This window comes from Corythoichthys intestinalis, chromosome 17 (assembly GCF_030265065.1).
Source record: "Corythoichthys intestinalis isolate RoL2023-P3 chromosome 17, ASM3026506v1, whole genome shotgun sequence".
NCBI classification, from domain to species: domain Eukaryota; kingdom Metazoa; phylum Chordata; class Actinopteri; order Syngnathiformes; family Syngnathidae; genus Corythoichthys; species Corythoichthys intestinalis.
The window spans coordinates 43321550-43393638 of record NC_080411.1 but is presented as its reverse complement, the minus strand read 5'-3'; the positions used below and the strand labels follow the sequence as shown (position 1 = coordinate 43393638).

Below are 72089 nucleotides of genomic sequence, written 5' to 3'. Positions count from 1 at the left end.
TTCAGACAGCCCTAGTTCTTTTAACCAGGTTTACAAAAAGATTGCCTTACGATTTAAGTGAATGAGTGTCGTGTTGTGCGACCTGGTAGAATTATGCCAACTTACATAAACACTGTCGGGCATATCCAAAGGTGTCACAGCAACATCAGGCTGGGTTGCCAGAGTGATGTTTCCAGTGCCTTCTTTAGTAATTCCCACAGACTCCATGAGGTTCTGTGTGGGGGGAAAAAAACAAAATATACCTACATAAATCTTGCTTTACTATATGTTAATTATTGGGGGAAAAACAACTTAATTTCTATTCCTTTGCGATCACTGTGTCCCTCCCCCCAAAAAAAATCTCTACCCGACACCTCCCACTTTGTCAGGCTGGGGTGCCCAAGTGGTGTTTCCAATGCCTTCTCTAGTAATTTCCACAGACTCCATTATATTCTCCTGGGGGGGCATAAGATACCCTAATAAATTTTGATACACTGCATGTTAAATATTGGGGGAAAAGTTACTTAACTCCTGTTCTCTTGCTATCACTATGCCCCTCCAAATAAAGTTACATTTTACCAGGAACCTGTTCAACCAAACCAGTGTCTAAGGTGTTGCAGAGTTTTTTTCAATGCAGACTCTGCTCTAAGCAAACCACCTCTAGTATAGTTCTTTTTTAACCCGGATAAGCGCAAGGAATAATGGATGTCAATTTATTTACAAAAAAACAAAAAAAAATATACTGGCTAAATCTAATCGTGATAACTTACTAAAAGATTGTTGCTTATATCCAATGGTGGCACAGGTGGTTCGTCAGGCTGGGGTGCTGGAGTGGTGTCTTCAATGCCTTCCTCAGTAATTCCCACAGACTCCATTATATTCTCCTGGGGGGGAACGTAAGATACCCACATAAAATTTAATACACTGTTAAATATTGGAGGAAAAGTTACTTAACTTCTATTTCTTTGCTATCACTATGCCCCTCAAAATAAAGTTATATTCTACTCGGAACCTGTTAATCCAAAACTAGCGTCTGTCTGATTTAAGTTGTTGCATATTTTATTATCAATCCAGACTCTGTTCTAAGCAAACCACTTCTGGTATGGTTCTCTTTTAACCCAGATACTGTATGTGCAAGGACTGATGGATGTTAAAAATTTTTTAAAAAAGTCACCGGCCAACAATAATCATGCCAACTTACTAAAACACTGTCGGTCATATACAAAGGTAGCAGGACTACATCGGCAAGCTGGGTGGGGCACCATCTTGGTGTTTCCAATGTCTCCATCAATAATTCTTACAGACTCAACTGTTTTCTCCTGTTGGGAAAAACAGTTATAAGGGAGGGCTATAACTTTAAAGCTTTAAAAATTATTGTCTTTAAAAAACACGAAAATATATATGGCGGAAAAGACAGACAAGACTGAAAAAGCAGTTTCTGCTCTTGCACTCCTCTTGAAAAGAAATTGCTGTACTTTAAGCCAAAACAACTCTTGTGTTTGATAGAACAATGTGTCTATATGCTGTCATAGCAGACTCATGGTACATTAAGCCCCCGAACTATTTTAAATTTGTCCGTTTTACCCTGGAAACCCCCGTTTACAGACGTCATGCAAACACTTTTGTTTCAACCTAGCCATACAACGAAGGTAATTAATTATATTTATTATTCAAAAGGTCTGTGATTTTTAGCTTCAACTCAATAAATTGATATCTAATATTTCATTCGCGACCCTTGTTGTATAAACATGCTTAACCCATAAAATCCCCCAAAAATCCAGCTGTGGCCATTCACAGCTGTGTCTTGACACTCAGTGATACATGCTACATGGAGTTTTGGATCGAAACAAGGTTAGTTCGCGATAACATCTCGTTTAAGTCATGGCGTCTGTAATTCTGCTCTCGCGTACTCTCACCTCCAGATAGGGTTTTGCTGTTTAAATTTTTTTTTTTTTTTTTTTTTTTAATGCCCTCCTGTTCAAAAATTTTCTTCCCCCAGAAAATTGAGATTTTAAGCTTTCCAATGATGTATCACACTTGCATTTCGGAAGATTTTGAAATTTGGCCAAATTGGGGGTCTCAGGGCGGAAGTTCAAGTCACCTGAGTGTTTTCCGCCATATACTAGTACATAATAGACCTATGCTACACTACAGCTACAATGTAATCAGTGATCAGTGTAAAAGTGGATAAATTGTTCAATATCAGGCGTCTGATGTCAAATTTTAATCTCTAAAATTAACAATGAGCTCCAATTCGTTGATCTCATAAATTAAAAGTGAAAAAAATTTGGTTTTTCAGATATACTTTCTGATTATGTTCCTATCTCTGACAGCTAGTTCGTGTCAGAATTTGTGAGCGAGAAGGGATTGTGTGGAAGATTGAGGAAAGATGTCCCTAATGCATAGAAGCAAGCTTTGGCTATGTTTTATTTTTACCCTTTTTAAGTAGCAAATTGTATCAGAATGTTACAACTCACACAGCTAGAAATTACTGTGGTCCAACCATACCTGTGTTTGGTCCTTCAAAACATCCACCTGCCTTTTGTGACCCTCAATGCAGCTAGCATTTCGTGAGTTCCGTCTGCCACATAAAAATAAATATATTACTATTAACTCAATTTTTATTTTACAGAGTCATTGATTTTTTTTCGTTTAAAATTAAATTCCACGTGGAGTATATGCATATGGATGATACATATCATTTGCATTATTCTCACCATGATACACCACTACTGATGGTTAAACCTGTCCCATTTCTATGCACAGCATTTCACTGCAAACCAACTTTGTGTGTGTGACAAATTAAATTCCTGACTGTATTTTATTATTATTTTTAATTTAATTTAATTTTTTTAAGTCAGGCATGCTTTAAGCATAGACCCCCTTGATCTTTAATTATACATACTAAGATGTTGATGAAATAAAACAAATGAAATGATAGAACATTCTAATGTGTAATCATTCACTTGTGATTTTCATTCCACTAAACTAAAATGTTTCTTCATTGCAGCGAGTAAAGGTAAAGCCTAATTTATGAACAAAAAAAAATACCAAAAACATACAGTTGGGAGAACGAGTATTTGATATTTATTTGCATTTTATCCGTTCATTTAATATGTCAAATTCACCTGTATATTTGAATTGCAGAAGTACAAGTAACTTTCTACGATATTGTAGTTTTTGGAGTATTACCTGCAATATTGTATACTTACTGAGTTTTCAATCTTTTTTTAACTTTTTTTGTTCGTCTTCCTCTCATTGTGAGTGGGGGAGGGGAAGTCAAATGGTGTTTTGGATGGTCTGGATGGGGACAATAAATATCAAGAAAAGTGTGTTTCATTTCACTCAATGTCTAAACATATATCTTCACAGCTGCTTGAGTGTATAAATATACGTGTAAAGCCTTAAGGCATGCAAAAAAAGTAGTAACACCAAAAAACAATGCACTGAAAGTAAGTAGGGTCTGCAGGACTGCAACTTTGTTAAATTCACAGTAGCAACCTAACTTGGTGACAACTGACTATGTGGTGCATAAAGCATATTACAAGAGAAATGTCAGTCTATATAAGTAATTCTGTTTCATGTCCAACCTAACTACAACTACAGTATACAGCTCTAAAATTGATATACTTACCGAGTTTTCAATCTTTTTTCTTTTTGTTTGCTGCTCTCTGTTATCTTACTACCTCACATTAATTGGCAACACTCGTGAGTGGGGGTGGGGAAGTCCAGTTGTTTGCATGGTCAGGGCGGGGTCCAAAAATCTCAGGAAAGGTGTGTCAAATAGGCCTCAGTGTCTCCACTCAATGGGGGGAGGGGAACTCCAATTATCGGCATGGTCAGGGCGGGGTCCAAAAATCTCAGGAAAGGTGTGTCAAATAGGCCTCAGTTTCTCCACTCAATGGGGGGAGGGATCTCCAATTATCGGCATGGTCAGGGCAGGGTCCAAAAATCTCCGGAAATGTGTGTCAAATAGGCTTCAGTGTTAAATTTCAACACACTCATTTGGGACTTGATTAAGCTATCAATACAAGAACTTTGAAACCAAAAGTAATTCTGGATCTTATAAATACCCCCCCACCACTACCACTTCTTGAAAATGAAAAAAAAAGGACCAGAAAAGTGACATTTTCTGCACATTCTGCCTGGTATGCATAAGCTATAAACTTACTGTTTGTCAATGTACTATTGAATAAATACTTTCAACCAATTTGGGTATTAATAAACACCACTGTTTCACCTCAAACTTACTCTGTATGTTCAAGATCATTAAAAAAATTTTTAATTAATAATCCTTAAAAAAAAAAAAACACAAAAACAGCGTTTTTGGGGGGGCTGTTCCGCCCTTTGTATGCATTTACTATTCTTACAGTCTGTTAATACTAAAAGAGTAAACGAATTTGGAATACTTGATAAGATTTTTATTTCAAATAAGATAAGACTTTATTAATCCCTCATAGGGGAAATTCAGGCATTGTAGCACCTCAGACAGTGTACAGTAAAATGTATAACATTTAGACAAACTATAAGAACAATATAAAAAAAGAAAAAAAATAATATACAAAATAAATAAATAAATATACAAATTACCTATAACTAAAGCACAAATTGAATCTAACATGACTGCAGATCGGCACTATGACAGAAATAAAACACATAAAAAAGTTCCTGTCATTGTTCTTATGCTTAAGGTACACTTAATTGTGAGCACAGACCTCTGCTGTTATAAAGTCTGATGGCAGTGGGCACAAAGGAACGCATATAGCGCTCAGTTCTGCAACTAGGTGGTATAAAACGCTGACTAAAAGAGCAGCCCATTTGCCACAGCTCGTCATGGAGTGGGTGGGAGGGGTCATCCTCCTCTCAGCCAGAGTCTCCAGACTTCCCAACTCAAGCCCTACCAAAGAGTGGGCCTTCCTCACCAGTTTACTGATTCTGCCTACCTTACCTGCCTTGACCCCGCTTCCCCAACACACTACAGAGCAAAAACAAAGTGCTGGCCACCACAGACTGGTAAAAACTTTTCAGGATCCTACCACAGACGTTGAATGATCTCAGTCTCCTCAGGAAGAATAGCCTGCTCTGTCCCTTCCTGAAGAGAGTGTCAGTGTTGTGAGACCAATCCTGTTTATTATTAATGTGGACCCCGAGGTACTGGTATAAGTCCACCCTCTGAACCACCTCCCCATGGAAGACAACTGGGGCTGGGACCTCCTGTTCCTCCTATAGTCCACCACCAGTTCCCTGTACTCATCCTCATCGTCATCCGTTGTACATCCAACAATAGAGGAATCATCTGAGAACTTTTGAAGATGGCAGAAACCAGTTGAACCGGAAGTCAGAGATGTAGAGGGTGAAAAGGAATGGCACCAAAACCGTACCCTGAGGCACTCCAGTATTACTTATTACTGTACCAGAGGTACAGTCATCCCAGTCTGACATACTGGTGCCGGCCAGTGATGTAGTCCAAAATCCATGCTGCAATGTAAGGGCACAGCTGCATCGCCAGCAGCTTATTCCTAAGGAGGCAGGGCTGGATGGTGTTGAAAGCACTTGAGAAGGCAGAAAACATCACTCTCACAGTGCTTCCCTGCCTCTCCAGATGGGACAGCGACCTATAGATAAGGGAAAATCAAAGCATCCTCCACACCGATGTGTGGCTTGTATGCAAACTGCAGCAGGTCCAGGGGTGTAGATACTGATGTCCTTAGGTGTCGAAGAACAAAATACCAAATACAAATAGTTAAATCATTTTATTCAGTCACATTGACAAGGAAAGAACTTGAACTTAAGTAGCACATCACATTTTTCCTATGTTATTCGGTCACTCCTGTCCAGATACCAGCCTTTCAAGGCGTCTTGGAATTTTGCATATTCCAGTGTGGTTTGGTCACTTCTCTTGCCCAGGTATGCCATGGGAGCATCTCCAAACTCCTGTGCTGTTTTCATCCTCCTCTTCCCACTGGCCAGTGTCACCTGGATCCTGAAGATAGGAGCTTTGCATTGTTGTTCACACTTTCATCTGCAAGGAATTTCTCCACTTCCCCACTGTCAGTGAAAGGGCCACCTCTAGATTTCAGTGTGTTCAGCATGTCATGTTTCGTCCTCTCCTTTCTTTGAGCCATCTCCTGTTTCTGGTCTGCCCCACTCTCGAATTTCGCCTTCATAAGTTTACTCCAGTTAAGTTCAACCTCTCTTTTTGCCTTGGGTGCTGCCTTGAAACTTTTGAAGGATGGAATCTATCCATTCCTAAGATCATGGCTCCTCTGTAAAATGATAGGCACACTGAACACAGTCAGTAGGTCTTACTTCTTCAGCCTGTAGTCCAACTTGCCACATTGTCTCTCGATACCAATGTTGTGCAGAGGGGTGTAATGAATGTTACTAGCCTGTTCACTGACAGGATAGTCCATTGGGAACAGTCTCTTGTAGAACTCCCTGAGCTGAGTATGGGTAGAAGCTTTTTCCATTGTTCTAGCATAGAAGGGCTCCACCAAGTGCACACCCAGTTTAAGTAAGGGTTCTGGCTCAGGAACTCAAAGTGCCAAAGCGGTATGTTAGGACTGCTGCTGCCCTATATAGACACCCAAACCTGCTGTCTTTGTAGGAACACAGCACACTGGACACCTACCTTTGCTCCTTTGCCTTTTTAGTTGTTCCAAGGTTTGTAGGCATACACAGGAGCCACTAACTTGAGGCACATGTCCAGTGCTTTTTCAGCCACACCTGCATTCTCGTTGTCTACATCCAGATCTACCAAGAAACTCTGTAGCACTTGCTCCATCTTCATATCAGCCTCCACCGCTGTTTATTTGTTTGTCTGATGGTGTGTTGAATATGATCGTCTCCTTGGATATTTCAGTGGTTGGCTTGCAGTCAACCAGGAGCCACAATGCAATATGAAGAATTGTGCGATATCTGACAGGTGAATCAATGTGCTCTCGCAAGATGTGATTTTATTTTTAAGGATAATAGGGGGAAAAAGTGGGGTGGGGGTTTATTTCATAATAGCTACCAACGCCCAATACAAAATATCCCTCAAATGACCCTATGCAACAACCCTGTAGTGGTTGTAATAATTTTCTAATTTTTGAATTTTTTTGGGTGATTTATCCCCTGCCTCTGTATCTCCACTCAATGGGGGAGGGGAAGTCTAGTTATCGGCATGGTCAGGGCGGGCTCCAAAAATCTCAGGAAAGTTGTGTCAAATAGGCCTCGGCGTGTTCACTCAATGGGGGAGGAGAAGTCCAGTTATCGGTACGATCAGAGCGGGGTCCTTCAATCTCAGGAAATGTGTGTCGAATAGGCCTCGGCGTGTTCACTCGATGGGGGATGGGAAGTCCAATTATCGGCATGGTCAGGGCGGGGTCCAAAAATCTCAGAAAAGGTGTGTCAAATAGGCCTCTGTGTCTTCACTTGATGGGGGATGGGAAGTCCAATTATCGGCAAGGTCAGGGCGGGGTCCTTCAATCTCAGGAAATGTGTGTTAACTAGGCCTCGCTGTGTTCACTCGATGGGGGATGGGAAGTTCATTTATCGGCATGGTCAGGGCGGGGTCCAAAAATCTCAGGAAAGGTGTGTCAAATAGGCCTCTGTGTCTTCACTTGATGGGGGATGGGAAGTCCAATTATCGGCAAGGTGGGGGGGGGTCCTTCAACCTCAGGAAATGTGTGTTAACTACGCCTCGCTGTGTTCACTCGATGGGGGATGGGAAGTTCATTTATCGGCATGGTCAGGGCGGGGTCCAAAAATCTCAGGAAAGGTGTGTCAAAAAGGCCTCTGTGTCTTCACTTGATGGGGGATGGGAAGTCCAATTATCGGCAAGGTCAGGGTGGGGTCCTTCAATCTCAGGAAATGTGTGTTGACAAAGCCTTGCTGTGTTCACTCGATGGGGGATGGGAAGTCCAATTATCGGCATGGTCAGGGGCGGACTGGTAATCTGTGGGTTCTGGAGGATCACAGAACGGCCGGTGCCCTGGACGGCCGGCGGCCGCCATTCATTATTATGCATCACTGTTTTTATCCCCCCTATCCTCTGATTATCTACAGTTCGCATCCAATCCGACAGGTGGCAGCAATGCGCCTGGCTTTTCACCGCCAATCTGATAGACTAGGAACGACGAAAGCACAGAGTAGCCTTCATTGGTTCCTTCCTTGTGGAAGCAAAATAGCGACGAGTGTTAATGCACAATATGGATGGTGGTGGCAAAAAAACTGAAAAGAGCAGGGTGGCGCGGAGAAGGTTAGAGAGAAAAAATTAAAGAAACTGGAGAGTGAAGCATTAAAATGTCATAAATCGACAAATATTTTCGCAAGCAGCAGTCTGGCTGCAACGGCCACGTCGGGTAACAACAGCTCAGCTCCCGGCGATGGTGAGAGGGAGCTGCAGCCGCTCTGACGTGCAGACGGTGCTGGGAGAGAGAAAAGAAGAGGGAGGGGGCAACGATAAACTGTTGGAAGTTCCCCAGACAAGCGCAGGGCAAGTAAATTGGGATGAAGAGGGTTACTTGCTCTGTAAACTGGCAATTGTTATCCATCAGGTAGCTACATTTTAAATCAAATAAATGACAATTAAAGGGTTAGTGCCAGCTAGTCGATGTACCCGTTTGCAATCGTGTCAAGTTACAGTATGCTAGTCCTACTATCCCTCTCCTAAGAAAAAATATTTTAACCGTAAAACAATGTATGCACACGCAGCATAGCAATATTAATTCAGAAGAAATATAACAAAATATTAATAAAATGAGTGGTTTTACTTTAAAGTTTAGGTAGTTAAATTGATGTTATATACATTATTAATCATTTATATATCGTTTTGTTTTCTGGTTAATACTTTCCAATGAAGTTTATGTATACAGGATTTGTCTTGAAATGTGTATTGTATTTTCATTGAAATTTATTATTTGTATGGCAAGATTAATTATGGCAGGGGTCTCCAAACCGGTCCTCAAGGGCCGCTGTGGGGCCTGGTTTTTGTTTTAACCAATCGAGTACCGACAGTTTAACCAATGAAGTTTCTGCTAAAACAAGCAGCACCTGACTGCAATCAACTGATTACACTTGTAAGACACCAGATTGGTGCAGAGGTTTTGTCTTGTTTTGTTGGAATGAAATCCTGCGCCCGCCGCAGCCCTATGTGGAATAGTTTGGAGACCACTGAATTATGGCATAAACAATGAAGTCATTTTATAGACAGAGATCTATAGAGATATATTATAATCAATTGGATACGTAAAACTTGCTTTGAAAAATAAATTCTTTCATTTGTTTATTCAGGTTGATCATAGAGCTAGTACAGAAAATGAATCCAACTCCAGTTCAGCCTTGCAGTACTTTGAGCGCCCGTAGTCAGACAGTCACAGTCTAGACACATTTTCTTCATTTTTCTCTCAAAGTGCACGAAATTGGTGCATTTTACAATAAAATGTAAAAAAAAAAAAAAAAAAAATTCTCCCGGGAGGGGCATGTTCCCGGACCCCCCTATGGGGTCTGTGTTTCCCTTCGTATAGCGATTCTTATGGGCTGGGCTGAGTCAAAGTCCAGGGCTGCTTTTTAGTCCCAGTCCGCCCCTGGGCATGGTCAGGGCGGGGTCCTTCAATCTCAGGAAATGTGTGTCAAATAGGCCTCGGTGTCTTCACTCGATGGGGGATGGGAATGGCCACGGTGTCCCAAAATCTCTGGCACTGGCATAACTTTTTTGAATCCAAATATACTGTGTGTGTACATATAATATATATATATATATATATATATATATATATATATATATATATATATATATGTGTGTATATATATTACCAATGAATATTTGACCATATTTGACCGATACTCAACACTGTTGGCTTACACTTTTCACATGCATTTCAACACATTCTAGGTAGGGTCCATCAAACCCCTAAAAATTGGTGACTTCAAAATCATTCCTGGCTAACCCTCCCAATTCAAATAGATTGGAAATCTATCACCGTCTCGAGCAATTAATAAGTTAATGTTAAATGTTGTAAATTATAATGTATAAATGTGGTTGCATTTGCATTACATGCAATGCAACAATGACGGCTGCATTGAATGTTATGCAAATGCAACCACTAGTGAAATTCCAAACTTTCTTATTATTATTTACAATTTTTATCCGATTCCTATAAGCCATACATAAAAAATGTCAGGAAGTCAAGGCACCTAAAGTTAGTTAGTTTTTGCCAAAAATGTATGGTTCTGCCAATATTTACCAAAACCTTTCCCATTCATTTCTAATAACCAAAATTTCCCATTCATTTTCAATGGTACATAAGGGTTTTTTTTGTATTCACTCCTATTTTTATTTTTTTTTGCCATTGCTGTACTTGTCAGTACTCCGATAAATTCCACGGTATTGTTGCTTCAACATAGGGAATTAGCACATCATGTAGACACATAATTGAACTGGCTGAAATCTAAACAAGATGGCTTGCAGATAGCACAAGTCCAAGAGCATACGATTAACCTGAGCTAGAACCACCTCATTGGAGGTGTCTGTTGTGTTAGGGTATGAGCAAAAACGGACCCAAGCTTCGCATTCTAAAAACTTTTACTTCCGTGTGCCACACATGCTCACAACACAGTCACTCATGCACCAAAACTCCACCCTCATACATCCCACAATCCCCAGGTATTCAACTGTCTAAATACTAGTATGTGCCTTGCGGACACAACAATGTCTCTACACAGAAGTCATACCAGCAAGTAATTTCATTCGAAACCATATAGAAGTCGTTCTCCATGGCCTTGCCAGACTCCTCCCGTGCCCGGGGTTTTTCCTCAGTGACCACCAGAGTCGCTGGTACCCATAAGATGTGTCAAGAGTTCCACAGACCAAAAAGGCCCAATAGGGCTCCTTCATCTGGTGCCCACCAACTGGTCCAGGGATTGCCGCCACAATAGGCAATGACTACTTTACGGCCACAGCTGTGGTTGGCCACCTCGACAATTGAGGCGTGGAACACGGTCCACCCGGAGTCAATGTCCCCAGTCTCTCCCTGGACATTGCCGAAGGTCTACTGGAACGTGTGGGTCTGCTGGGCCAGACCGCCATTCTCCCCCACCATTGGAGTCAATTCAACACTAGGTGGTGATCGGTTGACATCTCCGCCCCTCCCTTCACCCGAGTGTCCAAGACATGCGGCCGCAAGTCCAATGACACGACTACAAAGTCAATCATCCAACTACAGCCTAGGCTGTTCGTGGTGCCTAGGGCACATATAGACACCCTTATGCATGAACGTGGTGTTCATTATGGACAATCAGCAAAGAGCGCAGAAGTCCAATAATGGAACACCACCTGTGTTCTAAATGGGGGAGGGGCGTTTCTCCCAATCACTCCCCCTGTCACCCTCTCTCCCTGTGTCATAAGCACAAACAAAAGTCAGACTTGTTTCGCCCATTTTTCACAGCGAATGGGATCTTTTGGAAACTTAAAAAGGCTCACACCACTCTCCCTGGTGTTAGAACACAAGCCTGCATCACATCGGGCTGGCACGACGTGAAAAGGGAGGATGCAGGATTTGTGAGTCGTTTGCTGATATCTGGGTGCCATTTTGATATATAACTTTTTGTAAATGCTGGTGACTGTTGCTCATGACGTATGACTTTACTGCTGATTGTAATGATCATATTGAGAGTCTTAATTCCTGAGATATAGTGAACCAAACCAGGTCAGGATGTGGACTGTGAGGACTGATTCGAAGAAACATGTTTAGAAAGCACTGACAACCTGAAGTTTGCAGAGCTTACAGAGAGAGATGAGACTTGTCATTTTGAGGAAATGTTTGGTGTTCAGTTGTAATGAGATGGTCAATTACAGAGCCAATATATTTTTATTAGGGAAGTTTGTTTATTATTTAATTGTTGACTGAGTGAGAGTGTGGTAAAATGGCCTTGATGGAAATAAATGATCATTTCCAGTGGGCTCACATTAAAATAAAGCCAGGCAAATCCATGAGCATATCAGTCATTAAGGGGAAACTATTTGAACACCAGTTATATTTGGGTGATAAACCCATACCAAAAGTGTCACAAAAGCCAAGAGCCTTGGACGCTGGTACGATGCTACCCACAGGGACACGGAACAAGTGGAACAGCTTAGGCTAGACAGGCTGATGTGGCCTCTTACGATCTATAAGGTCCCAACCTCAAAATTTGAAAAAAAAACTGGGGAGATTGGTCAGCTCTTTTGCCAATAAGTGGCTGGGACTCCCCAGATGCTTTAGTAGCATTTGGCTCTATGGAAGAGGCATTCTGGAGCTTCCAATTTCCAGCCTTGTTGAGGAATTCTAATGTCTCAAAGTAAGGTTAGAATTGACTCTGACGGAAACACGTGACACTTGCATGGCCCAAACGGCTCCTTCCCTGGTGACCAGAAGGAAAAGGGTGCCAACTGCAGCTGTTCGGCAGGCGAAGTCAGACCTTAGGCAGACATACTGTAGTTGGCCTTATGCAACAAGGGAGATGAGGCCTTGGAGAGTGCAGGCTATCTTGGCAGAAGGGTGCATCGGCAAGAACAGGCTATGGGGTACGCTAAGGCTGTCTCACAAGCCAAGCATGGACACTGGATGAAATGGGAGGAAGTTGAGAGGAGAAAGTTCTCAGGGAGAGAACATTTGGGAATGGAAGTATTTCACATCAGGTTTATCTTACGTGTTATGTATGATGTGTTACCGTCCCCCTCAAACCTCAACCAGTGGTACGGAGAAGACCCAACATGCCCTCTCTGTCTATCCCCCGCAAACTTGAAGCACATTATAGTAGGCTGTAAGACAAGCTTGTCACAAGGCCGTTAGCAACCATGTCCTCAAGTGCCTGGCAGCTACTGTGGAGACTCAGCGGAAAAGTAACAATACCCTCACCCATCCATCAGTCCAGCCTACACCTGCAGGACAGTTTATTGCAGGAGTAACAAAGCCAACCAAAAGCCAAAAACCGGACATTGGCCAACTTAGAGGGGCAAGAGACTGGAAGATAGTAGCAGATCTGAACCACAGGCTATGCTTCCCATCGGAGAGCGCTGCAACAAACCTCAGGCCGGACATTGTGCTCTTCTCCTCCTCACTTCAAACTGTTTATATCATAGAGCTCACCCTTCCCTGGGAGACTGTTGTTGCGGAGGCCTTCGAATGCAATAGCCTTAAAGGGCAACTGAAGACCTTTCCGGATTTTGGTGTAATTTTATGAATATAAACTTGGGACAAGTTCGTCAAAACAACCATGACATTATCAACACGTAATTGTAAGGATAATTTGGTTTTTTTTTTAGTTTTTTTGCACTCCGTTAATGGTCCCTTCGCAAACCCGGAAGTGTGACGTAGGCAACAGAAGACTACCCACAGCTAACATAGCAGCAACAACGATGTCAGTGATATTTCCACCAAAGGTAACCATTCAGGATCGCTCCTTCGTGACGCTACCGATGGCAAAGGCTCCCAGGAAAGATGAACTACAATTAATCCCTACATGTTTGAACCTGAGGCGTCAGATGACGGCGATTTACTTGACACAGCAGATGGCGTCATGACGCCAATTGACAGCTCGACACTTCACGAACGGGAGAGTGAGTGGTAAGTCCAGCATCGTGATTTTTTTATTAGAATGCGATTACATGGTTGTATATTTTTCCATGCTCTACACATAGCTAAAACTGGATATTAGGTAATGGGACAGCTCCTACCGATCTAAATATGATAAAGCTAGCCCAAATGTGGCTAAATGAATGCTCTACACATAGCTAAAACTGGATATTAGGTAATGGGACAGCTCCTACCGATCTAAATATGATAAAGCTAGCCCAAATGTGGCTAAATGAATGCTCTACACATAGCTAAAACTGGATTTTAGGTAATGGGACAGCTCCTACCGATCTAAATATGATAAAGCTAGCCCAAATGTGGCTAAATGAATGATGTTATTGATATTTCAAAATAAATGACAAAACCATTTTATTTTCCAGGTGTTGCTGTAAACCGTCAAGTAATTACCCTTCCAAGAGTATGCCTGTGTCGTCAGGAGATCCCAGACGTGAGAGCCAAACTTGCGGAGGCTGAAGCACTGACAGGGGCATGAATTTCATTTAAAAAATAAAACCATAAATTGTTAACAACATTGACACATTTTGTTGACTGTTTAATGTATTCTATTGGTATATAATATATTGTAATTATATTACATTCTGAAAAAATATTCAATAGGCCGCAATAATAAATGATACCAGGTTTATGTTGAATCAGCATTAGCTTTCGTTGTCAGATTGTGACACAACATGTAATACCAAGCACACAACGGCACACATCAAAGAGCATAATTTTAGTAAGCAACACAAAGGATAGCAACGGACTAGCGCAACATTGAAAAATGATAATGGCAGTGGGAAATATGTATTTACTCTTTTCTGTAGCATGAAGTGTTCTCTATACAAAGATAATGCATTATCATTAAAATATGAAGGTGACTTGATTTTTCTTTTAAAAAATGTGTACTGTATATATGACTAGTTTATGATTTCATGTCATCAAAATTTGCTACATTTATTTCTCCTAAATCATCGTCATCTGATGTCGCAGACGGAAGAAATTCAGCATCTGGCAGGCCTCATAGGATCTCTTCAGTCGTCATCGCTGGACACCGCATCACTTCGGTCATCATATGACTCGACCCACTCTCTCTTGATTTTGGGAAACTGGGTGGCAACTGACTTGCAACGCTTTTTTCATCGTGTTGAGGGTTTCCGCCACTTAATTTTTTATGTTTGGCTTCCTGGAGGAAAAAAAAAATCACAGCAGCATGAAAATATTGGATGAATCCTAATTTTAATTTAATAATAATTTCTTGGTGATCAAATAATAATGCCCCAGTCATAGCAGCATCTATTTGATGCTATTGTTCCCTCTTCAAATAGGCAGACCTTGATGTTGAAATATAAAAAACAACCCAACAACAACAACAAAACAAGCCACTGTAAACACAAACGGGGTCATCTCACAAAGTTTCTGTCTTCAAAGGGGAACTCGACAAGGCTGTCCACTCTCACCCCTATTATTTGCTCTATTTATTGAACCATTAGCAATTGCAATAAGACAAAACGCTAATATCAAAGGGATCTGCTCGCACACATCGGAACACAAAATTAACTTATACGCAGACGATATCCTTCTATATCTAGAAAAACCAGAATCCTCCCTACATGAGACTTTTGAACTAATAAAGACATTTTCACAAATATCAGATTATGCTATAAATTGGTCAAAATCAATTATAATGCCCTTATCAACAAACTCATGGAATCCTGCAAATCAAAATCACAATATTCCAATAGGGAATATAAAGTATCTTGGAATCAACATTTCACCAAAACTTACAGAATTAATTAAACTAAACCATACACCCCTCCTAGCAAAAATATGTGAAGATTTGACACACTGGAATAATCTACCCATCTCACTTTTGGGCCGGATAGCAACAGTCAAAATGAAAGTATTACCACAAATAAACTATTTGTTCTCAATGATCCCCTTTAAACCCACTCAAAAATGGTTTCAAGACCTAGACTCAGCCGTCACAAAATTCTACTTTAAAAACAAGAAAAACCGAATTAGCCTTGCCAAATTGCAAAGAAATAAACCAGAGGGGGGTCTAGAGGCCCCTAATTTCCAACACTATTATATAGCAAATCAAATACAATATCTTATTAGGTGGTTATATCTTAACACTGAACAACAGTCATGGCTAGAATTAGAGCAAACAGACTGCAACCAAATACAATTGGCAAACCTCCCCTTTATTAGCTCTAGTATTAAGCACCATAGCTGCTTCAAAAACCCAATGATAGCATGTACCTTGAAAGCCTGGTGGAGAGGTATGGAAATTACGCAATCACAACAAGCCCCGTGTAAATTCTCACCAATCTGGCACAACCCAGACTTTGTAGTTAATAAAATTCCTATTTATTTCAGCACATGGGATGATACGGGAATAAACCAGTTACAGCATTTGTTTAAAGATAATACATTCATGTCATATGAAAAAATAGTACAAGATTTCCAGATCAAAGGGGTCAATTTCCTTCAATACAATAAAATCAGGGCAGCCATCAGAAGCAAATTTCCATCACTAACGGGTACGTTAGACCCACCACCTTTCGTAAATAAAATAATAAATATACATCCTCAACAAAAAAAAATACTTTCAAAAGTATATAAAGCCCTCTCATGTAACAACTCTACTTGCCTACCAATCGAAAAATGGAATAACGAACTTTCGGTAACATTAGATAATAACTATTGGTCCAACATCTGTAAAAATGCATTTATAATGACAAAGAATAAGAACCTTCAGCTTATACAGTTCAAAATACTGCACAGATGGCATATTACTCAATCTAAAATGCACAAAATGGGGTTCTCCCAATCCGATAAATGTATAAGCTGCAACGAAGATATTTCAGATACATACTTTCATGCTCTTTGGCAATGTAAACCAATACAAGATTTCTGGGCACAGCTAACGAAGAAACTCTCTTTCCTATTGAACTGCAGGATTCCATTGTCTCCAACTCTTTGTCTGCTTGGCGATCTGAATACAGTGAATATCTCTATCCATCAAACCCGTCCACTACTAGCAAGTCTAACGATAGCCAAAAAAACAATATTGTTGAATTGGAAAAACAAACAAAACATTAGCATTAACCAATGGCTAAATCTAATCATTGAATATATAACATTAGAGAAAATATCTGCCAAACAGACAAATAAAATGGACAAATACGAACAACAGTGGGAAACGGTCGCAAGAATGATGAACATAGACTAAGGATTCTCTCTCACCTGCGAAGGAATGCCACAAAAATAATAAAATTGTATACATAAATGGATGTATGCGGGGTGTCCAGGGAAGTTGTATGCATCCTTCTGCAGCTGGAAACTGGACATGTTTAAATCCGAACTGTTTTATACACTCCCAACAGCATGTAATAAATAATTTTTCTTCCTTCACAGTTTAGTCGGTCAATGGGCTTATTTTACAAGGATACTCATGGACAATTTGGTTTCCAGCTGCTGGGGATCATATGCAACTTTTTTTGGAACACCCTATATATTACTTATCAGACTTGGAACAATTAAGGAACTATGCGTAAATAATACACTTCACTGGTCCTTGGCATACATCTAATGGTGTTTGATAAACCTCTTCTTCTATCAGCTTTACAGGTGGAGTTTGTTGGCGTCCTGCCCTGGGCCGTCCCGCCGCCGGTCTTGGCCCCCGGGATTTTCGGCCGGGGCTTGTCCGGTTGCGTCTGGCTGTGCGGGGGGTCCCGTCGGGCGCGCGCTGGTGTCGTGGGCGGGTGGGGGGGCCGTGCGGGTGCCGGTCCGGGGCCGCGGCCCTTCCCCGGCCGGCCGGGGTGGGGTTGGGGTGGGGGCCGGGGGGTGTATGCGGCAGCCATGGTTCCCTCCCAGGTCCGCCCGGCCGGAGCCGCGTCTCCCTGTACCGGGTGCCGGGGAGGTGCCCTCTGGTGCCATACCGCGCGCCCCTCTTGGCCCGGGGGTGGGTTGTGGGGGGTGCGCTTCTCTCCCCTTGGTCTGTTTCCGGCCCTGTCCGCCTCCCTGGGCCGCGGCGGCCGCGGCTGCCCCCCGGCCGGCGGGGTCGTTAGCGGGGCCTCTTGGGGCCCGCGGGGCCTAGGGTGAGGCTTGTTGTCCCTTGCCGGTGGGGTGGACGCCCCCTGGTCGCCGGCGCTTGGTGTGGCGCCTGCTCGGGGTGCGGGGTGGGTGCTCGGTGGGTGGGAGGGGGGTGGGCGGTCGCGGAGGCGCCGTGGGTGTTCTGGGGCAGGGATTGATCGGGGCCCTGACGCTTCTTCCGCCCTGGGGCCGGTGGTTCTGGTGGACGGGGCCACGCCCGCGGGAGCCTGCCTCTTAACTCACGCACTTCTCACTTCGGCACTGTAAATATTTTTCACCCTGGCACTTACATGCTCATACATTTCTCCGGGGAGAGTTGGGACGGGGCTTTACAGTCCCAGCCCGACTCCCCCCTGTTTTTAATGCACCACACACCAAGGTTGTGGGATGGTTGGGACCTGCTGGGGGGGGGGGGGGGGCCTCACGGCTGCCTCCTCACCACAGGCCCCGCCATCCCTGCACCTTTTTTAAATGCACCACACACATCATACTCCACAGGAGAGCTCTGGCAAAGGGCGGTGGGACGGGCGGCTGGACAGAAACTCCATGCTGCGGTCCCACTGCCCCAAGCCAAGCTCTCCTATTTTAATGCATACATTGCACTACCCTCCCCTCACACCCCCATCACGGTGCTGGGTGATGGCTGCCAGTCGGGAACCTGGCAGCCACAGTAATAGGGTGGTAGGTGGGTCCCACACTTTTTCTATATGGCGTGGCTCCCGGGGTGTGGCCTCCCCTCTGCCTCGGCTGCCGGCCGCGGGAGTGGGTTGGGGGGTCGGGTCTCCGATCTTGCGTCGCCCCATGGCAGTCCCTGAGCGTTCTCCTGCCTCCGCCTTCCCCTCTCTTCTCTGGCTGGGCGTCCGCCCTGCGCTCCGTCGCGGGTCGCTGGCTGGGCGCCGGTGTATCAGCGGGGTGTCGCCTGCACCGGCGGGGGACCCTGCCTTGCCTGGGGCTTGGTGGGCCGCTGGGGGTCCCGTGGCGTGCCGTGCCGGTTGGGGGGCTGTGGCTCGTGGTCCGGGTGGGCGGGCGGGGGTGGGTGTAGGCGTGGGGTTGGTGATGCGTCCCCTCCTGCCATCCCTGAAGGCCGGTTGATGGGCGCGCGGGTGGCCCGGGGGACCACCCTGGGTCCCGGGGGGGGGTGACGGTGGCTCCTTTGCTGGGCGGTTGGAGGAGGGATGGGCTGCGCATGGATCCCCCCGCCCCCCCTCCCTCCCCGGGCTGGCTGGGTGTGGGCCGTGGCCCTGGGTTGGTGCCCGCGCGGTCTCTCCGCCCGTCTGCGTGGCTGTCGCGCGCCCGGTGGGGCTTGCGTGCTGCTGGATGTGGTAGGGCATGCTCGGGTTGGGGGTTCCGGTGCCGGGATTGGCGATGCGGCGGCGTAGGGTTGGTCGCCAACGGGCTTTCACTCATAAGAGATTCACACGATTACTGGGTTCTAGATCACAGAACTGATTTGTGTACACTCTACCCCTTTCAATCACTTAGTTTATAGTCTTATAGACACCCCCACCCCCATTCTCCTCTTTCACTGGCCAATAGGCCCCCACATGGTGTAAACCGGAAATACATCTCGCTGACGATAGCACCAGCATATTAGTAACTAGTTTAGATGTTCAATGTATTTCTTGTTGTTGTTTGTGTATGTGTTTCTTTTCTTTCTTCTCTTGTATTTCTTTTCTTCTGTCCCCCCATAATCCCTTCCTGTTCGCTGCTTTGTCATAATAAAAAGGTATTTTGAATGATCACAATGGGAGTATGTCAGACTCTCAATGTGAAACATTAAAACTGTTCAGAATCCGGGCACTTAGACTTCCATTCTCTGTGTCAAACAGCTGAACAGGACAGGTTTAAAAAAAAAAAAAAAAAAAAAAAAAAAAAGAAATATAAAAAACAACGAGCCAAGGACCTATTTGGTGCTGGGGACATTTGAATTTACATAACACCTATTGATATAGTAATAAAATCACATGAGTAGACGACATGTCAGCCAACCTATCTACTTATGACAGGCCAACAGCAAAAAAAAAAAAAAAAAAAAAAAGTCGCACTTCAACAAACTGGCAGTAGGAGTCCCCCTCGTTTATAAAAAAAAAAAGCCATTAATGTTCTACTTACGTCTTTGGAAAACCAAGGTTGCATTGTTGTAGGTTTTCAAAGCTGTTGTGGCTGAAATGATGAAAACAATGAGCCGATTGGGGACCTGTATGCATGCTAACAAAAACGGTCCAAACCTTTGCAGGAGAAGTTTTTTTTTGGACCACTCCTAGAGTCTCGAGTCTTCCTGTGAGTAATTCATATCGCTACACATCGAGATGGCATGACGAATCCCGCGAGTAAAACCCAGAAAATGTTTGCAATATATGGCGAGGATAGCGTGGTGCTATATTTCCGTGTTCAGAGTGGTGGCGAGGCTTCCTGGAAGTTACGTCACGAGGTAGGGGTCGGCAGGACGGCGCGTCCCTCGTTGCTATGGTGTTGCTATGGCCATAACTCAAAAACTACGCGGTCAATTATTTATTTTATTTTTTTATGTGACTATTTGAGAGAGCGAATGACGCATTTAATACAATTCAACTGAGTAAAACACTTAATAGCGAAATCTGAAAAGCTCTTCAGTTCCCCTTTAAGTGCGCCGAGCTGGCAGCTGATGCAGAGCAACGTGGATGGAAAGCCAATGTTTGCCTGCCAGATGTTGCCAATGAGCCCTCTGGAGGCGTTGTGGGCCTATCATCAAAACACTGAGTAAGGAGGGTGCCCACTTGATGACCTCAATGACACTTACCAACCCCCCCACCCCCACCCTCCCACCGTCGACATACACCACAGCAACCTTGATCTAGTTATTCTAACCACTCATGCCTCAGGTATTATGTTCACTCAAGGGATTGTTTCATCTAGTCTTAAAACAGAACTGAGGGTCAATTACATAGCCAATATACACTCTCTGGCCACTTTATTAGGTACACCGTGCTAGAAACGGGTTGGACCCCCTTTTGCCTTCAGAACTGCCTCAATTCTTCATGGCATAGATTCAACAAGGTGCTGGAAGCATTCCTCATAGAGTTTGGTCCATATTGACATGATGGCATCACACAGTTGGTGCAGATTTGTCGGCTGCACATCCATGATGCCAATCTCCCGTTCCACCACATCCCAAAGATGCTCTATTGGATTGAGATCTGGTGACTGTGGAGGCCATTTGAGTATAGTGAACTCATTGTCATGTTCAAGAAACCAGTCTGAGATTATTCCAGCTTTATGACATGGCGCATTATCCTGCTGAAAGTAGCCATCGGAAGTTGGGTACATTGTGGTCATAAAGGGATGGACATGGTCAGCAAGAATACTCAGGTAGGCTGTGGCGTTCCAACGATGCTCAATGGCGTACCGCACGCAGGCTATTTTTAGACCGTGACGTCGCATCGTAAAGCGGAAGTAAAGCCGAAGTGGGACATTATAGACCCGCCCCCGCATAGACCCAACGTAAAAAGCGCTACTTTTCTCCGGTAATCTTTCAAAAACGAACATGCCGATCACGCATTGCTTTTTTGGAACTTGTAGAAACGACTCTAGACATTACGACACATGAAGGATGTTTCTTCATACGTTTCCAGAAACCATAAACTCGGGAGGAAAAAATGTGAAGACCGGATCAACTTGCGCGGACTTTAACACCAGCTCCGCGAATCCATTCACGTTTCATATGCAGTAAACATTATGTTGGGTTGGCATGGTCTTTCAGAGGACAAAGAGGTAAGCCATTTTTATATTTTGAACTTATTTTTTTAGCGTAACGTTGTGCCGTACTGCTTCTGTCTGACAATGAATGACCTGAAAAGAATTACAATGGTATCTGACTGCCACTGTTACCGTTTCTGTTATATATATAAAAGAACAACTTTAGTAAGGGGGAAGTGTAAATAAATTATAGGATTAAGATGTGTTATCAATGAAAAAATTAAAAGTGTTCGTTGGCTGTCACTGAGTAGCATTTGCGATCGCTACACAAAGCAAACTAAATTTCCCCCAAGAATGGTCAGAGACGTAGGACAACCAGAGGATATATAAGAAAGACAGGGCTGATGGTAAAGGATAGCTTGTTGAAACAGGAGAATGTCATTGTCAGTCGCGTCGATAAAAAAGCTAAAGCTATGCTTAGGTCGGTTCATTTTTTTCATCTTTTTCAGCCTTTGACACTAAAGCCATCTCCTTAAAAGAACATTTTTATGTTCTTCCACATCTTTGCCAGTCAATTTGGCACCAGGCACATCATTTTCGGAGAGAATTGGTAGGTTTACCGCTGTAAACATCTCCTTCGTACACGATTTCCATTCATTTCCTATTAGGGACAAACGCTGGCTTGTCCTTACTTAGCAACAGTAGCTAATGTCATGAATATTAATGAGCGGAAGTGACGTGTTGCTTGCGGTACGCCATTGGTACTAAGGGGCCCAAAGAGTGCCAAGAAAATATTCCCCACACCATTACACCACCACCACCAGCCTGAACCGTTGATACAAGGCAGGATGGATCCATGCTTTCATGTTGTTGACCCCAAATTCTGACCCTACCATCTGAATGTCGCAGCAGAAATCGAGACTCATCAGACCAGGCAACGTTTTTCCAATCTTTTATTGTCCAATTTCGATGAGCTTGTGCAAATTGTAGCCTCAGTTTCCTGTTCTTAGCTGAAAGTAGTGGCACCCGGCATTGTCTTCTGCTGCTGTAGCCCATCTGCCTCAAAGTTCGACGTACTGTGCGTTCAGAGATGCTCTTCTGCCTACCTTGGTTGTAACGGGTGGTTATTTGAGTCACGGTTGCCTTTCTATGAGCTCGAACCAGTCTGGCGATTCTCCTCTGACCTCTGGCATCAACTAGGCATTTCCGCCCACAGAACTGCCCCTCACTGGATATTTTTTCTTTTTCGGACCATTCTCTGTAAACCCTAGAGATGTTTGTGCTTGAAAATCCCAGTAGATCAGCAGTTTCTGAAATACTAAGACCAGCCCTTCTGGCACCAACAACCATGCCATGTTCAAAGTCACTGAAATCACCTTTCTTCCCCATACTGATGCTCGGTTTGAACTGCAGGAGATTGTCTTAAACCATGTCTACATGCCTAAATGCACTGAGTTGCCGCCATGTGATTGGCTGATTAGAAATTAAGTGTTAACGAGCAGTTGGACAGGTGTACATAATAAAGTGGCTGGTGAGTGTATATTTATTAGAGAACTTTTTCAGTTATTTTATTGTTGACTATAAGTGAGGATGTGGTGAAACGGCCATGATGAAAATAAATGACCATTTATTTGGTCTTGGATCCAGGCAATTGTTCATAAAACCACAATGAAAAGTAATACCCCCTTTAGAATCACCAAAAGATACTATTACACTTTAATAGTGACATTCTAGGATTTCTTATTAAGTTTAACCAACTTTATTTGATAAAAACATAAAACATGAAATTAAGATCACATACACGCTAACATATTTCCAGTTTTTCAAATAAAAATCACTATTACTATGTTATTACTTATGATTATACTTTCGGATACACATACCTGAAAAAATGGTCCCCACGGTGCAAATACACACACTTGCAGTAGTGACTTGGGCCTCTCGGGGCGCTGTGTTACACACGCAGTGTGTGAAAAAGTGTGAACATTGACCTCATGGGGTCCTTATTTTATTTTGCACCAAATTGGTCTACAGGTCATTTTCTATGACGATTTTAAATGCCTGACCGGGGAAAATTGGTCCCCACGGGGTGAGTCATATTTCAGGACCCCACCAGGACATAAAAACGAGAACACACACACACACACATAGCAGCCCCCCCCATCCCCCCCCCACACACACACCTACAGGTTTGGGTAGTTTATCAGGGCATTTTTCTCAAACCGGTCCAGTGGTGGTTTATGGGGACCTACCTTTCCCTTTGTCCTAGAGAGGTCCAACAAAGATAAAACTGGTCAAAAAAATCTGAGAAAAATTCCTGTCTATTTAGAATTCAAATATTGTGAAAGAATCTGTAGATATTTCCACCTGACATTTTCCAGCATTACGAGGACGGGGCAGGAGAGGGCGTTTCCTAGTACAATGGTGACTTAGGGGGGCACAGCTGGTTTTAAGGGTCATATGACACACATTCAGGACAAAACCCTTGTTTGTAAGGACCACATTTATTTAACAAGACATTCTCCACACACACATATTAAATGTTTTTTTCCCCCCTCAAACATTACTTTAAGGCTCCTTTCGCATTAACTGGAGCATTGTAGACCTTTGTCATTCTAGCTGTAAATATGTCAATTTAATCTCGAGAAATTTGACAACACGCTTCCAGAAGTCCCTTCCATAAATTGGATTGGCTTAATGGGCACTTTTTCGTGTACCTTTTGGTGACGCTACTCCCACATTAATTCATTGGGGTTGAGCTCTGGTAACTGTGCTGGCCACGCCATTGAAGATAGAATACTAGCACCTGTTCCCTAGATAGTTCATGCATAGTTTGGAGGTGTACTTTGGGTCATTGATCTACTGTAGGATGAAATGGGCTTCGATCACGCATTGTCTGCATGATAATGCAAAATGGAATGATAGCCTTCCCTTTTCAAAAACCCTTCTACCTTAAAGAGAATCCCAAAGAGTGCTTGAAGCCGTCTGTCAAGAATGGTGGGAGTAATGTAATGGTGAAGTGGGATATTTGTACAGGGTATAGAAGATAGGGTATAAAAGCCCATTTCATGCCACAACAGAAAAAATGACCCAAAGAACACCCCCACATTTGAAAAACTATTTTGGGAAGAAGCAGAATGCTGGTATTCTATCTGTAATAGTGCAATCCATTCAGCTGCTGTTGAAGCTTGGCTGCATGGTACACATGAAGTGCCCATCAAGCTCATCCATTTAATGAGAGCGTCTTCTTGAAGGATGAGTGATATTTTTTTACATGACCTCAACAAATGAACAGCTAGAATGCCAAAGGTCAATCCTGTAATTGTTGCAAGTGAAGCATTCTTTATCGAAAGCAGTTTCAAGGAGAATTTTAAAATACAAATTATTTTTAACCCTGTCAATAGTTTTGAATATTTTCTATATATTTTGTAAGTCATTTGATAAAACAGTTTTCATGGAAAACACGAAATTGTCTCGGTGACTGTAAACTTCTTAAGGGTAGGGACACACAATCCAGACAAAACCCTTGTTTATGAGGACCATACTGATTTGACAGGACATTACCCACATATATACAGTATACATACACACAACCTAAACAAAACCCTTGTTTGTGAGGACCATACTGACTTGAGAGGACATTATCCACACATACACAAAATCCAGAAAAAAGCCTCGTTTGTGAGGACAATACTGGTTTGACAGGACATTACCCACACATATACAGTATACATACACACAACCCAAACAAAACCCTTGTTTGTGAGGACATTATCCACACATACATACACACAATCCAGACAAAACCCTTGTTTGTGAGGACCAGACTGGTTTGACAGGACATTCCCCAGACATGAACTATGCACTCACACAATCGGAATAAAAAATTTGATGATCCTGCTGGTCCTATACTACTGTCGACCCTAGTTTTATATGGCAAATTTATCACTAAAGAGTGAACACACTATTAGTACCACTGGTGCAATCTGAAATACTAAAGAGAAAGTTTATCTGGATGATTCTCTTAACAGCGTGCTTGCAATGTCAGAACAGTAGCTTAAGCGACACTGCTGTCATAATTGATCAACCTGGGCGTCGGGTAATTGAAGGATACTGAAAATCTCAACCATAAATTTTTACCAAATGCCCAATGGTCATTAACTTAACATCTTGCTTCACTGCATGGTGCAGAAAATGTTCTTCAGCAGACAAATCAGCAAATAATTCCAATTGACTACCTCGCACCAGTATTCTGAATAACCTCATTCACCTTGCCCATAGAATGTTTACAGCCCTCCCCTCAAGCAGGCTGCACAGCAGAGCCAAAACAGCTAGACTTCAAACAGCTACTCAAAGTGTTCCAGATTAAAAAGACCTTGAAAAAGATGTGACAATCACTGATTTTGATGACTGTGAAACTGATTACAGTAAGGAATGCTCACAGAAATAATTGTACAACAACGCTACAGTACAACCTTATTAGAAAGTGCTTTATTGTTCAACAAACATGAACAACTTTTGAAAAAACTGATCAAATAACCCCTTAACTCCTGTCTATAAAAATGCCCACTTGGCCTTGAATAAATTCTAATACTTTTATAACTTAAAACAATGTGCAAGAAAAAAATATAAGGACAACAACCTGAACTTGCCTTTCACAAAAAAAAAAAAAAAGTCATTTTTCCGCAAAAAAATCTTCAAATAAAATGTAAACCAAATATTGCACTAATAAAAGTTAACATAAATACTTAATTAGAACCTATTTAACCTAACAACGCTACAGTACAACCTTATTACAAAGTGCTTTATTGTTCAACAAACATTAACAACTTTTGAAAAAACTGATCAAACAACCCCTTAACTCCTGTCTATAAAAATGCCCACTTGGCCATGAATAAATTCTAATACTTTTATCATAACTTAAAACAATGTGCAAGAAAAAAATATAACAACCTGAACTTGCCTTTCACCAAAAAAAAAAGTCATTTCTCTGCAAAAAATCTTCAAATAAAATGTAAACCAAATATTGCACTAATAAAAGTTAACAAATACTTAATTAGAACCTATTTTTTTAACTTAAGGTCACGGTTCCTCACAAAATCCCTAATATTTTGAAGGGTTCTATTCTTCAAAATCGGGTCCTCAGCTAGTTTGTATTGTTCACACTCAATTTTACTTGCCAATTTCCCTTTTTCGATGTGGGTTTTGAAGAATTTCATGACAGCGCTGATTTCGGCGTTGCTCCACGGCCTCTTCACATATTTTCTGCGTTTGATCTCTGTCAGTGAAAATGCCATATGTTAAGATTCAAGAGAATAGTTGCTTAGTGTAAATTTTATCAAAATAACATTTGAGCTACTGAAATATTATTTTATTATGTTCTACTTATGATTATTGTTAAATTAAAATTTAGAGGGAAATTATCATGATTATGGTTGCCCATTTGGGGTCCGAGTCCCATATGACTCAATCAGGTAATTTCTTTCCTTCATAAGCATAATGAAGGTTTCCTTTAAAGTGATGTGCTTTTTTTAGTACCAATAGCATATTAAAAAAATCCGGAGAAATAAATGTCAATTTGTTTGGAAAGCTAGTGACTGTTAGGGGAAAGATATCTATCATATACACTGTAGTGAATACCTAGCGTATTCTATAAACAAATGTACTTGTTAAATTTGGTTATTTAGCTTTTAATTTTTAATTATGGATGAATTACTGGAATAAATGGATTAGATACCTCTGGAACTGCTGACGGCACACTTTTTCTTCTGTCCTGGAGAAGCAACAAATTCTGTTACTATAGACAGTATAAACTTCAATCCATTCAAGGAGACTTTTTTCCCTAAACAAAACTAATCACTGAAACATAGCTGTAACATCACTGCAATTATGATGAAATGACTGTACCTTTGGAACTCTTGACCAAATCCTCAGTCAATATAGTTCTTTTTCCTAAAACAAAAATAGAAAATACTTCTGAAATGACATTAAATATCCTAACTGCAAACTAAAAAAATTCCGCAGCCCCTGAAATCTGGCACACCGTTACTGCAGTATGAATCAATATAAACAGTACATGCAATTTTACCTAATGCCACCTATCAGGCCCCTGGAAGCAAGTTGCATAGCTAATCTCCAGTATGAGACTAACCGCTAATTGATTAAAAGTTTATATTGGCAACAAAGACAGATATTACTGACTGCAATAGCTTTATTTTGTATTACCAGAGGAACTGTTTTGCTCTTCGTCGATCTCCATTCTTTTGTTTTCTGTGCGTGTGTGTGTTTTCGTGGAAGATTAATAAAAAAAAAAATAATAATTTCTAAAAAATTACACAGTACAGTCTAATCGAGCTAGGGCGGGCACAGCAGTCTCTCAGGGCGGGCCCGGCTCCCTAATGCCCGCTCATGCCGCCGGGTCTGTGAAGGAGGGAGAAATGGAAAACAATCTGGATAGGGGCTCTCGAGGACTGGACTTGGGCACCCCTATTCTAGGTGGCTTCACCTCCCCACTCTTTTTTACAAGGCGCCACTAATATTCCCTGGGCCATTTTTTTTTTTTTTTTTTAGGTTTTGTTTAATAACGTATCAATTTGTGCTTTTTTTCTTCATCATTTTGTGTCTTTATAACGGAATCAAATATTTCAATTAATAAACGTGCATACCAACATTTCAAATTTCAACAAATTTTGGTAGAAATTTATTTTTGTTCAGGGTGATGAGCTGTGTTGCTTTTACGCCAAACATATCGTTTTGCATTGTGGCCAAAAAGTTCAATTTTGGTTTCATCTGACCAGAGCACCTTCTTCCACATGTTTGGTGTGTCTCCCAGGTGGCTTGTGTCAAACTTTAAACGAGACTTTTTATGGATATCTTTGAGAAATGGTTTTCTTCTTGCCACTCTTCCATAAAGGCCAGATTTGTGCAGTGTACGACTGATTGTTGTCCTATGGACAGACTCTCTCACCTCAGCTGTAGATCTCTGCAGTTCATCCAGAGTGATCATGGGCCTTTTGGCTGCATCTCTGATCAGTGTTCTCCTTGTTTGAGAAGAAAGTTTGGAAGGACGGCCGGGTCTTGGTAGATTTGCAGTGGTCTGATGCTCCTTCCATTTCAATATGATGGCTTGCACAGTGCTCCTTGAGATGTTTAAAGCTTGGGAAATGTTTTTGTATCCAAATCCGGCGTTAAACTTCTCCACAACAGAATCTCGGACCTGCCTGGTGTGTTCCTTGGCTTTCATAATGCTCTCTGCACTTTAAACAGAACCCTGAGACTATCACAGAGCAGGTGCATTTATACGGAGACTTGATTACACACAGGTGGATTCTATTTATCATCATCGGTCATTTAGGACAACATTGGATCATTCAGAGATCCTCACTGAACTTCTGGAGTGAGTTTGCTGCACTGAAAGTAAAGGGGCCGAATAATATTGCACGCCCCACTTTTCAGTTTTTTATTTGTTAAAAAAGTTTAAATTATCCAATAAATGTTGTTCCACTTCACGATTGTGTCCCACTTGTTGTTGATTCTTGACAAAAAAATTCAATTTCATATCTTTATGTATGAAGCCTGAAATGTGGCGAAAGGTTGCAAGATTCAAGGGGGCCGAATACTTTTGCAAGGCACTGTACCTTTTGGAATTCTCAGAGACTTTTGATGATCCAGCTCTTCTTCTGACTTTCAGTGATCCACTATGGCTATTTATTACCTCCTGATTATACTCATAATTTCCTTTGTTCCGCAACTTATCCAGTACCATTTTTCTCTCTTTTGAGTTCTTGGATAATGACAATGCTCGGGCAATGTCCAAATCTTCTTTCTCATGCTTTTTAAAGTGCCGAGAAATTTTGGATTGGGCTTTTTTGCAAACATAGCAGCAATTCTTTAAAGTGCAAGAAGAGATTTGTTGAGTTGACGAGCTAGGAAGAGGCTCGGCCGGGGTAGGAGGCTGCTCGGCCGGGGTAGGAGGCTGCTCGGCTGTATTTGTTGAAATAATCCAGTTATCACTATTAGTCACTCCATTATCAGAACAGGGTTGGTCATTGATGCAGTCAGATTTGGAGGCCTTCTGTTCCAACAGCAGAACTCTCTTTGTTTTTCCTTCAGAAGAAAGTGGTTTAACTTGTCCAAGATATGGCAAGATTAGCGATTGTGCATCCTCATTATGTTCCGTGTCAGTAGGAAAATCAGAGCTGGATCCATCAGAGCTTCTTGATGGAAGGTAAACATCGTCTGAAGCTGAATCAATGATTTCAGAGTCAGAAACATGATCCCAAGCATCCTATACAGCAAAAAAATAAATAAAAAATGCTGACATAAGTCATACGTCACAATTCAAATATCAAACAGTTTGGAGCACAAGTTCAAATGCCTATGAAGACAAAAATTCTTCTTCAAAAAACAGGATTTATGCCATGATCTTGAACATACTAAAAACACATTTAGGAGAACCATTAAAGTTATGTGAACAATTTTGCTTTAGTTCAACAAATATTTTCAGTAACTATTAATAAAACATCTGTTTAAGTAATGAAAAATACAAACATTTGCATGTTACACCAAGCCATTTTAAACTGGAGACAGGCCCAGTGCAGTCTTCACAATTTTCCAAAGCACTGAGAACTGCACCAAACATTCTATGGTGGCACTAAAAAAGAAAAATAAAAGTATGACAATCAAAAAAGAGGGTTCAACACGACAGGAATACGTCTATGATCTGGAAGGTTCTCAAGCAGATGGAAGCCATCAAAATGGTCAAAGCATCCAAGGGGGCAACCATTCCTCTCTAAACGTCAGATGTCGGATGAGATTAAACGCCTTTTGCTGATATGGATTAAGGATAAAGAGACTAGAGCTGTCCCGACTAGTCGACGTCGTCAATGACATAAATGCGTCGAGCACATTGGGGCACGGGTATCGATAAGCAATTGCTTTTTCCCGTTTTCCTTTGTCTGTCATCGTGATGATGACAATGAAAATAAATTCATTCATTCATTCATTCACATCATTCCGTTGACAGTTAATAAAGGGTTAAAAAAACATATATATATATATATATATATATATATATATATATATATATATATATATATATATATATATATACACAGTGCCTTGCAAAAGTATTCGGCCCCCTTGAATCTTGCAACCTTTCGCCACATTTCAGGCTTCAAACATAAAGATATGAAATTTAATTTTTTTGTCAAGAATCAACAAGTGGGACACAATCGTGAAGTGGAACAACATTTATTGGATAATTTAAACTTTTTTAACAAATAAAAAACTGAAAAGTGGGGCGTGCAATATTATTCGGCCCCCTTGCGTTAATACTTTGTAGCGCCACCTTTTGCTCCAATTACAGCTGCAAGTCGCTTGGGGTATTTTTCTATCAGTTTTGCACATCGAGAGACTGACATTCTTGCCCATTCTTCCTTGCAAAACAGCTCGAGCTCAGTGAGGTTGGATGGAGAGTGTTTGTGAACAGCAGTCTTCAGCTCTTTCCACAGATTCTCGATTGGATTCAGGTCTGGACTTTGACTTGACCATTCTAACACCTGGATACGTTTATTTTTGAACCATTCCATTGTAGATTTGGCTTTATGTTTTGGATCATTGTCCTGTTGGAAGATAAATCTCCGTCCCAGTCTCAGGTCTTGTGCAGATACCAACAGGTTTTCTTCCAGAATGTTCCTGTATTTGGCTGCATCCATCTTCCCGTCAATTTTAACCATCTTCCCTGTCCCTGCTGAAGAAAAGCAGGCCCAAACCATGATGCTGCCACCACCATGTTTGACAGTGGAGATGGTGTGTTCAGGGTGATTAGCTGTGTTGCTTTTACGCCAAACATATCGTTTTGCATTGTGGCCAAAAAGTTCAATTTTGGTTTCATCTGACCAGAGCACCTTCTTCCACATGTTTGGTGTGTCTCCCAGGTGGCTTGTGGCAAACTTTAAACGAGACTTTTTATGGATATCTTTGAGAAATGGCTTTCTTCTTGCCACTCTTCCATAAAGGCCAGATTTGTGCAGTGTACGACTGATTGTTGTCCTATGGACAGACTCTCCCACCACAGCTGTAGATTTCTGCATTTCATCCAGAGTGATCATGGGCCTCTTGGCTGCATCTCTGATCAGTTTTCTCCTTGTTTGAGAAGAAAGTTTGGAAGGACGGCCGGGTCTTGGTAGATTAGCAGAGGTCTGATGCTCCTTCCATTTCAAAATGATGGCTTGCACAGTGCTCCTTGAGATGTTTAAAGCTTGGGAAATCTTTTTGTATCCAAATCCGGCTTTAAACTTCTCCACAACAGTATCTCGGACCTGCCTGGTGTGTTCCTTGGTTTTCATAATGCTCTCTGCACTTTAAACAGAACCCTGAGACTATCACAGAGCAGGTGCATTTATACGGAGACTTGATTACACATCGGTCGATTCTATTTATCATCATCGGTCATTTAGGACAACATTGGATCATTCAGAGATCCTCACTGAACTTCTGGAGTGAGTTTGCTGCACTGAAAGTAAAGGGGCCGAATGATATTGCACGCCCCACTTTTCAGTTTTTTATTTGTTAAAAAAGTTTAAATTATCCAATAAATGTTGTTCCACTTCACGATTGTGTCCCACATGTTGTTGATTCTTGACAAAAAAATTAAATTTCATATCTTTATGTATGAAGCCTGAAATGTGGCGAAAGGTTGCAAGATTCAAGGGGGCCGAATACTTTTGCAAGGCACTGTATATATATATATATATATATATATATATATATATATATATATATATATATATATATATATATATATATATACATATGTGTAGAAAGTTGAGGATGGCGGAGCGCAAGCGGGTAAAGCGACACAAAGCCAAAAATGCCAAAGCATGGACTTATTTCAACGAAACAAAGGAGGGTATACGGTCGTGTGCAGTCTGCAACGCCAAGCTTGTCGGCCACGAATGAACACCTGAAGAGTCGTCAGCCAGTTGCAATTTTAGAAGATGACAGAAGACAACAAGTTGGCAGATCAGAAGTACACATAATCAGTGTTGTTAATAACAGCGTCATTTTTTTCAGTTGTGAGTAATCTAATTAATTACTTTTCTCATCGTTTTTGGGCTTTGAAACGAATTAACCCAATTATAGTATAAGTATTCTTTTGGGAAATCCCGCTCGACATATGACCATTTCATCTTAAAGTCCTGGAACAAATTAAATTCATATCTAGAGGTACAACTGCATTGAAACATTTAAACACAGGAAAGAGAACTTCCTGCAAAAATCAAGTACATCACATGAACACCTGACACACTGGCTTGTTGTCGGCTCTAGTAAGTACAGTGAGGCAAATAAGTATTTAGTCAACCACTAATTGTGCAAGTTCTCCCACTTGAAAATATTAGAGAGGTCTGTAATTGTCAACATGGCTAAACCTCAACCATGAGAGACAGAATGTGGAAAAAAGAAAAAACAGAAAATCACATTGTTTGATTTTTAAAGAATTTATTTGCAAATCATGGTAGAAAATAAGTATTTGGTCTATACCAAAAGTTCGTCTCAATACTTTGTTATGTACCCTTTGTTGGCAATAACGGAGGCCAAACGTTTTCTGTAACTCTTCACAAGCTTTTCACACACTGTTGCTGGTATTTTGGCCCATTCCTCCATGCAGATCTTCTCTAGAGCAGTGATGTTTTGGGGCTGTCGTTGGGCAACACGGACTTTCAACTCCCTCCTGACCCCGTGGCGTCAAAATGATAACAAGAACGGGGAGGAAAAATCCCAGAACCACACGGGGGGACCTAGTGAATGACCGACAGAGACCTGGGACCACAGTAACAAAGGCTACTATCAGTAACACAATGCGCCGCCAGGGACTCAAATCCTGCACTGCCAGACGTGTCCTCCTACTGAAGAAATCACAGGTCCAGGTCCGTCTGCGGTTCGCTAGAGAGCATTTGGATGATCCAGAAGAGGACTGGGAGAATGTGTCATGGTCAGATGAAACCAAAATGGAACTTTTTGGTAGAAGCACAGATTCTCTTGTTTGGAGGAGAAAGAATACTGAATTGCACCATACCCACTGTGGAGCATGGGGGTGGAAACCTCATGCTTTGGGGCTGTTTTTCTGCAATGGGACCAGGACGACTGATCTGTGCAAAGGAAAGAATGAATGGGGCCATGTATTGAGAGATTTTGAGTGAAAATCTCCTTCCATCAGCAAGGGCATTGAAGATGAGACGTGGCTGGGTCTTTCAGCATGACAATGATCCCAAACACACAGCCAGGGCAACAAAGGAGTGGCTTCGTAAGAAGCATTTCAAGGTCCTGGAGTGGCCTAGCCAGTCTCCAGGTCTCAACCCCATAGAAAATCTGCGGGGGGAGTTGAAAGTCTGTGTTGCCCAACAACAGCCCCAAAACATCACTGCTCTAGAGGAGATCTGCATGGAGGAATGGGCCAAAATACCAGCAACAGTGTGTGAAAAGCTTGTGAAGAGTTACAGAAAACGTTTGACCTCCGTTATTGCCAACAAAGGGTACATAACAAAGTATTGAGATGAACTTTTGGTATTGACCAAATACTTATTGTCCACCATGATTTGCAAATAAATTATTTAAAAATCAAACAATGTGAGTTTCTGTTTTTTTTTTCTCCACATTCTGTCTCTCATGTTTGAGGTTTAACCATGTTGACAATTACAGGCCTCTCTAATATTTTCAAGTGGGAGAACTTGCACAATTAGTGGTTGACTAAATACTTATTTGCCCCACTGTATGTCCCTGTCCTCACAGGAATGCTTCCAGGCTGTCCTAATCTATATCAAGTAGTTACATCGTTCAGTAAAGTGTTGACTCTTGAGCATCTTCATATGGCCAAACAAAGCTAAATTATTATTGGATTCAAAAGCATGACATCACAAAAATACAGTCAACTCACTGTATCATCCTTGAATGATCCAACACCAGAACTGACTCCTGTCATCTCGGCCTCAATGCCGGCCACAGATTCCTGTGGATGAGTTAATAAACAAAAATTAGAGATTACTTGAAATGGGAAAAAAATATTTTTTATTCAATAACGAATATAATATAAAAATTATTCATTGTAAGGCTAAAGTAAGTATTATTCCAGAGCTTCTGCAAGTTTTATGGGCTCATGGAGCCAATAAAGGTTTTATTTTCACCAAACCAACATGTGAAATCTAATGAGGGAAAACTAATAGGTGTTTTATAATTAAAGGTCTCCTCATAATGCAGGCGAGTCGGGTAAACAGCAGACACATACGTGTTGGCTTACTGCTTGATCAGCGTATAAGATATAGGTGGGGGGCCGGAGCCTAAAAAACAGGTGTTCTCATAATGGAGTTAAGTCAGGTGACCACCTGACACACACATCTTCGCGTACTGCCTGATCAACGTTAAATATGTAGGTGGGGGAGGGCAGACTAAAAAACGGGTGTCTTCATTATGGAGGTAAGTCTGGTGAACACCTGACACATACAGCATAGCTTGCTGCCTATCAAACAATTCTGGCACAGTAAAAATAAAAACTTGGCAGGATTAAAAAATTAAACAGAAAATATTTAAAAAGGAAAAAAAAATCACAAAAAGGTTGTAGCCATTTTAAAGTATTGATAAAATTATCATAAGATTTAAAAATATATATACACTTTTCAAATGTTGTTCTTAACACCAATCAGTGTGATAATGCAAATTAAAATCACAAAAATACTGTCCACAAAGTGTGTCATCATTGGAACGGCCAAGTGTTTCCAATATACGGTTTTCGGTTTCAGCCAAGAATTTTGCTTTCGGTACATCTATAACAAAAATAGTCCACTTACCGTATCATCATTTGATTCAACAAGACCAGGACTGACTCCTCTCCTCTTAGCCTCACTCCCACCCAATGCTTCCTGTGAATATGTTAATAAAAGAGCCAACTTAGCGATTCCATGAAAGAGAGAAAAAAAATCCAGAGGCACTGTCCCCGGTGTCCACGCGATGTTGCAGAGGTGTGTCTACCAAGACAACCCCTTAACATCGAGAGCCTTCATCCCACTTTGCCACTGAGGAGCTTTTTAACCACCTCAGTGACTTCAACCCCGTAGATGGTAGGACCCACCTCGGAGTCCCAAGGCTCTGCTTCCTCATGGGAAGGTGTGTTGGTAAAGTCGAGGAGTATAAAGTACAACCGAGTATAAAGTATTTCTGCTGCTGTTTGGTACATTAGCACAAACAACAGTTAGGATCCCCCACCGAAGGCAGAGGGAGGCTACCCTCTTGTCTACCAGGTTAGACCGCAATGTACACTAGGCAGCAAGACGTATGTACAACCCCTAGCAAAAAGTATAGAATCAGCCGTTTCGGACGAGCACTCTCAGACATGTTATTATGTAGAACAAACTCAGATAAAGAGCTTGAAAAAAATAATGAGTTAGTTCAAAAGTGCAACTCTTTAGCATTCAGAAACAGGAAAAGAAATGAATAAAAAAACATTGTGGTGGTCAGTAAATGGTACTTTTATAGCGCAAGTGCAGTGAAATAAGTATGGAATCACTCAATTCTGAGGAAAATGTATGGAATAATGAGAAACAAAGAAATAACACATCTCTAGTATTTAGTTGTACCACCTCTGGCTTTTATGACAGCTTGCTGTCTCTGAGGCATGGACTTGATGAGTATTCTTCATCAATTTGGTGCCAACTCTCTTTGATTGCAGTTGCCAGATCATACTTGCAGGTCGGAGCCTTGCTGTGGACCTTTTTTTTTTCAATTTCCACAACAGGTTTTCAATAGGGTTGAGATCTGGGCTATTTGCAGGCCATGACATTGACTGGATGAGTCTTTCTCCAAGGAATGCTTTAACAGTTTTAGCTCTGTAGCACGATGCATTGTCATCTTGGAAAATGATTTCATTGTCCCCAAACATTTTCAATTCAAGGGATAAGAAAGCTGTCTAAAATTACGATGTAAACTTGTGCATTTATTGAAGATTTAACCACAGCCATCTCCCCAGTGCCTTTGCCTGAAATGCAGCCCCATATCATCAAGGACTTAGGGAATTTTGATGGTTTCTTCAGGCAGTCATCTTTGTAAATCTCACTAACGGCACCAAAGAAAAGTATGATTCCATATATTTTTCCTCAGAATGGAGTAATTTCCATATTTATTTCCCTGCACTTGCTCTATAAATGTAACATTTACTGACCACCACAATGTTTTTTATTCATTTTTTTAGTGTTTTAGAAGGCTATAGAGTTGCACTTTTGAACTAATTCATTATTTTTTCAAGCTTTTTATCAGAGTTTGTTCTACATAATAAAATGAGTGCTCGTCCGAGACTGGTGATTCCATACTTTTTGCTAGGGGTTGTAGTTGTAATATATGATGAATATATTAAGCCAGCCAAGTCACTGTGCTAGTACAAGTCATCACTTACCTTTTCTGATGTTGGCTCACTTTTGTGAACCTTCGGATCACTTTGGTCTTCACAAGGTGCCTGAAATGACAGAGGAAATGCACCGACTCAAAATACTCTCACTTGACTTAATTTGGGAATATAACAGGAGGCTTGAGTCAAAAAGATTATATTTTTTGCAGCCTGACAATTGAAATTTGGAACCCACAGTACAATAGAATATTTATACACTCTATATTTTTTTAAAGTCACAAAAAATAGGCGCCAAAAACTTTCGGTCGAAAATAACTAAACTTGCATTTTTGGTTTTCGGTTAAAAGAAACTTTACCACTGAATAGTGTGAAGAACCATAGTCTCTTTTGCAGACTTCAAAGAAATATATAAATTATGAAATGAAGGAAAATAAATTTGTTTTATCGCGGCTGCATGCGCGTTCCGAAGTTTCCTTTCCAATGATGTCCCGCGTCTCATCAAGTACAGTGCATTTGAGCCAATGCGTGAGTAGTTTAGAGATTAATCAAGCGAACAGTATTGAAATAAAGTACGATTTAAATGCAAATATGTGCATTTGCTGTGGTTTAGAACAATAGGTTTGTCGTACGACCACTTCCTCTTTTTGTCACATTTTAATTCGCCGTTTAATTCGCCCGGGATCGGTTTCGCTCTGCTTGGTCGCCACTAGAAATCATCCGACTCATGATCAATTCCACTTCTTGTACATAAACACACCAACTCTCATTTTAAGGAGAGATTGTAATAACCTTGTAAAGAACTTTACTAGTTTCGTCGAGATTGGAATAGTTTTTTGTTGTTGTTGTTGTGAACTACAGCTCTTCATATACATATAATGAGATCTCATTTAGCTTTGCAACTGGAGGGATGAGACCCATCTTTAGAGTGTCCCATACTTCCAGGAATACGCATTCATCAAAGTTTCATCGGCCATGACATGTGTTGCTATGATGACGCCAGCACCATTTAGAGTTTGACACAAAAACGCTCACTGCCGCTGGTAACGCACCTTCCCATGGGGTTTCAGAATTGGCACCTTTCAAACAAAATGTCTTGAGCCTCCTGAGTTGTAGAACAAATGCCAAGGCAAAGGGCATTAATCGGAAAGTAAATAATTTATCAAATTATATAAAACATGAATTATTTACATTTGCATTTTTTGGCCAGTCCACTTACTGGTTCATCATGGGATGAAACTAGACCAAGACTGACTCCTGTCCTCTCAGCCTCACTCCTACCCAAGGCTTCCTGTGGATGAGTTAATAACATAGCAAAATTTGATTCATTGAAACAGAAAAAATATGTTCCATTCAATAAACAAAATATGAATATATTTACGTAGCCAAGTCACTGTCCTAGTACAAGTCACCACTTGCCTTTTCTGATGCTGGCTCACGTTCGTGGACCTTCAGGTCACTTTGCTCTTCACAAGGTGCCTGAAATTATGCAGAGGAAATGCACTGTCTCAAAATACTCTCACTTCATTTAAATTGGGACTTTAACAGGAGGATTCAGTCACATTGAAAAGGTTTTTTGCAACTTGACAATCAAATTTTGCAGCATACAATAAATAACATGAAAACCTTTACTCACCATTGAGCGCCATGGCCAAGAGGAATCACCATAGTTATAAGTTATTTTTCTTCTCCTGGAAAGATTTCTTTGATAGCGAACAGACACAGGTGTGGTCTCCCTCGAACCATGATTCTTTTGACTTTGCAGTTTGGATGAACATGATCATCATTCACTAGTCGGCCCAGTGTTTAGTGTTCTTTTGAAGCATTTATACTGTGGGGAAAAGGCGGTGACTTTAAACTTGGCTTGTGGTTCCATTATTTGTAGGGTATTACGGAAAATCACAATTAATTAAAAACAGTTAATTTAAAAACAAGCTATTTTCTTTTTCAATAAATGGTGCATAATGTATCCCTTACTCATATATTGTTAAACTAAAGTCCTGATACCTGATAATATAAAGGAGTTACAATACTGGTAAATTAATTAAAACTAGAAAGGGACTGTAGAGGACTGTATGAAAACTGTTCTAGTACAATAATTGCCTAAGACAGGGTCAGGACCAAAAGTTTATTCATGAGAGATTCCATTGGTACTTGAAATAAATTAACCTGAAACTATTTAATACACAAGTTTTAGCCTTCTAATATGAATATTAAAATACCTTTTTTAGACAATATGCTACTTTTTTTTAGATATTTATTTATAGTCAAATTTATATGCCTAGATTTTCCTTCCACTACATATTTAATTCAATCAGGAGAGTAACTTTGAACTATCAATGACGACAGCAAATAAAGGGTTAAATAACTCAAAGGTTTATGCAACTCCAAGTTCTTCTTCCAAACCACAATGGGTGCCCCAAACAGCTGTATTAAATCCGAGATCAGTTGATGAAATGACTTCAGTGTTCTTGCACCATTTTGAAGGTAGAACTTAATGCTTTTAAATACATTTTTAAGACTTTAAAAATAGAATTTAAGACCAAAACATGTCACAGCAATTTTTGAAGAAGGAAAAAACATTTTATTTTACTGTAAACGCAGCTGTTGCCACAAATGGTATTTTTCCAACTATCATGTGGGAATCGATGGCTTTAACCCCTATAGACCCTACTCACGTGACGTCACAGCCACGCCCCCGCGCCATGATGTCCGCATACTCGCCATAGAAATGCATTAGCGCTTCGTAAATTCTTCCTATTATTGCACGTTTTACTGCTCGTCAACATTAATACTCAAAATGGTGAAGTCGTGTGTGGCGGTCGGTTGCAAAAACAGAGAAGATAGACGGAGAGACTTGAATTTTTACCGTATTCCGAGAGACTCGAAGAGGAGGCCGCGATTGACTGCTGCAATTCGACGAGAAAATTGGGCTCCAAACGACTACCACAGATTATGTAGTAGTCATTTTATATCTGGTAAGATGCATTTAATATATATTTAGAGGGTTTTGGGCTGACAACCACAATTAAGATCATTGCTAGGCTAATTGCCGACAACATACACGTACGTATGTAGTTAGTGCTATCGCTAAACCATATAAACATTAAAAGCCCTAGCTCCATTGACAAATGACATGAAATACATTAGACTTGACAGTGGATGTTAGCAAGAACAAAAGATTTTGAATTGAAAATTTCGTAACTCACCTTCCGAGCACAAGATTCCTGCCGAATTTTCGTGTACGAGGACGTGTTTCACCTAACCAGCAACGTAGCATTTATAAGCCTCCAAGCTATTAAAGTTTTTCAAACTTTCGTGAGAATAGGCTGATTTTGTGTGGGTATCAGATGTCAGGCGAAGCCAGCGGGTCGAAAAACATCGATTTAGGCATCAAATACGGATCTGGCGAATGGATAAACTGAAGCTTTTCCACGTAACGCCTTTTATGCAACGGATCCAATGAGTTTACAGCGTCAGATAACACCGGGGCTTCCATGAATTGCTCTATAACTTGCTCGACTAATTGAAACCAATGAGAATAGGTCTGAAAAAGAGGTACAGTATGGCGGCCGGAAACAGCGACACGCCCATTTTGTGACGTAGGTGAGTAGGGTCTATTGTCCGTACGAAAAAGTTGCTGAGTTTGCATTTGGGGTGGAAATCTCTGGATACCTCACGATGAACATAATCAGAACAATGATCTCAGGATATAGCGATAAAACAATTATCGATATATGGGTCAGGAAATCATTGTATAAAACAAGCAATAAGCAAAGAAAAAAGGTCTTCATATCTCTCTGCTGTGAACAGGAATTAGTTTATCAATAATGTTCATTCGCTGCCACACTCCCACTTCAAACGGATTGGACATCCATGGCCATCAGTTGTAGCTAATAGCAAGGAACCAGTTCATTTTGTGGCATTTGACATCATTTTCTGCTGAGTTTCGGTCAATTCCTTTTCCTGTTGAGGCATTAATGGGTCACTTCCTGTTGATTTGGGGGCATTTAAAAGTCCCATGTAGTCTATTTTGGGTTACTGAAAAGGAAGTGACTCAAAATCAACAGGAAGTAGCCTGTAAATGCCCTAAAATGAACATGAAGTGACTTGTAAATGCCCACAAAAGACTGGCTGTGGATGCTCTAGTTTCAGTAACTGGATTGGATGTCTAGTGCCGTCAATGGTAGCCAGAGAGCTAAAGCAGACACTACTAAAGCAGACTTGGTTCCTTTTTTCCCCCCCCAAACAGTGACACCTTTTAAAAATGATATATTGATTCTTGGTGGAAGCATATTGATAACCTTTGGCCCACAAAGTACCATGATATTGCACCTTTTCAATATATTGTCACATCCCTACTTTGCACCAGGCACTGTTGTTATTTTCACCAGAGGCCAACCACCGCTTACATAGAAGATCTTCGGTCCATTTTTTATTAAATTCCAACTTCCCTATCTCTGCATATTTCCACTCACCTCTACAACCGCGAACAACCAGGAAATGGCGTCATGTCAAGTCGCTGACGTATGCCGAGGTAGTGGACAACGTACCGTATAACATATTAATCCAAAACTCTTGTATATCGTGCACGGCCATTGATAAAACAAATGCACACCATTAGAAGTTTTACGGAAGACGGTCATTTCCCTGGCATAACATGCATCGTCTGGAAATGTAATACCTACTGTAATTTTCCATTAAATTGAAGGCAATTTAAGACCTTAATGATCCGGATTTTAAATGTAAGACATTTTAAGACTTTTTAAGGATCTGCGGGAACCCTGCAGTTATTCATGTTGCAGACTTGTTAGACCAGAACCCTTATTTTAATAGAACAAGCTTACTTTCGCATTTTCGAATATGCTACTGCATTTTATCTCATAAATATATATATATTAATTTTAATGGACAAGTAACAAGGAAATAACACGGCAAGATATTAACCAATATTGCTTTCCATTCCATATGAAATCAAATGCATATTTGTTGCTTTTGTCATCTGCACCTTTACTCAGAGACAGAACTCCTCGGTACCCCACCACAAAACTTTTGGGTTCAATGTACTCTCTGGCAAATACACCTCTCCCTGCAAAAAAAAAAAACCCAACCTTTTGTAACCAACCTTATTTGTGGTCGTCTTTTCAAAGGGATACCAATGGAATAAGTCAATTATTAACTCACCAGCTGAGATAATAAACTTTCTGGAGTACCACAGGATAAAAGTTTCCAAACAGCAGAGTTGCATAGCAACAAGTTGTATTTAGTAATAAAACGGCCCCTAAGGTCTCCTGAAGCCACCATATCAATTAATAATGGACACTGTGCTTTTAAATTTAACTGGAATGTTTGACCACGGAAGCACTTAAACTACAAAAGAAAGCATTTTTACCAAGCATTTGTTGGCTTCAATAGTCTTGCATGAACTTGCACAAGCTTCTTTGAAGCCACAACTGGTTGCTTAAGATCAATACTGTGAGGAAATAATTTTAGTGTGTTAATGATGAGTTGGGGGGTGGCTTAGGTCGCACTGGGAAAGTAATGAGGATGAGGTTTGAGCGTCCACCATCCAGAGGTTCTGCAGCAGAGGTGTCCAAGTCCATTCCTCAAAGATACATATCCAGCCTGTTTTCCATGTTTTCCTCCTCTGACACATCTGGATCAAATGATCACATCATCAACAGTCCTGATTATTTGATTCAGGTGTGTTAGAGAAGGAAGACATGGTAAACAAACCGGATAGGTGACCTCGAGGACTGTACTTGTTTACAGCTTGTTTCCATGTCTAGTATGCGTGTATATTTCAATTTAACATTGTTTCTTAATTAGGCCAGCAACTCACTTTAACAACCAGATTTTTCTTGATTTAACCACATTAAGAACTATTTTTATATTCCAAATCTAGTGCACAAGGAGACAAAGTTTAATATAATAAATTATTAAATTTACCTTTATAGTGGTTGATAAATCTTTCCTCAATTAATGTTGTATCTTTTTCCTCAATTATATGTTCCACAGCATCTTGTTCTGGAGTCTTTCTCCTCCTGCTTCTCTTCTCAGGCATCTTTGCTGTAATCCACAGACAATAATATTACTTAATAATATTATTTCAAACAAACTAATAGATGTCATGAATAAAGAAGGCTATTAATTGTTAGAATGTGTAATTCAGCAATATTTAAATTTAAATATGATGGCAGTTAGAATATCATAATGTTACTGCTCATATAGCACCATATGAAATACAATCTACACATAAACGCCACATATTATAAGGAACGTTTGATCCGTCTACCAAAACCAAGAAGGCTGGCAGGGCTCTAGATAGAAGCTTTGCATTACAACTCATGAATGATGAATAAAACAAGGCACATTTAAAGAGTTTTTATGTTGTCGTTTTTTTAATTTATTTTATGGAACGATTGAGGCACCGAATGAGCAGAAATAGGCTGATGGATAAAACGGCGTTTTAGAAACGTACTCATGTTAAATCCGTAACTCTACAGTGTTTATACTGTATAGACTGAGATCGACGTCGCTTTTGCCCGCTGACAATTTTGAAAAGCTTCAGTTGTGGACTGTGAATGTGGCTTGACGAAAAAGTATCGAAATATATCAGTTTAAACAGCTGGATGACTCCTTGCAACAGAATTAAACAGGAGAGTAAACGACTATGGCACAAACACATTAATATGCTTAGACTGTAGTGTTTAATGTCCTATAGACCCCAATCACCAACGTCACACAATGACGTGTCGCTGTATTGTGCCACCATATTGACCGTCATTGTGTGTCCGTATTCTCAATTGTCTCAATTTATCATTCAATTTATAGTGCAATTCATGGAAGCCCCTGTTCTTTCAGACGCTGTAAACTCATTGGATGTGTTGCATAAAAGGCGTTATGTGGAAAAGCTTCGGTCGATCCATTCGCCAGATCCATATTTGATGCCTAAATCGATATTTTTCGACCCGCTGTCTTCGCCGTCTCTGCCTGACATCTGCTACCCTGATATCTACAACAATCTTGTCCACAGAAACTCAGCCTATTCTCACGAAACTTTGAAAAACTTTAAGAGCAGCACTCTAAGCAACATTAACCCGTGTGACCCTTTACTTCCAATTTTCTAAAATGGCGACAATCATTAAAAAAAAAAAAAGTTGACTGCGATGGCCGACGCTTCAAGGATAGGTGGATATTGGACTATTTCTTCAATAAAATACGCAACAATTGTGTCTGCCTCATTTGCAAAGAGACAGTCGCTGTTTTCAAAGAGTTTCGATGTGAGGCGATATTACCAAACAAGACACGCTGACATGTACGACAAGATTACAGGGATACTAGCAACTTGAAGCTAGTTTAATTTCACAGCAGCAGTATTTCGCAAGAGCCTGAGGGTCGAAAGAGAACGCCACAAAGGCGAGATTGTTGAAATTATGAATTAAAAAATAATAATAATAAAGGCACGGTGGCTGAGTGGTTAGCACGTCTGCCTCACAGTTCTAAGATCAAGGGTTCAATCCCGGGCTTCGGCCTTCCTGTGTGGAGTTTGCATGTTCTCCCCGTGCCTGCGTGGGTTTCCTCCGGGAACTCCGGTTTCCTCCCACATCCCAAAAACATGCATGGTAGGCTGATTGAACACTCTAAATTGCCCGTAAGTATGAGTGTGTGCTTGAATGGTTGTATGTCTCCTTGTGCCCTGCAATTGGCTGGCAACCAGTTCAGGGTGTCCCCTGCCTACTGCCCCGAGTTAGCTGGGATAGGCTCCAGCACCTCCGCGACCCTCGTGAGGAAAAGCGGCATGGAAAATGAATGAATGAATAATAATAAAGCAAATGTGACACACGGAAGGGCTTGCTAAAATTTGTTTAAATATATTGTTCTACATAAATCAGCAAAGGTAGCCCCCCACATTTTTACCACACCAAATCTAGCCCCCTTTGCAAAACGTTTGGACACCCCTGTTTAACTGATGATCCGTAGACGAGGCTATCTTCTTTCACTTGGTACCAGCTAAATATTATTCAAAAAATAATGATGGCGGAAGAAATAAACATCTTGAATTTGAAACTGTATGTTGTTGGCGAATAGCCTCGCAATGATCTTAATTGTGGTTGTCAGCCCAAAACTCTCTAAATATATATTAAATGCATCTTACCAGATATAAAATGACTACTACATAGTCTGTGGTGATCGTTTGGTGCCCAGTATTCTCGTCGAATTGCAGCAGTTCATCTCGCTCTCCTCTTCGGGTCTCTCGGAATACGGTAGAACTTCAAGTCTCTCCTTCTATTTTCCCTGTTACTGCAACCAACCGCCACACACGCCTTCACTATTTTGATTATTAATGTTAAGGAGCAGAAAAACACGGCGTAATAAGAGGAATGTACGTAGCGGTAATGTGTAAACACGACGAGCTGACGGACAATATGGCGGATCAAGTCAGGGGGGCGGAGTTGTGACGTCATGTGATTGGGGTCTATAGACCAACATCGACGTCCCTTTAACCTATGGACTATTTTGCCTAGTTACAGAGTTGACGAAGAAGTATTTAAACTTAAAAACAGCCAGATAACTCAGTGAAACAGAGTTAGTAGGGAGAGTAAACGACTATGGCACAAACACATTAATATACTAAGACTGTAGTGTTTAATGTCCTATAGACGAACATCGACGTCCCTTTTACCTGCGGACTATTTTACCTAATTGCAGGGTTGAGGAAAAAGTATCTCATAACTCCGTTGAAACAGCCAGATAGCTTGGTGAAATAGAGTTAGTAGGGAGAGTAAACGACTATAGCACGAACACATTAATACACTTAGACTGTACTTACCTCCTCCATTGAAGGGACATTACATGTGCACAAAAAGTGTCGGATCAAAACCACTCACCAGCCAATCACTGACAGCGCTTCCCTCAGGAGCTTCCGGGTTGACGCCAACGGCACTCCTCCAATCACTGCGGAGAACTTCTTTGATTGACGTTTGACTAACGTTGAGAACAGCCAATTGCTGACCAATACGTCACGGAAGTCCGCTAAATTTGTGTGCCGTTTTCCCGCGTTTGTGTGTGAAAGCCCAATGGCGGGAAATTTTTTCTGCGTGTATGACTTCGTGTGTGAGACACAGATATGTCGGGTTTCCGTACTTATAAGGACATGACGAGAAAAAGCGGGAGGATGTCATTTCCATTGTTCTGAATGCATTTACAGTGCTTGAATTAGTGTCCCGATAGATAAACCGTTTGGTCCTGGTAATGGTGGTACGTAAACCGATAAAAGCAAGTCCCGCTAATGCAGGCAAACCAACGCACACACACATGCACACACACAAACACACACACATCAGTCAAGTCAAGCGTTATATGAGGACTTGGGGAAAAAAATGAAAAAGAAAAGTCATTTAGAGACCAACTATGGCATATTTATCATTGTGATGACGAAGATGATGATATATTCTTGAAACTGCATCACTGTAAAATAAAAAAAAAGTCATTTAGGCACAAAAAAATGCAAATATAGTCCAAGGTTTATGGGGACATTGGCATAGTCCCCATATTCCAACTATGTCCCCGGAGCTCAGGTGAGAAATCGAGGTAAAAGTCCTCACAAAACATATAGGGGCACACACACACACAAATACACAAGGAGGAGGAGCAGGAGCCCTAACAATTTCTGCTGCGAATTTCCGGTTTAGACAAAACATCATGAGTTGCGATTGAAGTTAGTGTGTTAGTTAGTGTGACTAAGTCAAAATCAAATCAAAGGAACCCACTGATTCTCCAAAAATGGATTTAGCACAACATAAACGAGGCTCCGGGACTTTCTGTGCTGTTCGTGGCTGTGCAAACTCCTGGAAGCGCTTGAATATATGGTTCGAAGGGGAATGTTTTTAATCACATCGTGCAAAGCCTGACGGTAGGGGACTGTCCCATCCCACATCAGCCCGGGCCACTGGCATGGGGAGCAATTCTCATACTGTGCGTTTGGATTTAGTTTGAAACAGGACGACACTTAAGCCTACGAGCAGGCACGGAAGTCTCAAGAGTGATTTGGTCAAGGATTCAAGGTAATTATTATATTGTTTTAACCATACATGCATTTTGAAACGTGAACTGGCCCTTTAAGTCGTTGTGAAGCTCGCTAGCGCTCTCCTCCTTAACAGTGAAGCTCTTCCCCAAGCTACCGTCATGTTTACTTACCGTCCGAAAGTTGTGTGTAAATTGGAGAAGTATAGTGTTGAAGTGTGCCTTAGAAATTTATAAACACTTTTGGTTGATGACAGTTCCTCAGCTAATAATCTATTGCATTAGCTAGCCGCCACGAGCTAACCACTAGCTCTGTGCTAATTGATAGCCTAACCCAAATTTGACAACATTTTATGTTATTTATGTTATGTTTCCAATTCATTTGTCAATCTAGGTTGTTATTCTAATTTCCTGCTTAAAGTGTTTGCTGATTATTGTCCGTGATGAGCAATTATATGCATTATGTGAGCGGTATACAGTATTTAATTTATATTCAATGTTGATCGTGTTTATCTTGGTAGATATGTTCATATCAAGGGCATAGGTTTGCATAGGGAAGGTAGGGACATAACAACGCCAACTTTTCAGGATGCTAAAATTGACCCCACCAACTTTTAAGCAACCTTATTTGCATTATATAATGAGTTGAGTTAAATAGAGAATTTAGATTGTCTTCCCATATGTTGTAAGGATAAAACTGACACTACCGTGATTAATTGAATTATTTTCATAATGTGTATGTTTGCTAATAAAAACTAGACATTTATTCTGGAAGTTTTCAAAATATTTCTTTAGTAGGTTTTGAAAACAAAGGTTTGAATCACCTGAACCATTGCACGTAAAAGTTATCAGTCAATGCTGATTTATTTAGCCTATCCATTAATTAGGTTCGTATTCATGAGATATGTGGCCCTTTGCCCCGCTCACCCAATCTGTTTGGTCTTATTAATGACCCGTCCCCAGCAAAAAGTGTACATGCAGGTTATGCAGTTTTATCGTCCCTACCAATGTTGAGACCAAACCTACGCCATTTATACAGCATATGCGCATGTGTATTATATAACTGACATGTTGCATATGGTTTTTCTGTATTTCAGAACACCACACACACACACATCCTCATCATTCTCTGAAGTAAACCAAAAATAAATCCTGAACAGCCTCTTTGAATCTCTGATCGCATTCACAACATCATAGCGTCGCTGGCTTTATTCCACGCACCCAGAGAGGGATCCAGATCAATCCATCCATCCATCCATCCATCCATCCATCCATCCATCCATCCATCCATCCATCCATCCATCCATCCATCCATCCATCCATCCATCCATCCATCCATCCATCCATCCATCCATCCATCCATCCATCATCTTCCGTTTGTTCTGGGGTCGGGTCGCGGGGGCAGCAGCTGTAACAGGGAAGCCCAGACTTCCCTCTCCCCAGCCACTTCAACCAGCTCCTCCGGCGGGATCCCAAGGCGTTCCCAGGCCAGCCGAGAGACATAGTCTCTCCAGCGTGTCCTGGGTCGGCCCCGGGGTCTCATGCCGGTGGGACATGCCCGGAACACCTCTCCAGGGAGGCTTCCAGGAGGCATCTGAACCAGATGCCCGAGCCACCTCAGCTGGGTCCTCTCTACGCGGGGGAGTAGCGGCTGGACACCGAGTCCCTCCCGGATGACCGAGCTTCTCATCCTATCTCAGTGCTTCACAAATAGTGGGGCGCGCCCCCCAAGGGGGGCGCAGAGCGATGCCAGGGGAATATGCTTTTTTTTTTTTTTTTTTTTTTTTTGGGGCCGTACTGGAATAAAGTGTACTTGCACATCCACTCAGTGGGTGGCAGTGGCGCTCTCATTTTCAGAGTGCGCGCAGTATTTTTGAACTAAGGAAGAGCACTCAGCACACACAAAAAACAGATATGAAGAGCAGTGTGCCGCCGCCGTTTTCGAAAGCTGTTTTCCGACCGGACTCATTCACGCAGCGACCCACTGTCTTGTCCCGGTTCTCACGTCGCCGCCCGAGAAGTGCCATTTTCGGCTTGGGATCGTCACGACGACTGCCGTCACCTACGGTTCTACCTCGGCCGCCGAGAATCCGCTTTTTTCGTTCCGTTTGCCTTTTAGCTTTGACTTTTAATACAGTGGGTGATGAGGAAAGACCACATTTTACTCCGTCTAAAAATAATTATAGCGGACAGCCAGAAGCCAAATCAATTAAGACGCCACTTAAAGACATTAGACCCCAATCTCATTGATAAGCCGCTTGATTGTTTTTCAGCGAAAACGTGCCGAATATTGCCAACTATCGTCCTGCTTTGTCAGTGTTATATCAGTAAACCAGTGAGCATTGTTAGCATGCTCATTGCAAAATAACTCCACACCATTGCAAAGGAGGTAATACTGTGAACAGCAAAAATAAAAACTGTCCTTCTGTCAAAGGACACTCTTTTTTTTTTCTTTTATCCAGTTTTGTTTTTTGGTCAAATTTTTTGGCATATTTTCCTCATGAGTGAATGTTTCTATCCATCCATCCATCCATCCATCCATCCATTATCTTCCACTTGTTCCGGGGTCGGGCCGCGGGGGCAGCAGCTTTAACAGGGAAGCCCAGACTTCCCTCTCCCCAGCCACTTCAACCAGCTCCTCCGGCAGGATCCCAAGGCGTGAATGTTTCTAATGAATTTTAATTTGTTATTATTTACTGATTTTATTACATTTTATTTTTCTGTATCAAATGGTCAAAAATGTACCTTGAGTGTATTTTTTACAGTTTGGATGTGACTTTTTGAAATTCAGGCAACTTGATGCGCGTCAAGTCTTCTCTGTTACAAACAAAACAATGTTAATAAAGTTACACTTTACTATAAGTTGATCGATGTTACTTTTTTTTCTTTATTAGAAAAAAAGGACACAATGTTAGGCAGATGCGTATTTATAATAGTAATTTTATAGACTAATGATACTATTTACAGTGGCGGCAGAGAGTTTGGGGGGGGCGCAAAACATTTACGTCTTCCTTGGGGGGGCGTAACAGAAAATAATTGAGAAGCACTGCCCTATCTCTAAGGGAGAGCCCGGACTCCCTGCGGAGGAAACTTATTTCGGCTGCTTGTATCCGGGATCTTGTTCTTTCGGTCACGACCCACAGTAGATCGACTGGTAAATTGACACAACCTTTCAGCTCAGCTCCTTCTTCACCACTATGGACCGGTGCAGAGTCCGGATTACTGCAGACGCTGCACCGATCCGCCTGTCGCTCTCCCGCTCCCTCCTACTGTCACTCGTGAACAAGACCCCAAGACACTTGAACTCCTCCACTTGGGGCAAGATCTCATCCCCAACCCAGAGCGGGCACTCCACCCTTTTCCGACTGAGGACCATGGTCTCGGATTGGGAGGTGCTGATCTTCATCCCAACCGCTTCACACTCAGCTGCGACCTGCTCCAGTGAGAGTTGGAGGTCACGGCTTGATGAAGCCAACAGCAAAAAGCAGAGATTCAATGCTGAGGTCACCAAACCGGACCCCCTCAACGCTTCGGCTGCGCCTCGAAATTCTCTCCATAAAAACTATGAACAGATTCAGTGATAAAGGGCAGCCTTGGTGGAGTCCAACCCTCATTGGGAACGAATTCGACTTACTGCCTGCAATGCGGACCAAACACTGACACTGGTCGTACAGGGAACGAACAGCCCTTACCAAGGGGCTTGGTACCCCGTACTCCCGGAGCACCGCCCACAGGACTCCCCGATGCACACGATCGAACGCCTTCTCCCAATCCACAAAGCACATGTAGACTGGTTGGGCGAACTACCATGCACCCTCGAGGACCCTGCCGAAGGTGTAGAGCTGGTCCACTGTTCCACGGCCGGGACGAAAACCACACTGCTCCTCCTGAATCCGAGATTCGACTTCCCGACGGACCCTCCTCTCCAGCACCCCTGAATAGACTTTACCCTGGAGGCTGAGGAGTGTGATCCCTCTATAATTGGAACACACCCTCCGGTCCCCCATTTTAAAAAGGGGGAACACCACCCCGGCCTGCCAATCCAGAGGCAATGTCCCCGATGTCCACGCGATGTTGTAGAGGCGTGTCAACCACGACAGCCTGAGCCTTTAGGAACTCCGGGCGGATCTCATCTACCCCCGAGGCCTTGCCACCGAGGAGCTTTCCAACCACCTCAGTGACTTCAACCCCAGAGATCGAAGAGCCCACCTCGGAGTCCCCAGACTCTGCTTCCTCAAAGGAAGGCGTGCCAGTGGAATTTAGGAGGGCTTCGAAGTATTCTCCCCACCGACTCACGACGTCCCGAGTCGAGGTCAGCAGTACACCATCTTCACTATACACAGTGTTAATGGTGCACTGCTTTCCTCTACTCAGACGCTGGATGGTGGACCAGAATTTCCTCGAAGCCGTCCGGAAGTCGTTTTCCATGGCCTCGCCGAACTCCTCCCATGTCCGAGTTTTTGCCTCGGCCACCGCCAAAGCCGCAGTCCGCTTGGCTGGCCGGTACCCGTCAGCTGCCCCCGGAGTCCCACAGTCCAAAAAGGCCCAATAGGCCTCCTTCTTCAGCTTGACGGCATCCCTTACCGCTGGTGGACACCAGCGGGTTCGGGGATTGCCGCCATGACAGGCACCAACCACCTTACGGCCACAGCTCCGATTGGCCGCCTCAACAATGGAGGTGCGGAACATGGTCCGCTCGCACTCAATGTCCCTCACCTCCCCCTGGACAAGGGAGATGTTCTGCCGGAGGTGGGTGTTGAAACTCTTTCTGACGGGGGATTCTGCCAGACGTTCCCAGCAAACCCTCACAATACGTTTGGGCCTGCCAGGTCTGGCCAGCATCTTACCCCGCCATCAGAGCCAACACACCACCAGGTGGTAATCAGTTGACAACCCCGCCCCTGCCGGAGGTGGGTGTTGAAACTCTTTCTGACGGGGGATTCTGCCAGACGTTCCCAGCAAACCCTCACAATACGTTTGGGCCTGCCAGGTCTGGCCAGCATCTTACCCCGCCATCAGAGCCAACACACCACCAGGTGGTAATCAGTTGACAACTCCGCCCCTCTCTTCACCCGAGTGTCCGAAACATGCGGCCGCAAGTCCGATGACACGATTATAAAGTCGATCATCAAACTGCGGCCTAGGGTGTCCTGGTGCTAAGTGCACATTTGGACACCCCTATGTTTGAACATGGTGTTCATTATGGACAAACAGTGACGAGCACAGAAGTCCAATAACAGAACACCACTCGGGTTCTGATTGGGGGGGGGCGTTCCTCCCAATCACGCCCCTCCGGGTCTCACTGTCAATGCCCACGTGAGCGTTGAAGTCCCCCAGGAGAACGAGGGAGTTCCCAGAGGGGGCGCTCTCCAGCACACCCTCCAAGGACTCCAAAAAGGGTGGGTACTCTGAGCTGCTGTTCGGTGCATAAGCGCAAACAACAGTCAGAACCTGTTGCCCCACCCGAAGGCGGAGGGAGGCTACCCTCTCGTCTACCGGTATAAACCCCAACATACAGGCGCCAAGCCGGGGGGCAATAAGTATGCCCACACCTGCTCAGCGCCTCTCACCATGGGCAACTCCAGAGTGGAAGAGAGTCCAACCCCTCGAGAGGATTGGTGCCAGAACCCAAGCTGTGTGTGGAGGAGAGTCCGACTATATCCAGTCGGAACTTCTTTGGCTCACACACCAGCTCAGGCTCCTTCCCCGCCAGTGAGGTGACATTCCATGTCCCATGAGTTAGCTACTGCGGCTGGGGGTCAGACCGCCATGGCTCCTGCCTTTGGCTGCCGCCCAACTCCCTACGTACCCGACCCCTTTGGCCCCTCCCACAGGTGGTGAGCCCATGGAAAGGGGAATCCACGTTGCCTTTTCGGACAGGCCCGGCCACCAGACGCTTGCCTTCGAGCCCCACCTCCAGGCCTGGCTCCAGAGGGGGGCCCCAGTAACCCGCATCCGGGCAAGGGAAACTGGAGTTCATTTATATTACTCATCATAAGGGGTCTTTTTGAGCCATACTTTTTCTGGCCCCTCACCTAGGACCTGTTTGCCATGGGTGACCCTACCAGGGGCTTAAAGCTTCAGACAACATAGCTCCTAGGTTCACTGAGACACGCAAACCCCTCCACCACGATATGGTGATGACTCACGGTGGGGCATGGAGTTTTTGGATCGAAACAAGGTAAGTACGTGATAATATCTCGTTAAACTCACAGCGTGTTTAATTCTGCTGTCGCGTGCGCTCGCCTCCAGTTAGGGTTTTACTGTTTAAAAAAATGTTTTTTTTTAAGAATAACCTCCTGTTCAAAAAATTTCTTCCCCCAGAAAATTGAGATTTTAAGCTTTAAATGATGTATCACACATGCATATCAGACAATTTTTAAAGTAAGCGAAATTGGGGGTCTCAGGGCGGAACTTCAAGTCACCTGAGTGTTTTCTGCCATATAGATTAGGGGCCGTTTACATGGTGACTCTCCGGGAATACGAAAACTTTCAAATTTGCATCTATATGGGCCCGTCTCCATTCGAACAATGTCGCAATTCCGCATGAAAACGATGTAGTATTCATGCCAAGCCCTACGGAGCAGTGCAGATTTAGAAGGTGACAGCGAATGATGCACTTTGACCCCACCAAGCTCCTCAACACGGAAAAAATATGCCCGCCCACTCGAAGCAATGGCATTTTTCTTTCGATCAAAAAGGCACAAAAATCTAAACATTCAACATATTTAACCTAAGAATATTATTAAAACAGTAATTAAAGCCGACATTCCGCCATATTTGCTGTTTTTAATGTTTAGTAGCACCGCTGCGCACGGCCAATGTGACGTGTACGAGTGCTGACGTTATCGGCGCTGTCTCTCGCCGCGGGAGCCTTTGATATGCATGCTGAGCAAGCCCCGTTCAATCCCCTGCAATCAGATTCTTCCACTTTGGGGACAGGATTCAGAATTTTTCGTCCTCGCCTTCCATCTTCACCGACACTATATGTACGCGAGGCAACTCCGCAACACAGTGATTGCGTCTTCGTGTCGCAGAGTCGCCATGTAAACTGCCCCTTAGTATATATTTAACCCCTCCCCTTCTCCTCACTGTAGCGTTTGTGTGTCACCCTACCCTCGCTCTTCTACCACTGATCTTGACCAATCACGTACGGCTTTAACCGAAGGTGGGAAAAAACGGGGGGGGGGGGGGGATCGGCTCCTATTAGGCGGCTCCCGTTGTTCACTTCAAAGAGCCAGCTCTAAGAGCCGGTTCGTTCGCGAACGACACATCACTACTCGTCACTTCGTTGATACGAAACACACAGGAGAACATCCTTTCCCCGAACTTTGGCTGTGGTGTTGTAGTAGCAGCAGCAGCAGTAGTTAATGTAAGTAGTTATTATACTGTACGTCATAATTACAATCATCACCATGATATAAATAACAAAGGCAAAAAATCGTTTCATGCACCAGATTTTAGGTTTTGTATCTTTGGAGAACATACCTTCCAAAACAAAGCGGCAGCATGACTACACGAACGCCTGGGACCCGCAATAACGGTACAGCGTGCAGTTTCGAAGTCTCCCTCCATTGTTCCCAGCACCCATGCTTTGTGGTGCGGAGCATTGAGGCTGTGCAGGTACTGAAAAGCCTTGGAGCTTTTGTAGTTTCCTGAGGCGTTTCCATCCACTGCCATAGAGTCAATAAAATACAATCATATTTTACTTGTGGTCACCCTCGGCCATTTCTTTATGTTGTCTTCCCATGTCGAGATGGCAGAAGGATGCCGTATTTCCAAATAGTGCTTTTTCAGGGTTTTTAGTGAGTGATGCCACTCCAGTGCCATTGCTGTCAAAGTAAAATGATGTGAAAACTGAAGTCGCAAGCAGAAAGCAGGAAGTAAAGCAGGAGTACCTCGGAAGCTTGTCTATAAGTGAATTGGGTGTCTATTGTTTTCAATGGTAGGCAATGAGTTGGGTCACTTCCATGTCATTTTAAGATAGTTATAGGTACAGTTTCTGTAAATTTTAGATCAGTTACTGTTGCTTTGTCGGGCATTTTCGGGCTATTTCATGTTAATTTTTGGTGTCTTCCTTTTTAACACATTGGCTGCCATTGACAGTGCTGTACGTCCAATCCAATTTGACAAGAAGACAGCAAATGAACGAATGTAACTGCGGACACAAAAGTGAGCCAAGTGCTGTAGCGCACGCCCTCGATCACACAAATCTAAGATTATATAGCACCAACCAGTGGCGCGGAAAGAGGGGTGCTGAGGATGCTGTAGCACCCCCTGGTGTTATGGAGAGAAAAAAAAGTGTTCTGGGTGATTCTTTCTTTGGGGGGGGGGGGGGGGGGGGGTTTAAAAATAAATAAATAAAACATTGAAATAATAGAGCATATAACTTATGTACTGTATATGGCGGAAAACACAGACAAGACCGAAAAAGCAGTTTCTGCTCTTGCACTTCTCTTTAAAAGAAACAGCTCAAAACAAAAAGACAAAACAACTGTTGTGTTTGATAGAACAATATGTCTATATGCTGCCATAACAGATTCATGGCGCATTAATTTGTCCGTTTTACCCTGAAAACCCCAGTTTACAGACGTCGTTTACAGACTTTTGTTTCAACCCAGCCATAAAACGAAGGTAACTAACTATATTTATTATTCAAAATGTCAGTCGTTTTTAGCTTAGAATCATTAACATCATTCATCGTTAAAAAAAAAAAACGACTTTAAAAAATAATTAACTCGCATATATTAAACTTTTAAGCAAATTATGTCACACACACACAATGATTTTCTTATGCATCTAATTGTCCAAGAATAAAGATTTGTTTTTGTAAAGAATTAAATAAGCCATGACCCGGAAGACGATGCCTTGTTGAAGAGGAACTTTTTCCGGGTCAAGGCTGAAGGGGAAACGATATCGTCATCGCACACACCATATAACTGTTTGCATTAGGCTAACACACGTAATATAATTAATCAGGAAATGTGTATCATTTTCATATTTGCGGTAGGACTACACTACTAATATAAAATAAATAGCACACCATAGTTTAATGAGAAGAAATAGAGATACACAATGCCGTCTTATCATGAGTGACGCACATACTCGGGGAATCTGCTCTCAGCAAACTCCAAGGACAAAGCGTTTTGTCCTGGAACAAGCACCACCAGCCCGGACAGCGAAGTGGATAGCGGGCGTCCCAAATCCGCGCACGAACCTAAACCGCCCAGGGCCGGCCACAGCGGGGGCGGCCCCAAAGCAACGCCCAGAAACGCCTTCGACAAGACCCGCGTCAGCAAAGACGTTAAAAAGACTGAACACTGATAACAATTGGTCGCTCCTCGGAAACATTTCCTATGTAACCGTTGTGACACGACCCTGGATCCAGCCTCTGTACCTCCGTCGTCTGTTTTTGCCTTGTTCTTTAGACCTCTGTGAATCATTAAATTGTCAACCTGTTTTCCGGTGAGCCTTCTTTAGACTTTTTGGAGCTTGGAGTCAGAACAAAGGGTTAACACAGGAACGCGCGGAGTTTGGCTTCCTCCTGGCCTGGCTCCGCTCGGAGGGGTCGGGTGGCGGAGCACATTTCCGTTCTGTTGCCGGCCTCCCCGTGCGCTTCTGGGCCGGGAGGTCCAAATTCCTTCAGTTGGTGACCCTACGTGATGGTTTGACGACGTGATAGGCCCAGACGACGGAGGGGATGGACGAACGGCTGCGGAAGAGTCAACTGGAGCCCTTTTAGGTGCACCGCTAAAAGCCGAAAAGGTAAACAGACGTTTTGTCATAATTTAAGGTGGGTGAAAGTTGACTTGAAGCGACCTTCGACCAATTTGTGTTTTGTCTAACTGTGATTTGTGCATTCTGTTGGAGGAATAAGGGGAACAAGTGTAGTGTAACATTAGTCTTCATTAGTCTTAGCACTAGAGGGGTAGATTCAGAAAGAGTGCAACATATATGCCATGCGTCGCGTAGTTTAGGCTGGGCGAAAGAAAAAAAAAAAAAAAAAAAAAAAAAAAGAAAAAACAGGACAAGCTTAGGTTATTAGGAAGCGGTGTCCCCGGAGCCTTATTAAATTGCGAGAAACCTAACAACACAAAAGAGGTTGTGAGCCGCTGCCTGCGCGACCCTCTCCATTCCCCAGAGGGGGAATGGAGAGGGTCAGGCTGGTTGGCTCCTAGACAACAGGTTGTTGTTTCCCGATTTGATGGGTGGGACATACGTAATATATACATGCGCATGTATGCATATACATACAAAGATATGTGTATGGGATAGATATGTGCATGTATATTTGAGTATAGAGTAGATGCGACGACCCACTTTTTAAGTTGGATGAGGGGTCTGTACGCGCAATATGTGTATGCATTTATATGTATATTTAGAGGTATACATATAAATTTGGATAGACATATACTTGTCCTGAAGGTTGTGGTGGTTTGGCTGGCGGGCAGCGTCAGGCCGGGCCAAAGCCACCGGGACTGGAACGTAGCGGTTCCACACCTCAGGGCTGACGAGTCTGAGGTTTGAGAGCTGGGTTGTGGAGGCCCTAGGAAGTGGTCCCCCCTTAAAAAAGAATAAAGGTATTAAGGCCGCTGTTGGAAGTGACGCCCAACAGCAAAGAGGGCCTCGCTGCTTGCGGTAAGCAGAACAATGGACATGGCCATGAACACATTCGCCCAGCGAAGATTTAGGTCAGGGACCCGTGACAAATGGCTATATGAATGCGCTAAGGAGGGCTGTGAGGGTACAGGGAAGAAATTAGACGAGTTGTTCACGGAAATCGAAACTCAGTTGTTGCACTAAGATTGACCATGACAAAAAATAAAAAATGACAATTAAAATGGGGAAGCCGGGGTGGACTGCCACTGTTGTTGTTTAAATGTTAAGTTGCTATGGTGTCGTGTAGTCTCTTGTTAAAGTAAGTGGACGTTTTGTTTTGCTTAGTGTTGTTCGAGATGAAGCCGAAAAAATAGGAAGCGCCCCTGTTAACGTTCTGGGAGACAGCCGTTGGCATGGCGCCTGGAGTTGGGCTATCTGATTAGAAAAGAACACTGTGTTCAAAATAAGGAGGGCGGGCCGTCGGTGGCCCCTATTTGCAACATGGGGTCCTCGACGGCATCCGCTGGGTTTTTTGCCAAAATTGATTATAAGGGGAGGCTAGAATTGAAGCTGGGAATTTTCCAGTCCTTGTTTTAAGATAAAATTGAGAGCCAAAAAAGGGACAACATGTAAAAAATTCTAAAAAATCAGTAGATCTGATTAGAAAAGGAACACAGTGTTCAAAATGAGGTGCGCGGGCCGATGGGCGGGAGGCCCCTCTTGCTCTTGTTCAGGCCAAGCAGAGCAGGGAGGGCTGAAGTCCCTGGATGTTTGGTAAAGTTATAGATTTAAAAAAAAAAAAATAAAAAAAAAAGCTTTTTCTAACAAGAAGATTTTTACTCACAAAAGAATGTACTGGACTGTCTCAGAAAATTAGAATACACAATATTCTAATTTTCTGAGACAGTCCTGTACATTAATCCACCATTTAAAGCAGGGGTGTCCAAACTTTTTGCAAAGGGGACCAGATTTGGCGTGGTAAAAATGTGGGGGGCCGACCTTGGCTGACGTCCTTTACATAGAACAATATACAGGACTGTCTCAGAAAATTAGAATATTGTGTATTCTAATTTTCTGAGACAGTCCAGTAGATAAAACAAAAGAATCTTAAAGTGATGCGTTCAACCACGAACTTACAATTATTAGAATAACAAACATGCAAAACCGAACCAGCAAAGAACACCTTAAAATTAGTAACGGGGAATTGATATCATGGCTCGCTTCTAGTATAACGAATAGTTTGAAATGTAATTTTTAGGGGATTCAAGCATGATGAATATGGGGAAAGTGTCACTTTTGGATCACATGTTGATAGAATTGGCTGTCGTGAATTCAGCTGGGATCCAAAGAACAACAGGATAACTTTATTGATTTTAGTTTTGATATAAGAAGACAATTAAAATTGAACTAATTTTTGCTGTTATGAAAATAGAGTAGGAAATAAGTGGCCAACTTTGTCGAGACAGGCCATGACCAAAGTTAATTGACAAATTATCAAATAGGGGGCCACAATAAAACATGTAACAATGCAATATAAGAATTGTAAATATTTGAGCTAATTGACATTCATAACACCCCTTAAGGTAACTAGAACATCTTTGAAAAAAAAAAAATAAATAAAAAAAGCAAATGGTTCTTTCATAGCACTTATCACGATTCCAAATTTACATCGGAGATAACGTTCCCAGAATGAGATAAATAGTAAGTCTTTTTAGTTTTTATTTTTATTTTAACTTGGATATTTTCTTTTCATTGTTGACCCTTGAAGGAAATAATTTCATTTAGTATATTTTCTTTTCCTTTTGCCCTTTCGGAAAACTGATTTTGGAGTTATTTTGTAGTTCTGTTTAATTTGGAGTCTATAGAAGCTAATTTAAGTTTGAGATGCCTTGCCTAAAGGGTTAAAGTTTAGGAAAGAGCAAAGTTTTAAAGTGGGTCATCTCAAGCTCAAGTCTCTGGTTGTTTTGGTAAAACAATAGATAAGACAGTCCTTCCCTAGCCACTATTGACTCCCGGAAGAATGCGGAGGGAGAATCTCCTATATGTGTTAATTTTGATATACGGGACAATGTAAAAGTGGATTTAGGTTTTTAAAAAGACTTGAAAAGGCCAGATTTCACTAAAATATAATCTTTTGGGTCACCTGCGGATAGAATTGGGCTATCCTTGCAAAAAAGAAATCAAGAAATGAATAAAATAAAATAAAAAAGGGGAATAAGACATTTTCACCAATTTCATGATCTGGGATGAAAAGACAAGACCAATGTAGGTAAATTTTGTGCTTTGAAATTATAGGGGAAATTAGCAACCAATTTTTTAAGAGAAAGACCACAGTAGGAATCGAATTAACAAATTACATAAGAGGGGAGGAATTGAATTTGAGAACGTAAACAAACACGGGCATCGTGCCAAATGCAATTTATTATGCTGGGGAAGTTGCTTATGTTAAAAGTTAAGAATAATACTCGAACGATACAACGATAATGAGACAGAATCTAGAGATGAGTTAATTTAATTTCAGAATACCTTTCCAAGTCTACTGCCTATAAATACAATTTCCCCAGTATAAGACAATTTTTATGTTTTCATTTTGGATTTTTTTTTTCCTGATTTTTTGATGAATTACTCTCATGTGATATTTTTCCATTCCTTTGGACACCTTTATGGTACAGATTTTTATTTTTAAGGACTTGAATAATATTTAAAAAAAAAAAAAAAAAAAAAAAAGGAGGAGTGGAGAAAGTGTTGTTTAGTTCCATGTCTGTGCTAACTGTATTTTTCATATTTTTTTTATTCATCTATTTCTATTCTTTTCCATTTTTTATAAAAAGTCAAACTGGTTGACTTGCATTTATTCTATTGATCCTATTCACTGGTTTGTTATTTTGCAATTATTTTCGGGGGACCTAATTGTTTCACAAAAGGGGAGAAAGATACATATTTTGAATGACATAAGGAACAACGGAAAAGGCATCACTTTCCAAGACATAAATATTTTAATTATTGTTGAGTGGTTTTGTTTGGGATCTGAATTGGACATGAGGGGTTTGTAAACTGGAAATAATAAGACATATAAATGTTTTTGTGTTGATTGTTGCAATGGTAACCATTGAACAGTTTAAACGTGTAGTAGACAACCACACACCGTAGAAATGAATGTACAACTCCCATCCTTTGACAAAATGATTCCTTGTGACTAGGGTTGTTGACGATCAATATTATTAAGCTTATTGGAAAAAAAAAAAAAAAAAAAAAAGGGAGTTAGAATCTCAAATGATGGCATTTAGACCACCATAGGGGATAGTTTTTGATTTGGTCTAGATAATTGGGGTATCACACAAGCTGATGTAACTTGGGAATGATAACATGTACCGGGTATTCATAATGCACTTTGAGTAGTAGCTATGAGTGATATAGCCATGCTTACAATTGTAATTGTGGGCATGGCTAGAGGGGGTTAAGTGGGCCAAGATAACACCAACATTATTACTGAAAGTTAATATGGATGCGGACAATTGTAAATTTTTATTGACTTGTACAGTCTGTTCAACTCTAAACATACAGTTCTTAGGCCCAACAAACAGTAAATTATTATAAACATAAAACTATTCATAATCCCACTTAGCTCTAATAGCACGACACATTTTAGGAGCACGCAGAGGCCATTAAAACGATCTAAAGTTTTCCCTGACCACATTGTTTCCCAAAAGATTTCAAGGTTTAAGGATAATAATCTGCCACATCACATGTTGGAGTTTTGAGACTGGTGCGGTTGGGACGTTTCAGGCGGTAAGGTTACAAATAGGCCCAGTTAAGATAAGTAAGTATGACAAATCGGCTATTCTTAAGTTTATCCTTATTTCTATTTATCGATCCCCTGAAACACCAGATGTGTATGTTGACAGGATGGGAGGACATTCGCCCTGAACGCTAGCAGGGCTGGAACTGGGTATAACAAGCGGAGCCATCGCACCGGCACACGGACCACCGGTTGCGCGGGTGGGAGAAGGGATCGCCAATGGTTGGAGGATCAAAGGTTTGATTCCAGACCCCACCTATTCCCTCAGGGCTGTGACTGCGGTATCGCACGAGCCGTGAGCTGGTGGTTGTGTGAGAACAGGTGCTCACAAAATAATGGTTCATCGCCAAGGGACAGCCGTCACGACTGTCCGCACGGTTTTATACTCACCCCAGCTGACGATGCTGTGTTTCGTCGAGGTGAATGTTTTCCGGTCTTTTTGAGTTTGAGAGAGTATTTAAATGTTAGAGAGATTACCGTGCCTCAGACGTCTCGACAAGCATTAGGAAAAAACTAAAACATGTGAGTACGTGACATATTTTAAGTACACCACATAGTCCCAGATGTATTTGATTAAGATTCTTTACTTTTATTATTTTATTTTCACTTTCTAATGATTAACTTTCCTGTAGGTACCGCATTATATTTTAGACACCTTAAGCTCATTGTTTGTGTTCTACACAAAGGCAAAGTCGTTCTATGCTTTAATTAGGGAGTGTTTTAAAATATGTTGGAGGCTCTGTATTCTTTTGAGTTGAACAGATTACAGCTACACTAGGATCCACTAGGGTGGGGGGCAACCATGACGGATCCGGACTGGGAGAAAATAAACAAATTCCCATACGACCCATGTCCTAGGAAGCGACAATTGATTATGGAAATAAATAGGTTTAGCGTCATGGTCCCTGTTGCTATAGTGCTCTCGTTTATTTGTTCTTTGTAATATTATTTTTCGCTAAAAGGTTTGGATTTTCTTTCCTTTTTCCCTTTTATTGATTTCACATGCGGATGTTGCTGTTAGAAATGTGATGTGGAAAGGGGCCCCTGACGTTGTTGGTAAGTGGTGGGAATACACATTGTTTATGTAGTGGGGTTTATTTTTTCCGTCACATTTTTTCGATCTTTTGCAGTCACATTTGGGTTTTGTAATTCCTCGACACATGTCATATCACTGGATTGTTTTACATCTCCACAATCACCATAGATTCATTTTCGTTCTTGGGATTTTTGTTCAAAGACTACTATTTTTTGTTAGGTTCTAAATCATAGTACTCGGTAGATTTGTGCCATTTTTAAGTCCCAGTTTTATTCTTTAGCCTTTAGCCATATTTGTCATTTGGGGTGGAGAATATAACTTTTATTATTTTTATATACTTTTGATTAGGATATTTATTCATTTTTTGGTCAATGGGGCGGAATAAAGTTTTTCTTTAATTGGGGTGGAATAAAGTTTGCCTACAGGCGTCTGTGTCCATCATTTTCAACAACTGGTAAGGGGTGAAGACGTTTATTTCGAGTTTCGAGTTCATGGTGTCCAAGTTTTTCTGTATTGCAACATTCCGCTTTTGTACAGTACCGCTTTTTCACCATTCTCTAGTCAATGGGGGAATGTTTTTGCTGTGTTATGTTTTTAGATGTAGTAGTTTGTCAGTGCTGTTCTTTTTCTTCATTTAAAAGCTGTTCTGAGATGTTTGACACACTGTTGCATTCCTTTTTCTTCAGGGCTGCGCACAGTTCCCTCTTACTACAGGTGGTGGTTGACCCTAACGTTACGGAAGTGAAAAGAGGGGCACTTAAATCTTAATTTACTGGACCAAAATTTAACTCAGTACGGTTCTCACTTTTCCTGATTTAAAGGTTGTTATTCAATGGACCAAATTTAGCTTAGGGTGTCTCTCATTTTTCTTAACTAAAGATTAACTTTATTTTTATTTTAATTTAATTTAATTTAACTGAATGTATATCTCATTTTTCCTAGCGACAGGAATAACTTGATGGGTAGCCCGTCTATTTGATCATGAAAAAATCGGTCTCAATGCACCTGTACAAAGAGGGCACTGTGAGCTGATGCCTATAGCCACGGGACCGAAGACAACCAAGGATTAACCCTTTGAGGCGGTATCATATTGTTTTAAAGAGTACTTAACAGGAGTCCTGAGGGGGACAAATTTCGAACATCCCTGTTAAAACTGTTCATCAATTGCTACATTTCTCCCACCACTTGACAAAGCTAAGTTCTAAGGCCACATCCATGTTTTTTCGATCCCCTGTCGGGGCTCGAGAGGGGGAATGAAGGGGAAACGATATCGTCATCGCACACACCATATAACTGTTTGCATTAGGCTAACACACGTAATATAATTAATCAGGAAATGTGTATCATTTTCATATTTGCGGTAGGACTACACTACTAATATAAAATAAATAGCACACCATAGTTTAATGAGAAGAAATAGAGATACACAATGCCGTCTTATCATGAGTGACGCACATACTCGGGGAATCTGCTCTCAGCAAACTCCAAGGACAAAGCGTTTTGTCCTGGAACAAGCACCACCAGCCCGGACAGCGAAGTGGATAGCGGGCGTCCCAAATCCGCGCACGAACCTAAACCGCCCAGGGCCGGCCACAGCGGGGGCGGCCACAAAGCAACGCCCAGAAACGCCTTCGACAAGACCCGCGTCAGCAAAGACGTTAAAAAGACTGAACACTGATAACAATTGGTCGCTCCTCGGAAACATTTCCTATGTAACCGTTGTGACACGACCCTGGATCCAGCCTCTGTACCTCCGTCGTCTGTTTTTGCCTTGTTCTTTAGACCTCTGTGAATCATTAAATTGTCAACCTGTTTTCCGGTGAGCCTTCTTTAGACTTTTTGGAGCTTGGAGTCAGAACAAAGGGTTAACACAGGAACGCGCGGAGTTTGGCTTCCTCCTGGCCTGGCTCCGCTCGGAGGGGTCGGGTGGCGGAGCACATTTCCGTTCTGTTGCCGGCCTCCCCGTGCGCTTCTGGGCCGGGAGGTCCAAATTCCTTCAAGGCTCATCCTAAAAGCGAACTCGGAGGAAAACAAATATTGAAGGAAAACCAAACGGCCAAAAGGTACACGGACTGTCTTGATAGTTCTTGAAGTTTGGGAATGATACCTTTATAGTCTATGCGCTTAATACTGCCACCTATCGGGTGGAAGCGGAGGTGTTTTGAGACACGTGAAAATTGTCGGCTTGTGAGAAAATCTTGGTCAAACATCGAGTGACGTTTGTCTCAAAAATAAATGCTCGTGTTCGCTGCTAAAAAACACAGCTCCAACAATTCACAGGCAAAATTGAATACTTAAAAAATGTCAAGTCATGATAATTGCAAGCACATCATTAAAAAACACATGTGAAATTTGTGGAAGTATTTGTGGAATTGAAAAATACATGTGGAAAACGCGGACATATTTGTGGATCTGAAAAACGTGAAAATGACTAATGTATTTGTGAGAATCGCGGATGTATTTGTGAATTTGAAAAACATGTGAATCGCGAAAGCGCTTGTATGTGAAAATTTGACCGTTTCATGTTATGTTTGTCTCAAAAATAAATGCACCCGATTCACAAATACAATTCGAATGTTTGCAAACAATAATTCATGAGTGCACGCACAACATAAAAAAACACACGTAAAACTCACAGATATATTTGTGGATTACAAAAACACATGTGAAACTCACGAATATATTTGTGAATCTCGAAAATACATGTGAAAATCTTGGATATAATTGTGCATCTACAAAAACTATGTGTGAATCGCGGATGTATTTGTGAGAATAATTTTGAGACAAATCTCTCCCCATACTTCTGGGATCTTATATTCCGTTTGTGGAAGTCCCATGCAGCATCCTGTTTTACACCTCCGTTTTACACTTTCCTGCCTACCTTGCAGTTCGCTTTAAAATCATCATCAGTGACTCTATCGAGCCACTACATTTTTTGGAGATGTTTCCTCTTTTGAGGATGAGGTGGAGTGTCCTGACTCCTGAGCGTCTGCTTTTGGAGAAATCTTTGTTTTGAAAACGCGCGGGGTGGCGCATTGAGCAGAGCGAGCCAGGTAACTAGGCAACGAACCCAGAAGTTGCGCGCAGTGCTGGGCAAACAGCAGCGGGCAGGCAGATAACCATCTTGCTGTCTTTGATATCGCCTGCCCTTTTTTGTTCATTATTGTTGGCTCAGTGTTCACTCATGAGCGCAGGTATATGTTTGTGTGTGACAGACGTGCACCGCCACCCAACCCCTCCCCAACGCCGGAGCCGCGGGTCGCCCCATGGGACAATTGTAAAATACGGAATAAACTGCGTTCCGTATTGGTTCGATACGGAACGCAACTTTTAATTCCCAATTACGGAACGATTCCGTATTTCAAGGGACGGGTGGCAAGCCCAGGTCGAGATGATCTTTTTCATGTATTTACCCTTTTAAAAATTTTTTTCAAATTTTCTTTGTTTGGATCGATTATTTATCATCTAAAATATTGGGGGAAATGCGACAGTAACGAAAAAAATATAATTAAGTGAAAGTTATGAGATAGATATCCGTGACGTTTTTACAGACGCCAATTTTTTCATTCTGACGTAATTTGTTTAAAAGTTTCAAATATGCGACTGAATAATTTTTTTTAATCGTTTTTTTGTTTTTTGTTTTAACTAAATATTAAACATCAATTAATGATTCTAAGCTAAAAAAAAGACATTTCGAATAATAAATGATTACTTACCTTCTTTTTATGGCTAGGTTGAAACAAAAGCGGTTGCGCGACGTCTGTAAAAGGGGGTTTCCAGGGTAAAACGGACAAATTAAAAATAGTTCGGGGACTTAATGCGCCATTAATCTGCTATGGCAGCATAGAGACATATTATTCTATCAAACGCAACAGTCCTTTTGGCTTAAAATACAGCAGTTTATTTTAAGGAGGGGTGCAAGATCAGAAACTGCTTTTTCAGCCTTGTCTGTGTTTTCCGCCATATACACTGGGTTCGTGCAGGTCCTTGAAATCCTTGAAAATGCTTAGATCTACTGTCGTGTTTTTAAGACTAGGAAAATGCTTGAATTTTCCGTGAAGTCCTTGAAAATGCTTGGTTTTGGCTTTTTGTTTTAGTCTTAGTCATATTTTAGTCATTTCAAAATATGTTCATCTTTGTCTAGTTTTAGTCGACATTTACTCATGTTTTTTGTCTGTAATATTAAAAAGTTTTTGTCCAAAAATAAACAAAGGTTTCCAACAATTTCAAATGAACATAGACAGATGAGCACATATCGTAGCACCTATAAGGACAACACCAACTTGGTAATATTACACATTCATCAGGAAAAGCAGTACATCATTTTCAATTAAATCCACCTGGAAGCTAGGAACTGTATGTTAAAAAAATGTCCCAGCGTTTAACCCAGGGAAGTCTGGGATTTTTGTTGATTTTGTTGTTGCTATTATTAGAGTTTAGCCAGAAGTAAAAAACAATCAGTATTTTCCCAGTAATTGCTCGTTTCCAAAAAACCCCCAAAACAAACAGCTGAAGTTTGTTCTTAGTTAAATGCCATTTCGCCAACTGGCTCTCCTCTACACTTACTGACCAAAAAAGCCAAGTGGCTCTGCTTTAGACTGGCCAGTGCTTTAAGAGGACACTCGCCATTCTGAAGCTAATAGTAACGTGAATGCTAAGCTAACGCTAGGAGTTACATTTAGCATCTGATGATAACTAAGAATAGACCTTTAAAGGTTAAAGCACCATTGTATATTCTCTCTTGCCAAGATAAAAAAAAAAAAACAAATCTTACCGTCTTTCCAAACAAGCAAGATGGAGCGCAGCCTAGCTTTGGACACAACCTAATCTCCAGTGAGAAGAGTGAGGGAGAGGCGCAGCACATCTCACATTAGTGACAAACCATGTCACATTTTTGTCTCATTGTTGTCTCATCAGACAAAAACTGGCATTTGTCTCTTTATGTTCTAGTCTCCCAAGCCACGTTTTTAAATTGTTCTTTGACTAAATATTATCATTATCACTGTTGACAAAAACAACACTGCTTTAAAGTCCTTAAAAAGTGCTTGAATTTGGACATTAAAACGGTGTACGAACCCAGTGTACAGTATAAAGGAGCTAAAACGTGCCGATCAGGCAGAACAATCCAGCGGGCCGTACATTTGACACCACTGTGTTAAATACTTACAAATCAACTTTAGAGTGGTACATGGGGCCATAACTTGAGTGTATTTCTGCTTTTCATTCATTCATTCATTTTCCATGCCGCTTTTTCCTCACGAGGGTCGCGGAGGCGCTGGAGCCTATCTCAGCTAACTATGGGCAGTAGGCAGGGGACACGCTTTTATTCATTTTAATTTATACAGTTATTTATTTTTTTAATCAGTTTAATAATTTTAGAAATATACAATAAAGATTACCTAACTTTTTTTTTTTTTATGTCAAAAATAGTTACTTGCCATATAAAGGGTGAAAAGTCTTATGTGTTAATTATGAAAAGCGGTGTTAAATTCAGTTTAACAGCCACATTTGTTTATTTTACTAAATCCTGTTATGTCAGATTTTTCAAATTATAGTCTGTAAAATGGGTGGAGTCACATTGTCGCTGGTCTATATAAACAGCAAAAGTGAAAATGAGTCAAGACTTGCTCACTCGTCAGAGTGCAATATGGGTTCCCGGTTGTCCGTCCCTGAAGGTGAAGCAAATTTTCATCAATTTTTGCACTATTCTTTCCTTCTCTCATTCTTGCTGTTTTGCTAAAGTAGTATATTTCTGTTATCAGGTGGACCCTTAAGGATTGTGTTGATCGGTAAGACAGGAGTCGGGAAGAGTGCTGCTGGTAATACCATAGTGGGCAAAAAGGCATTTATTTCTGAAGTGAGTGCAACTTCTGTGACTGAATACTGTCAGCAAGAATGTGCAAATTTCCGGAGAGATATTAGAGTTGTCGATACCCCCGGGATCCTGGATAATAAAGATCCTGAAAATATTAAGAAAGAGATTGCCAAATGCATCCATGCGACCTCTCCCGGCCCCCACGCCTTCCTGCTTGTCTTGGCGGTGGGAAGGTTTACAGAAGAAGAAGAAAACTGCGTGCAAGCTCTGGAGAAACTGTTTGGTCCTGACGCATCTCGACACATGATTGTTTTATTCACTCGGGGAGACGAGCTTAAAGGAGCAACAATACACGATTATGTGACAAATGGCCATCCAAAACTTCAAGAACTGGTTAGGAGATGTGGTAGCCGTTATCATGTGTTCAACAATAAGAAAATATGTAAAAGACATCAGGTGGTGCACCTGATTAAGATGATCGACAAAATGGTAGCAAGCAACGGGGGCAAACACTATAGTGATCAGATGTTCGAAGATGCAGAAAAAGAGATCAAGACCTATAATCTTGACAGAAATGTTTCAGAAGGAAAGCCTCACAACTTCGCGTTCATGGGGGAACTGTTAACGAGAATCATTGAGTTTCAACGCATGCTCTCTCAAACATTGTCCCAGGCACCAAGCAATCTAGGATCAGGCAAGGCAGTCACAAACCCCCTTGCTCCTACACACAGAAAACTTTCAGTTTAATGTAGCTGTGTGAGCTGTTTATAAACATATATCATGATAAAAATATAGCATGGTTTAACCCTCAATCTCTACCATTTGAAATGCTAGTTTAGCATTCCTTTGCAAATACTCTGGAATTCCTGTTATTTCTTTTTTCTCCGCTTATTAATTTGTCAATGTTGAGTAGGGAGGGAGCGCCGTCACGCGATTGCACTGATTCAGCTGCAACTCTGTGGTGAAATGATAAGCTGCTTCAGTCACAGGCTAAGGACCTTTTGGAGTTTGAAGTAATGATGATCAATGTTCGCGCAGTTAGCAGATTTCTTCAATGATGCATGAACAATTTACACATGCTTGGAATATGTACTGCCTGTTTGTGTAATGAAAAAAAAAAAAGCAAAAAGCATTGTAACGTCACAGAAGTATCTATATGTTGATGAGTGCAGTAACCTTCATTTATGATGAATAAAATTTTTATTTTAACATATTCGATGTTTGTGCTTACTTTCTAACCAAGGGCATAGTACAGGCATAGCACAGGGGCGTTAGGGACATAACCCGTGTTGTCACAGATTACTTGAAAAAGTAATTTAATTACTGAGTATGCCTCAAAATAGTAATCTAGTTACTTTACTGGGAAATTTTTTATCAAAGTAACCAAGTTACTTTAAAAGTAATTTATCAGTTCCTTTTTACCAATTTTTCTCCCTTTGCTGCCTCGACATAAGAATGACAACAGATGAATTCAGAGGAATTTGATGATTGAATTTAAAGGGGAAGATAAGAATTTTCCAGATATGGCTTAATCTTCGCGTTAGCGGGGGTTTAATCATTTGATAGAGTTGATTTCAACCACAATTGACTCGTGCTGGCTTAGCCACGCCGGAGCCCTGAAACTAACAAATAACTGACAGACTGCATGGAATTTGTTGTCGAACCTTTCTAACATTTTCTATTCGAAATTCTCTTTGTATATGACCACACTATTCTTCATTCTACATAAATTATGAGGCAATAACAAAGTAGTAACGCACAGACAGACACTAAGGAAACTAATCGGATTACTGGTTGGGAAAAATGAACGGGTTAGATTGCTCGTTACTGTAAGAAAGTAATCAGATTACAATACCGTTACTTAGTAACACGTTAGTGACAACACTGGACATAACACTACCAAATTTTCAGGATGCTCAAATTGTCTCCACCAACTTTTAAGCACCCTTTATAAAATGACTTCAGTTATATAGGTAATTTGGATTGTCTTCCCATATGTTGTAAGAATAGAAATGACCCTCCCATTACTAAGTGAATGACAGTGATCCCTTGTTTTTCACAGTTAATGGGGACCAGAACCCGCCGCGATACGTGAAAAACCGCGATCTAGCATAAAATTAAATAAAAAATACAATATAATAATAAAAATAAAATAAATAATAAAAATAATAAAAAAAATACAATAAAATGTGCGTTCATTGAATATATTCAGATTTAGCATCGGAAAGAGAGATATGTAAGACATATTTTCCACTTTTTTTTTAAAGTATAATTTAAAAAAAAACTTTAATGTACATGGCGGAAAACACTCAGGTGACATGAAGTCCCGTTCTTAGACCCCCAATTTGGCCAGATTTCAAAATTGTCTGATATGCACGTGTGATACATCATTGGAAAGCTTAAAATCTCAATTTTCTGGGGGAAGAAAATTTTTGAACAAGAGGGCATTTTTCAAAAAAAAAAAAAAAAAAAAAAATGTAAGAGCGAAACCCTATCTGGAGGTGAGCGCATGCGAGAGCAGAATTAAAGACGCCATGAGTTTAACGAGATATTATCGTGTACTTCCCTTGTTTCGATCCAATAACTCCATGTAGCATGTATCACTGAGTGTCAACACACAGCTGTGAATGGCCACAGCTAGATTTTTTGGGGATTTTATGGGTGAAACATGGTAATATAACAAGGGTCATGATGCAGAAATCGCAGACATCAAGGAGTGGTCGAGATTTTCTTTTTCACGTATTTCCGCTTTTAAACTTTTTTTTTTTTTTTCAATTTTTATTTGTTTGGATCGATTATTTATCATCTAACATATCGGAGAAAATGCGACGGTAACAAAATAGTACAATTAAGCGATAGTTATGAGGTACATACCGAGACTTTTTTACAGTCACCATTTTTTCACTGTCGTGGAATTTGTTTAATATATGCGCATGAATAATTTTTTTAAGTCGTTTCTTTTTTTTTAAACGAAATATTAGACAACATTTAATGATTCTAAGCTAATAAGTATAATTAATCACCTTCGTTTTATGGCTGGGTTGAAACAAAAGCGGTTGCAAGATGTCTGTCAACGGGGGTTTCCAGGGTAAAACGGACAAATTAAAAATAGTTCGGGGGCTTAATGTGCCATGAATCTGCTATGGCAGCATATAGACATATTGTTCTTTCAAACACAACAGTTGTTTTGGCTTAAAATACAGCAGTTTCTTTTAAAGAGGAGTGCAAGAGCAGAAACCGCTTTTTCAGTCTTGTATGCGTTTTCCGCCATATATAGATATATATTTTAATTTGAGATGTCCCGATTAAGGATGGGCGGATCGAGACCAAAACATCGATATTTCGATCCAGCGCGTTGTTTTAGGTATCGATCCCAAAGCAAAAGTATCAATATTTGGAATAAATATATTATATTTTCTTTGTCTGTTTTTGGGGTATATTTTTGTGCACTTTTTGTACGACTTTTGCCTTTCGCGTTCTACAGGCACGTAAGCAGTGTACGCACATAAGCAGAGCACCGGTGTCTGCTCCCGCCCCCATTTACGTCCCTATCATATGTCGATCAGCATGCTTTTCCTCCGCCCCTCTCACGAGGCACCAACACAGTTACAACAAACAAACATTGGGAAGCTAGTGGTAGCATGGGTGCAGCAGCGACGACGGATTGTAAAAGAAGTCTGGTTTGGATATATTTCATTTTAATAAATAGCAACAAGGCTAAGTGCACAGTTTGTGCCGAAACTGTCTGATATTCTGGTTATACCAAAAGCCTCACGAAACACTTAAGAAATGTGCATCCCGAAGCACACGATAAATTAAATGAAAAACATGCCGCTCAAGCCGAGGAGGACACGAGAAATAACAAGAGCACGCCGCCGAAGCAAAGCAAAGTACTCAAGAAGGGGCGATTGCGAAAGGCAGGTCTTATCCAGGTAACATAGGTGCTAATAGATAATCAGAGACGATATAAGCATTAGTGGCTGATGTGCAATATGAAACGATAAATATGGCGTATTTGTCATCTCAGATAAAAAGAACTGCAGCACTATTGAATATGCTTTGTAATGGAAAGT

The 72089-nt window shown here is 41.6% G+C and overlaps 1 protein-coding gene and 2 long non-coding RNA genes across 7 annotated transcripts; 1 reads left to right on the top strand and 2 right to left on the bottom strand.

The window, feature by feature from the left end:
• Positions 1–25753: 25753 nt before the first annotated feature.
• On the bottom strand, positions 25754–38034 carry LOC130905538 (uncharacterized). Of its 5 annotated transcripts, none has more exons than XR_009061106.1 (10): positions 37961–38033; positions 37794–37846; positions 36793–36852; positions 35195–35266; positions 34288–34359; positions 29901–30003; positions 28318–29637; positions 27258–27302; positions 27088–27123; positions 25754–26628 (listed from the first exon to the last, which is right to left on the bottom strand). It is a non-coding gene; the product is annotated as an uncharacterized LOC130905538 (long non-coding RNA). The 5 variants fall into 5 exon arrangements; XR_009061107.1 differs by having other exon boundaries at positions 37933–38010; XR_009061108.1 differs by lacking the exon at positions 37794–37846 and having other exon boundaries at positions 37961–38034.
• A 125-nt stretch (positions 38035–38159) lies between these two features.
• LOC130905539 (uncharacterized) lies at positions 38160–48061 on the bottom strand. The gene is made up of 4 exons (XR_009061111.1): positions 44900–48061; positions 42691–42810; positions 38378–38572; positions 38160–38220 (listed from the first exon to the last, which is right to left on the bottom strand). It is a non-coding gene; the product is annotated as an uncharacterized LOC130905539 (long non-coding RNA).
• A 19775-nt stretch (positions 48062–67836) lies between these two features.
• LOC130905532 (GTPase IMAP family member 7-like) lies at positions 67837–69227 on the top strand. The gene is made up of 2 exons (XM_057819048.1): positions 67837–67876; positions 67964–69227. The coding sequence occupies exons 1-2, from the start codon at positions 67849–67851 to the stop codon at positions 68761–68763; spliced, it is 828 nt and encodes a 275-aa protein (XP_057675031.1). The 5' UTR covers positions 67837–67848; the 3' UTR covers positions 68764–69227.
• The last annotated feature ends 2862 nt before the right edge of the window (positions 69228–72089 follow it).

Bases quoted from the DNA above. Each gene is read 5' to 3' on its own strand.
- LOC130905532 (XM_057819048.1), top strand. From the start codon at position 67,849: ATGGGTTCCCGGTTGTCCGTCCCTGAAG. The intron at 67,877-67,963 runs GTGAAGCAAATT...TTCTGTTATCAG, and splicing joins CCGGTTGTCCGTCCCTGAAG to GTGGACCCTTAAGGATTGTG.